The 58,383-nt window shown below is 35.4% G+C and overlaps 1 protein-coding gene across 1 annotated transcript; it reads right to left on the bottom strand.

Annotated features, from left to right (window-relative positions):
* Window positions 1-24,218: 24,218 nt before the first annotated feature.
* Window positions 24,219-57,431, bottom strand: LOC131437189 (transcription factor SOX-14). Its single transcript, XM_058606366.1, has 2 exons — window positions 56,513-57,431; window positions 24,219-25,593 (listed from the first exon to the last, which is right to left on the bottom strand). The coding sequence occupies exons 1-2, from the start codon at window positions 56,791-56,793 to the stop codon at window positions 25,182-25,184; spliced, it is 693 nt and encodes a 230-aa protein (XP_058462349.1). The 5' UTR covers window positions 56,794-57,431; the 3' UTR covers window positions 24,219-25,181.
* Between the last annotated feature and the right edge of the window lie 952 nt (window positions 57,432-58,383).

Raw genomic sequence — 58,383 nt, forward strand, 5'->3', positions numbered from 1 at the left:
ACCTCGCAACGTCTTCTTCGTAAGGCACAACGGTACAATGTTTTTTTGCCTTTCTCTATAGAAAGGTATTAGAATTGCTGGAAAACCGACTTCTGAACGGAGCCTCGGAGACCCATAGTGTTATATACCATTCTACTCAGTTCGACGAGATCGGAAAATGTCTGTGTGTGTGACTTTTGGTTCCGGAGATATGATTGTATAAGTGACGTAACCGACAAAACGCGTTGTATTTTTTTCTCGGAGATGACCAAACAGATTTTAACAAGCTTAGGCCCGTTTGAAAGCTATTGTTGGGCCATTGTTCGAGTTCGAAGACCAAATGGCTGTGAATTTTGGTTCCGGAGATATAATGGTATACGTGGCGAAACCGACAAAACACGTTGTTTTTTACCGCTCTAATGTATATAAGGGGGCCAATATTTTGGAATCACCTCTAATTTCGTAAAGCGCCATTGCTCAAAAGTTTAAGCACCTCAAAAAAAGTTCACATGCAAAATTTGAGCTAAATCGGACATGCACACCAAAAAATCTTAAATGACTTAATCCCTCATACGATGTAATTCATAAAGGTGCAGCAGGTGCGACTGTCTGCACACTTAAAAAAACCTTGTGATTTTACATCTTATTAGATGCACATAAATGGAGCGTTGCAGTTCACGCAAATTTACGTGGAAGAAAATTTAATATTGTGTCTTAAAATCCATGACATGATATTCATTGAAATAAAAAAAAGAATACTGATAGCAACCGCCCGTGACTTGAACCGACAATCATTGGATCACAAGTACGTCTGTTAATCGACTGAGCCACAGAAGCATGCATCTGCTTGGTTGGTAAAAGATGCATTCAAATTCATACAGTCGCACCTGCTAGCAGAACGCAAGTTACAGTCGAAACCAGTAAAATTCAAGCTCATCTAGCATTAAGTCAATACAAATAACATTTTCCGTCATTTGACTAATTAGGTCTTTATGAATTACATCGTATGAGGGATTAAGTCACCTGTAGAATTCAATTTTTATTGGAGTGTGGCTTTAAATGCCTCTTTTACCAGCCAAGCAGATGTGTGCTTCTGTAGCTCAGTCGATTAACAACGTGCTTTGCGATTCAATGGTTTTCAGTTCAAGTCGCGGCGCTTGCTTTCAGTATTCGTTTTTTTTATTTAAATAAGTTTCATGTTATGGAACTTTAGACACAATATTAAATGCTTTTTCACGTAAATTTGCGTGAACTGCGACGCTCCATTTATGTGCATCTAATAAGATGTAAAATTACAGGGTTTTTTCGAAGTGTGTGGGTAAGGGGTGCTACCCAGCGGTTAAAGATTAGGCAACGGCAAATGTCAAGCGCTTGGTTGGAAAAATGATGCCTACTATGTGATATAAACACCGAAGAATGCATTTGTGAACTACTCGATTCAATCTGAATCAATTGGTGTCAAAAATAAGCCCAAATTAATGTCACAAACTATTTAATAAAAAGATAAAAAATGTTTTCATGAGACTTTTTTGAAGAAAAGGAAAGGCATTACCACCCCACTAGGTGGATTAAGAAAGGTTTTTTGTTTTCTTTTCTCACTCCTAAACCGTCGTACATTGGTAGTTTTATTTGCCAGTTGGGTGATAAGAAAGGGGACCCGTTTTGTCATTATAGCTCCTGAAATACTTCGAACATTCGTCCACTGCCATTTGGCGAAAACAACGAAAAGGCCATGGAAGAAGCACCCAGCATTCGGGAGGGCCACTATCCTGTGCTTTTTGATGACTCTTTTTATGAGCTTTCTTCATTTCTGCTAAAGCCGACATTACGATATGGCTGGTTTGGCCTTTGTGTCGCACTATAATGGAAGGTACAGGACGCGTATCTTTGTTGTGGGGGTGAACGTAAGAAAATAGTACCGATACTATCAGAATGTTTCTTCTCTTGTTCGTTTCCTCTTTATGAGAGCACGGGAAATAGGCTGAATAAAAAATTGTGATCCTAACCATTAGTTCTGTCAGATTCTTCGTACTGGCCGATAATTGAAGTCGGGGTGGAGTTTTTTTTATTTTTACGGAAATGGTGGTGGAATGGATATATCAAATTAAAATAGATTTCAAAACATTCGTCAGCATTCCTATCAATTCTTGTATGTAAACATGATTTTTTATAAATAGAAAATGAGTATGTAATATGAAAACTGAAATAATCTTTTTCTAATCTCATTTTGTAGCGCTGAAAACGGCCTAATACACTAAGGTCTTTTTTTAAGCGGTTTTTTAATGCGACTTTTTTATGAGAATTTTCAGAGTTATGCGGTGTCTCTTCTGCGGTTTTTTTTATGTAAAGTTTCAGAGTTATGCGGTTTTTTATGCGATGTTTCAGAGTTATGTAGTTTTTTTCATGCGAATTTTCAGAGTTATGCGGTTTCTCTTCTGCGAAGTTTCAGAGTTATGCGGTTTTTTATGCGAATTTTCAGAGTTATGCGGTACGTAAACTCGACTTCAGTGTACACTGTTTTACTGACAACAAACGAAACAGGAGAACTCGGATCGCGGAAAGTAAATCCCGTTTGTGTAGTGTGTGAAAAAACGAATGAAAATTTATTTAGCGGTAACAGAAAATTTGACTGTTTGGTTTGAACGATGTTTAGTCGATTGACAACGATGGTTGAAGGGATATGCTAGATTACACTCGCTTGTTTTAAAAACTAGCGATTCTTTAGTTTGGTCAGTGCGATATATAATAAAATAAAAAGTACGAATTTCCTCTATTCATAAAATCCTCTAAAAAACCCCGGATATAGATAAAAACTTCAAGGGTAAAACTCAGAATAGAGAAAAAAATCTGTTATACTGGAAATAAATATTTATTATTCAAACCCCGAAGAAAAACTGGTCCGGGTTTTACGTAACTGATTTCAACCTTTTTCAATCCACCTAGCCTTTCTCATATAACTTATATTTTCAAAAATATCACTAGAAGATTCTATCAAGATTTTTTTTAAAATAAAATCAGAAACTGTCAAGTTAATAAGAACTTCTCTTTATTTTGCACTTGTCAATTGTTCAAGTGATTGCATAAAGGCAAGTATTTTATAGAAAAGAATTTTCACCTGAAAAATATAGATCCAAATGTGGCAACAATGCACGGTATACGAAATTAAAAAAAAAACACGCTGCGAACTACACTTATCCCTTATAATTTCGAAACAGAAAGTCGGATTTGGATGAAATTGCACACTATCTTTTAAGATTCATTATTATTCATGCTTTCATTTGAATAATGATTTGTGCAAATCGGTTTAACCATTGCTGAGAAATCGGAGTGAGCTCCGTTTTTTGAAGTATTTCTTCACTATTATCGGTGCTTTCGGAACCGGAAACGGGGGACACAAGGTTTATATATCCTCCAACTAACAAGATCTGCCAAATAGATGGATTTGCCAGTAAGTTTTATAAAAAATCCCATCTCGTCTCGCCTTCATTTGTGAAAAAATACTCATGAAATTGAATTTTTTTCACTGATCATATGTTAAATATGGTGTTAAAGCGGAACAGGAAGATCCGGAACGACTTTTCGGAGACTTTTTAAAGAATTTTACGATATTTTTTGCTTCTTAGATTGTGAGAAATTTCCGAGCAAAATTGAGTTCGCATTTTTTCATAAATTTGCACATATTTCTTTGAAATTCAGGAACCGGAAATCGAATCCGAATGAAATTCAGGAACTTTGACCATAAGACCTTTAACATTTAAATCTAAGTTTGTGGAAGTCCGTTCAGCCATCCCTAAATTAGATATAAATGTTTATTATGACCATTCTCGTGATTGATTGCACACTATGAGGCGGTTTTTGAACAAACTATATTTTGGTTTCATGGTACTATATTTTGGTTTCATGGTACTACGAACATATTATACGCCCAATGTTTATTTATGTACTGGAAGACTTTAGGCAGCTTTCCGGAATGTCTTTATACTGCCATGCAACGGGACTTGCATTTCAGGACGAATAAAAAGACCAAGTTTCCCAAAAAAATATTTGGTTTGGCAGGTAATATGCATACAAAGCTTCATCACTATCAGAACAATAAACAAGGAAATAGATCAACAAGACCCGGCTGTTTTAGTGGGCGAATCAGAGCAGACATCCCCACTCGCTGGTTTACAAGTGCCGTAGTTTGACAATTTATAAAACACGAGAGCTGTGTTAATGCGTGAAGCATTTCACAATGTAAAAACCTGTTTTACTCCCCCTAGTGGTGTAATGTTGCTTTTCTCATATTATTCATTTTCTCCTATATATTACAACAGGGATTTTCCGAAATACTACAATTTAAAAATGTTTAGAAAAGAGTTTTGAAGATTTGTATTGCATTGATATACTACATTTGAATTTAGGTTAGTAAAAATATATTCGATCATATGTGAGAAAGTGAAGTGAGCTCCATTCTATCACATTTGATTACTATTGTCGCTACTACCGAAAATAAAAACTGAATATCGGCATAGTGACATTCGGTTCATTCAACCGTACACTAAAAAGACTTACAAATTCTTTTTTCTCTATGGCGATTTGAATTTTAGAAAAAAATGTGCCGGTTGTCGGACATGGATAAATTTCAGCAAATCATTTACGGGATTATCAATGCACGCAGAAAAATTAATTTTTAATTCAAACATATTGCGCTTTGAATTCAAAGAAATTTTTATTTCAATCAGCGCCAATTTTCATTTATTTTTGATTCAAATACATTAGATATTCACTTCAAAACAAATAATTTTTGTTTCTATACGCAAAGAAATAAATAAAATGAACAGTTATTTCTAATAGATTTTGCTTCGAATTCTAATATATGTTATTTCAATTTGGATCTAATTTCATTTCAGTTTCATTTAAAATTGTTATTTGATTCAAAACAAATAAGTTTTGTTTCTACAATCTTGCTTTCTTGAGATTGTGTGTAGATTGAATAATATACATTTTTAAATTCATTAAATTGTTATTTAAAACGGGTTTCTGTAGAATTATTGTGAATATATTTACTTAAAATAATCACCGTTGTTTTAGGGTTTTTTAAAAGACCGCATCAGTAAGTGACAGTTTCTATTTCATGTTTTTCTCTTCTATCAATCACCCTGCCAGTCAAAATATTTCATTGAAATATATCATATTATGTATCTGGATGAAAAGAATATTTGTTTGAACATAACTTTTAATTTGAATCTGTACCACCCCATATTTGATTCAAATAATGTAATGTACTGTAATAAGCATTTGAATCAAGTAAATTTTTTATTTGATTTAATAAATTTTTCAACTTTGAATCGATATCTTAATATATTCATATCTAATATGCATTGCCACACTAAATTTAATCTATAGAGAGTTTTATTCGATTCAAATGGTAATTCAAAAATATTTTTATTTGATTTAAACAAATGTTAGAAGTGGATTTGAAGACACAGTATATTAGAATCTAATGCGTTCTATTTCTCTGCGTGTGGTTTATTTGATTACAGACTCCCATGATCTGCCATCTAGAGAAATTCATTAGCCAATATACGGAGGCATCTTACGAAATTTTTTTTCTTGAAATTGATATTTTTAGGCACTCAACCTCCGGAACCAGGGGTTTGATCCGAAAAATAGGAATATATTATGGCTTCTTAAGACCTTTTAGTGGAATCTAAGTTTGTGAAAATCGCTTCAGCTATCTTCGAGAAAAGTAACATTAATTCCAAATTTTTGGTGTATATCATTCTGTAATTCCGTAATCGGATGTCGGATCCAAATGATATTCAGGAACTTTATATGGAACCATAAGACCTTTCATTTGAATCTAAATTTGTGAAAATCGGTTAAGCCATCTCCGAGCAAAGTGAGTGACAATATTTGTCACACACATTTACACACAGAGACATTTGCTCAGTTCGTCGAGCTGAGTCGAATGGTTATGGCCTCGTTTCAAAAGTCGGTTTTTACAATGATTGTATAACTTTTCTATATGAGAAAGGAAAAAAAAACACCGCACAGACAGCGCTCAACTCGAAGAACTATGCCGATTGATATATGACACATTCACTAGTCAAATATTAAAGTGATTGCGTAAAATGTTCTTGAAGCTTCAAACAATCACATTAATTATGTTTATTATAAGAATACATAAGAAAGGTATCAAGAGGTAGATTGAAAAAGTTTCAGAAAAAATTTACAAGTTTCCTAAATCAGGGTTAATTTTGTGAAGCAAATAAATGTACACACTCCTGATACCAGATAAATCGTTTTGTTCCTTTTACATATCACGCAGATTTTCCAAAACAGGAGTCGGGTTGTTACTGTCAGGACCGCCTTTTGTCAACGACGATGTGGAAGCTGAATACGAAACGAATCGGTCGAATCTTCATTGCGAAATTTAGGCCACGCTCCGGATCCACCTGCCAGAGCGAAAAAGGTACCTCTTCTGGAACCGGTGCTGATTCGGGAGCATGACCTGACTACCTGATGTGTACAGCCATTGTGTTTCGGCCTTTTCCTATGTTGGTTGCTTTGTTCGACTGCGCCGTGGCGGGTCAAATGATGATAAAATGTCGTCGTTGTGCTGCTACATTCAGTCCCCAGTCAGTTTATAGCAGGTGACAAAAGTGGCCGGAATTATGATGAACCGCACTTGGGCCGCCAGTCGACGACGGGAGGCAACCACACGGACTCAGCTCATGACGATTCAGCAGCTACGGCAGCTGATAACAATGAACCATAATAACAAAACTGGGTGGCGTATCCTGCCTGGCTCGCGGCACCGTCGGCCAGGAGGTGGAAATCATTCTCATTCAAATTTTTATTATTATTTACATCATGATCGAAGGTTGTGCTATCGGCTTTGCCAGCAGACACTATCGTTTCCGCTTTTGATTGATTGGTTGCATCGTTTCAAAAATCATTTCGATTGGCAAAGGCCGAAGCTTTCATGTATGTGGCCTGAATCATTACAGCAATATTTTTGCTAGAACTAGCAGTGAAAAAAAATAACGCGAATAATTATGGAAAGTAAGGATATAGAAATATACGAGAAGTAAAAGTGTCGCAATAATTATTGATCTACCCTCAATCACTAATTTTTGGTAGTTAAGATGAAAATATTGTTTTGTGCCAATTCAAAGTAGAGTAAATTTCACCCCTTTTCTAAACAAAATCGATTTTAAATGACAAATGTGTTAAACCGCTGAAAATATGTTTGTTATCGCCAACGGCTTTGTCAGATAGAAAACAGTCAACCACGGTAGATTTCATTATCTCCCAGAAGCAATCAAACGAAACAAAGAAAACGGTTTTGAAACCGGAGAAAGAGAGATATTCGTCTCCAATGAACCCTTCCCGAATCAGATTTTTCGTTGACACCGTTTTGATATTTGTAACCACTTTTCCACGCTGAATAGAACAAACACATCGATGAGATACGCTCTATTATTTACACATGCACTTCATTTGTTTCTCGCTTACAATTTAATATTCAATGAAGTGATTACCGCCTGATTGTTTGACGCGTGTCTGCTGAAGAACTAGCTGTAGGGAAGGCCGGAACGATTCGCCTTCCGTAACTTCTCACTTCCGCAGCCAGGACGCGCGGTTGACCCAGAAGCAAAATCTACACATTTGCTAAAGAGGGCTGACTTCGGGTATCTTCGGGAAGGGGAGAAGTGCGTTGTGATAATAATTTGTTATTTATTTTTCGCTTGATCTACCCTCGATGAAACACCCGTGCACTATTGGTAAACATGTATTATAGAGTAGAACAAAATTTGCACGGAATAACATGCGAACGATTTTTAATGTTCCGAGTAATATTCTAAACGACTCATCTCAAAAACCCTTATTTTTAATCGAAGTCTACCTTTTGAAATCCTATATTCTTCCTATCCATGATTCCATAAGTCTATGCGATGTATATTCACTGCTTATACGATTATTTTGACCACCTTTCTTTGACGTAAATGGCACTGTGAGTTCATGTTCCAACTGGTAGCTACAAGAGGTTGTGGTTTGACTTTGCACCTACTGTTGAAATGAAAAGTATGGTTGCTTTCACGAGCTATAGGCATAAGCAACGAAGATTCGGGAAATTAATTCTTACAAATTAGGTTATGGCAGAGGGTGATTTTTCACATTGAAGATTGTTCAGAGAAAAATTTCTGCTGCTTGAATTTGTTTCTCTTATAAATTTTTATCATGAGAAATGAAAATTTGTTTGTGTTAATAGGGTAAAACGGCGAGAAAAAGATAAAATGAAATGATACATTTCGTGGCTGCTTCCAAATTTGCGGGTGATCATAGATTTAGCATTACACTAGCCTACTATTTATGTTGGGTAGGCATTCCTCTGCAAGCTGTAAATAAGAAACAAAACATTTTTCGATCAATTTTCTGAGTATTCGGCGCATCTTACGTCACGCGTTTTATATTGAAAATGCAACATCTCTCCCATAGTTTTTGTGTGGCGTCTCTACCGATTTTGAGACATAGACGCCGCTTAATTCCAAATGACGATGAAAAAAAAACTTTGCCTGTGATTGAAAAAATATCTTCGACAGCGTTCTAGCTTCTACAAAAATAAATCATTTTAATATTTTTAAAAGGATTCCGTATGAAATACCATCTTTTACGCAGCGCAAAATAAATATTTCTTTCACTGCAACAGAACTAACAATATATTAGGGTACCAGAGGTATTTTGGCCCACCTAACAAACTTTATGGATTTTATTGACGTTAAGTCACTCATGTTGCATCAATTTGGAGCTAATCACATTAAATTACCTATTGTGGAAGGGGTTTTCAAAAATATTGCAACATTTGGTAGATATTTTTACAAATGGGTCAAAATAAAATCAATCCTAAAGTGGAAGAAAATACCTATGTTAGCCTATCGGTTATAAATATTTACAGACAAAACATAATTCGCTGCTTTTACTTATTTTTTTGTTGTCGTATCACGAGGTGAATTCACGTTGACACTAATAGCTCTAGAGCACTTCTTTAACTACAAACTCGAAAATGCGGCAGCTCTCCCAGAGTGGCATCTCGCCCACTTTACCCTGTTTGAGTCAACTAACGAAAAACCGAAATGTAAAAAGTTTATTTTCACACGTAGAGAAAATCTTTGGGAAATCGAGTTAAATTATTTTTGGGGGGAAAAGTAGAGTTGAGTCATTTCTTCAAAAAGATAGTAAAGGAAAGTCAATACAAAACACTCTTATGCTGATTTAAGAAGGTCTCATTTTGCTCTCATTTTGAAGATAAATTAAGAAAAAGAGATAAACATAAAGATTATGCCGTAACAGTAAACAGTAAACAATATGTAGAATATATTTTGTTCTTCTATCTTTCTCAGGATGAGAATAGTTAACAACAACTCATACTTGTTTATTTTTCTTCGTTAGCTATCTCCGAATGTGGTGCTTTGTCAGTGACATCACGAGGCTACAAAAAAAAAATCATGAGTTTTAGAGGTGACCTAATTCCACATACGATGCAATTCATGAAAACCAAAATTGTCAAAGAACTTAATTCTACATGAATGAACTCAAACGCAGGTCTGGTCACTACCTGAATTTGTTTCAATCCACATAGTGGCGTAATGGTGCCTGTGGAATTCTCCACTTTTCTTTGCACCTAAAATAAAATAAGAAAGTGTGTTTGGACATCAACTTACAAGATTGTAGATTACTCTTCAAATTGTATTCACTTTCTGCACTTCAATTAAAACAAAAAACTTCTAACATTTTCTACACTTTGACTCAAATCAAAAACTTCTGATTTCTTGTTCCAAGAATTATTTCTTAGTTTTTGAAGCGAAGTTTTTAGTGTCACCTCAAAAAAATATTTTTTTTTGAAATCGACTTTCTGGGAAAGTGGGAAGGGGAACGTGCCATTTGAGCCAATTTGTTCTGTTGTTCTGATTCATGCAATTCTAAGAGTTTTGGCATCAAATTTTTTTTCGATTTCGGAAATTTCATGTACCCCCCTCCCCCCCTATGGTGATTTTTCAATATCTATGAAAATTCCACTAAGAAGGGTTATTTAGATTAGCATCACTCTTCTCATAGAAATAGGCAACGCAAATGTTAAGCCTACTATGTGACATAAACACTGAAGCATGCTTTTGTGCTTGATAAAATCTGAATCAATGGGAGTCAAAAATGAGCCCAAATTAGTGTCACGAATTATTCAATAAAACGATTAAAAATATTTTTATGAGACTGTTTGATGAAAGAGAAAGGCATTATCACACCACTAGGTAGATTATGAAGGTTTTTTTTTTGTTTCGATAAAAGGGTTTTCAACCCTAAGATCATTCTGATCATTTTCTGACCCTATGTGCGGGGTTGGGAATCGGGTTGCGTGAAAGGCATCGACTTACCCATCACGCTATACCCGTCTCCAATATGGAAAAATGTTCCATCTGAAGAAACATTTCACTCGATATTATCGTGAGATGGGAAACGTTACGTTATGGTAAAGAAGAAAGAAAGCGTTGCTTAGAATAGTTCTCTTAAATTGAGGGTTACAAATCATATTTGAGTTATTTCGTGGAAATTATTAAAGTTAAAAACTGTTATAAAGGTTAGATTCTTGCGGTAAATGAGTTACGATGCTTTACTTTTAAGGAAGTTATAGGTGTTACGAAGCGTTATATACGTCGCTCTTTTGTAAGTTATAGGTGTTACGAAGCGTTATATGCGTTGCTTTTTTGTAAATTATAGGTGTTACGAAGCGTTACATGCGTTACTTTTTTGTAAGTTATAGGCATTATGAGGCGTTATGAACAGTTACAAGCGTTGCTCATTTGTAAGCGTTACCATGCGTTACATGCGCTACTTTTTTGTAAGTTATTCTCGTTACGAAGCGACACCTTTTGTGAGTTACAAGTGTTACGAAACGTAACTATTTTTAACGTTTAAGGCGTCACGAAACATAGTTTTTGGTGTTACATGCGTTAGTTTTTTGGGAGTTATAGGCGTTACGTGCGTTAGTCTTTTGCGAATTACAAGCATTACAAAGTCGTACTTAGCTTAAGCAGTGTGCCAAAAAATATATTATATTATTGAATAAAAAAAATATATATTACATTTTGTATGAATATTTCTGAATGTTGTCCTACATACCTTATGATAAAAAAAGAACCGGAATTTTCATTTTAAAATTCCCGCGCTTGTCCAATCGGTAAACTTTTATTCTCTCAACGTTGGCAACATTTTTATACACATTCTGTCAAATTTTGACGCATATCGTACCATTTTTGTTTGGCGTCTATACAAAGAAGTTTAAAAATTTTCGTGTGGCGATTTTTATAATGGATGATATTTTAGAACAACGTGCGTGCATCAAATTTTGTGTTGCAAATGGATTTAAGTGTTCCGAAACGTTGAAAATGTTAGAAAAGGCCTTTGGTGAATCGTGTCTAGGAAAAACACAGACATACGAGTGGTATAAACGCTTCAAAGGTGGTCGTACAAGCTTGGATCATGATGAGATCCCTGGCCGCCCAACAACATCTGTTACTGAAGAAAACATTGAATCGGCGAAGCAAATCGTGTTGCAAAATCGTTCTGTACCGATTAGAGAGATTGCTGTGTTGTTGGGCATCTCTTATGGATCAGCCGAACACATTTTAACTGATGTTTTGGGTTTGAAACGCGTCGCTTCTCGGCTGGTGCCAAAAAAGCTGAATTTCATTCAAAAACATCCACCAAGCACCGTACTCTCCAGATATGGCCCTGTGTGACTTTTTGCTCTTCCCCAGACTCAAATTTCCATTGCGGGGAACGCGTTTTGAGACCATAGAGACCATAAAAGAGAATTCGCTGCGTGAACTAAAGGCCATACCTTCGGCGGCCTATAAAACTTGTATGGAAAATTGGATCAAGCGTTGGCATGCATGTATTGCCGCAGGAGGAGAGTACTTTGAAGGCGATAATAAAGAAATTTATTAAAAATTGAAATTTTGTGTTTTTTAATAAAATTCCGGTTCTTTCTTGATCATAAGGTATTTGATGTGACTATTGTTGTTATATTCCAAGAGCTAGCATTAACCGAAAATAAATTGGGCTGTGATCTTGGAAAGCCATCTAACGAAAATCAGATAATTTTTTGTTCAACCACTTTGATTAATTCGTTTAATAGATATAAAAAACACAAGCTGTATTGATACAACTAAATATTTTGAACAATACGATTTTGCATGCGATGTTTTGAAAATAGAAAAGGAAAAATCAATCCAATTTGCAAGAATTCGACATAGAGTTTCTTTTCAGGAGGTTTGATTCAAACGTGTTTTTTCATGCAGTTCGTGTGTTTAAATTCTGAAACACAAAATTTGTCAAAAACATACTACTTTAATTGTTAATCATTCAGATTAAAGGAAATTCGTCGTGCTTTTCACTGTTTTGTTATTCAAATGCAAATCATTTGTGAAATTAGCTAAAATCGCGTACAACGTACGTTTATGACACCATTTCATTTAGTTCATATTTGAAATCTTCATATTTTAAAACATAACGCCTAAATTTATGTTGCAAAGATTAGCATCGTAACAGAAACACGTCTGAAGGTGTACCTAACAACGAGAAGTGCGTTACACTTAAATATCAGCGAAATCAGTCCAAATGGATCATGATCCGAGAACTTTTAATCATGGTGTATTATCATAAAATGAAAATATACTATTTTCCCCAAATCATGTCTCGTTCTGCTCATTTCTAGAATCGGAACTTTGCCCGTGTTAGATAGAGGTTTTGAGAGTTACTTAGTCAAAGCTCCACTGACGATAAAGCATAATGGATAGTCGAATCTTTCAAATATGATATGCCAGTGACAATGGTTCTAGCGACGAGCAGCCATGGCCATGGAGTTATATGGATACGTACGCTTGATACAACAAAGGACACCCCAGGACTATAGCTATTAGATAAGGTAAGTACTATGATTTGTTTTGGTTCAAAGTTAATATATGACGATGACAATTTATTTTTGTTCGCATCTGAGGAAAAAATTCTGAAGTTGACCCCCCCACCATTTTCCACGAGATTATTGATTTTTCAATAAGTGTTATGGTTTTGTAGTATTAATATCTACGAACATGTTCGTTAAATATTTCGTCAATATTAGAATTTTTCATACTATTTTTAGTAACATAATTTATGTACCTTTTCATTGAAATGCTTTCTGAAACTTAAGTTCTTTTCGAATAACACGAAATTTTGCAAATGGATAAACAACTATTTTTGTCATAGAATGAAGAAAAAATTGTTCAAAAAAGTTAAATTTTACTAAATTTTTTACTTAAATTTTCTAAATAAATTTATATTAAAGTACCTACTTCACGCGATTTCTGTTTCTCGTAAATGTTAAAATGCTGCATATATCATTGGTTTTCATAATCAACGAAAAAAAAATCCGTGATCAAATAGGGTTTTTAAAATATTTGATTATTTGTGTACGCGCGCTTCATGCAAATTGCCCCGCGTGAGCGAATCGGCATGGTGCGGCAGGGTGCGATGTCGTCGGTGCTACTAAAGCGAGCTGCGACAGGTTTGGACAAGTAGGCATAGAAAATGATTTTTTTCCTTTCTCATTTCAACTTTTTCAAAATGTAGTATTTCGATGAATATTTGCTGTAATATATAAGAAAAAATGAATAGTATGAGAAAGGCTAGGTAGATTTAAACAGGTTTTTTATTACTTATGTACGTACAACAGGAAATTTAATAATCACATATTGTTTTAGAATTTTTTTAGTCATTTTAGAAGTTTTCACTCATCTCCTTTTATTTATTTCTACTTTATTATACAAGTGTTCATATTGCAAAATGAAAGCATTCGACAGTCGGGAATTTATCGAGTAAATAATGAGCTGTTGCGAGAAAATAATGGAAACAAAGAGAAACTGTCATGTTTTTCTATGACCTTATAAAGTCTTGTTTGTTTTTGTTTGAATTTTTAAACATCAGTGCCGCTTCTAACATTCTCGAACACACAATTGTTTTCATTTTCACTTTTTTGCCTTCGAGCTGGATATCGGACCTCCTTTTCATCATTCCCAATCGATCCTAATTTCGTATTCATAACCCTTTATTCCATTTCTTTGATCCTTTTCTGCTGCAATCATGACAGGAAACAAGTCAGAGCAGCTCGAATTTCAATTCACCCATCGCCTCTGCCGAATCTGAATAACGATTCAGAGTCCGTAGTAGGAGAAAAATAGCACCCATTACGAAAGGGCACACGCTGCTGACCGGAAATAAGAAGATTCGTATCACTGCCACCAGCACCGCTACCGTCTTCCTGTCGAGTGAACGGACTGCAATTTCGGTGCGCCTCTGGAAAATTGGCATAAGCCAAAAGCATAAATTTACGGAAAATAATGTCCCTTTTTCCTTCATTATTTTGGCCGAGCGCAAGAAGAAAGAAACTCCAGGCTCCATCAGTATATGCGCAATTCGGAAAGAGAAAAAAAAGTTGAACCCAACCCGGATATCGAAGACCAAAATAAGAGGTGCCTTTTTCTGCTTCCAAGCGATTCACCCAAAAATGAACTGAGAAAACACAGCGCAACGAATTTTCCCAGTAGGATGGCTGCTGATGGATCTGGAATGGGCGAACACAATTCTGATTTATTGAAACCCTTATTTTCTTATCGGTTTCCTTTTTCTTCCTCGGCACGACAACAAAATGAAATTTTCTACAGAATCAGACGTCTTTTCTTTTTCGGTTTAGTTTCTTTTTTCCCCGACCGAAATAAAGACGGAAAAACTTTCAGACAATGCAAGCCTCGATTGGATGGAGGAAAAAAGTCAAGTTCAGGCGATGATGTCAAATCTTGACGCAGCGGCTCGAAGGAATAACATGTTGTAAGAGAAAAAAAAATTGCTCGATAATTAGTTTAAACATTGATAAATGGTTGCCAAATGAAGCGTCATTCTTTGCAATCGCCTGGAGAAGCCAGTTAATTCAAAATTCTCGGATTCGTAAATTGAATGGCTTATCTGAAAGAACCGTCTACAAACCGAATCATTATTTCTTTGGCGGATATCTTATGGAAACCATGAAGAGTTTTTAAAAACTCTCGACGTAAATGGCTTCATTATCGCACTGATTTTTCTTTGGTATTTTTTTTACTGCTCCTCCGGATGGAAAGCGGTTACTCTTATTCGGAAGGAAATTCTGCGTACACACAGTAGCTGGAATCAGCCACAAAAGAGTGCTTCATTATGACAGGCTCATCAGGGTTTCTGTGTTTTCAGCGACCCATAAAGGAAAATTTCACAGAATGATGAGGTGAGGGTTAACTTCGTTCGACATTGGTGAAGTTTCTTGCGATAGAATTTGGTCCGAGCTCGGTGACATGGGGCTGCTACCGGTGAGTAGGGGAATTAATACCAGAAATATTTTTTTTTTAATAACAACTATTTTTTTTCCTGTCGGGGTTATATGAGCATAAAAACATTTGCCGTGGTTTTGATTATAACGGATAATTAACAGGTCAACAGGAAACATCGATAGTGTAAAAAATCTGACATTACCAATCCACAATGAAAGATGGCCGTGTGACGTACCGTGAAATTGAAGCAGCCTTCGGCATTAGTGTGAACAACTTATGTGTTATTTTGCCTGAACATTTAGTCTACAAAAAACTCTATCGTGGTGCTTAAAATGTGGTATATAACATTTACACAGGTGACGAAACATGGATTTACTCATATGAGCCTGAAACTAAACAGCAATCAACTGTATGGGTGTTCCAAGAAGAACGAAATCCAACAAAAGTTGTTCGCGCTCAAATCATTTCATAGAAAATGGTGGCTTTTTTTTATTTAAAAGATATTTTATTCAGGCCTATTTGCGTACAAGCTTTATGTGGCCGATTTAGCAGAGTTTTTAGATAAAACTTTTTTTGTATTGGATCTCGTTGTCACCCTTTTTCTAGGGGGAGAGGAGCTTCCATTTTCCTCCTGCGAGAATTTAGGGGCAGTATGTTCGTGGTTCGTCTCGTCATCCATTGCCGTGGTATTGTTGTTGATTTCGTTGCTAGTTGCTGTAGATGCGCCTTGTTGTACATTGTTTGCAGTTGCTGGTTGGTTAGATGGTAAGCTGTTAATTGCAGCTGGTGTACTTTGTTCTATAGGGAATACGTTGGATGATTTCGTTGAAGGGGATGCTTCACTGTTGTTGGTGACTGTCACAGGTGTACTGAGGTTGCTTGGGGTTGGTGTGAAGGAAGCACCGTTGTCCTTTGGTATAGTTGTCTCCTTGTCCGGTTTATCACATGACTTACCGTAGTGAACAGCTTTTTGACAGTATTGACATGTGGCCATCTGATTGTCATAGGTAACAAGTGATTTGCACGGGATTCTTGTATCCTGACCGAATGTCACATAAGAATGTATAGGCCTCCTCAAGCGCATGCGTAACAAACGTACGCCATTTAGAATACCGGGGAAAAAATATTTCCACTTTTCTTTTTCGATAGAGAGAATCTCTCCGTATTGGGACATATTTTTGCGAATATAAGGATCGATGACGCTTGAGGGAAGATCATGCACACGCACTTCTATAGCACTATCTTCCATATATACTGGAATGTTGTACTTAATGTTCTCGTGTTCCACATAGTGCACATTGTTATTGTCTTTTGCGAATTGAATTGCATCCAATTCTTTATAAAACTGAATGTAAACAACTTTATTTGTCTTATTGCATTGAAGTAAATGCACACGTTTAATGTCAAGGTGCATTTGCTCCTTAAGCAAACCTTCAAGTTCTCGTATCGAAGGTCGAATTTTGCACTGTCTGAAGTCAACAATAATTGTATTCTTTCGTAACGGCGGTAGCTTTTGTTCGTTTGGTTCACTCATTTCGAGATCGTTCTATTGTTCACTACACAATACTGTACTTGGTTTCTTCTGTCCCGAACGTAAGCGGTTTTGGTTTATCGACTGACTTGGATGCGATGTGAAATCAAACTGAAAATGGTGGCTTGTTTTATCAGTATAAACGGACATATCGCTACTGCTGCTTAGGAGGATTGTAAGACCGTCAATTCTAATTAATAGCTCAAAGAAAAGTTTTCCAGTGAAGGTACGACAGGGGCTGAACAATTTCAACTCTTAACCGTACTGCCTAAGCCATGAACAGCCGAGAAAATAAAGAAAACTTCTTTAACTTTTCGTTTGAGTGTTTGAACAGAATGATTTTACAAGGATAAATTTTTAAATATTACCATTTAATTCTGTTATAAGTATATCACGTCACTATACAAATTCACTATGTATCTCACGACACTATAAATCTTGTATAATAAACGTCACATCACATATGCACATTTCGAATACAATTTATATTCATCTTCAGTGTGATAGTTTTGTTTAGTTATTGAAAGAATGCTGTAATGTTGTTCCTTTTATATGGAACGGAAGTAGGTAGATTCCTACAACAGGTATAAACACCTCGAAAAAATTATCTAATTTGTTTAGGGTAGGGAGAGATTAAGTGTTTTCTATGTTTGTCTGTCCCCTGTGTGTAGGTAGTAACTTAAAGAGCCAGGAATACCTATTTCCTTGGTCTCTGTTTAGTAAAGAAGTGGAATTGTGTTTGAAAATTTCCAGACTTTCTGCCGAATCTAATTTCCATGGGTTGGAAATTTGTCTTAAAATTTTTATGTCATTTGTAGTGAAATCATGGTTTTCGGAAAAGGCATGCTCAGCTACTTTCGACTTGAAATGGTGTGATAAACCCCGTTCCAGATCCTTGGATGCTTTCCCTATTTCCGCTATGTGTTCCTTGAAACGGATATCTAATGATCTCTTTGTTTGTCCAATGTATAATTTATCACAATGAGAACATGAAATTTTGTATACCCCCGATTTTTTCAATTTGTCAGTAGGATCTTTAGTAGATCCTAGTAAAGTTTTCAACTGGTTGCTAGTACTACTGAACACTAAATCCAAGCCAAAGGGTTTTAATTTTGATTTAAGTGGATATGCCATGTTAGAGTTGAAGTCTACCGATATTCTTTTCAAGGTTTCTGATAGGGGGGTCAAAGTTGTGAGTGATAATTTTTTCAATGATCTTAATTTCTTATCGAGGATTGTTTGGATTGAGCGCTCCGGATATCCATTGAGCTTTCCAATTTCGAAGATAAAATTTTTCTCTTTCACTACCGCATCATCTCTGAGGGGTAATGTTAGCATTCTGTGAAACATATGGTGAAATGCAGCCATTTTATGTTGGTGAGAATGGTTAGAAATATTAGGTATTACTCGCTCTGTATTGGTTGGCTTCCTATATATTTCGAAAGATAAAGTTTTCGCCTCCCGTATAATGAGAACATCTAAGAAAGGTAAACTGTTGTTTGTCTCCCTCTCGCAGGTGAATTTTATGTTCCTATGTAAATTGTTTATTGTATCCAAAAATTTTTCCAAATCGTTACGCTTGATGATGCAAAATATATCATCAACGTATCTCCACCAGCGATTTGGTAGTAATCCTCGTTTATTTAAAAGTTCTTCGAGGTTTGCCATAAATAATTCGCATAAAAATGGGGAGAGCGGATTACCCATTGGGGCCCCTTGTAATTGTTTATAATATTCCCCTCTGAATTTGAAATAATTTACATCCATGCAAAGCCGGGTTAGAGTAAGGTAAGACCTTACTTTGCATTTCCATAAACTACTACTTTTTTGTTTAACTAACCAATCTTCCAACAGATTGATTGAGTCCTTCACCGGGACACTTGGGAATAAGGAGGCTACATCGAAGGATACCATTATTTCGTCATCTTCGATTTCACCTGAGTTCAGAAGTTGAGTAGCGAATTCCTGTGTATTGGGAATGGATCTACTAAAAAACTTTTTCGGCATATTTTTGAATTCTTCCACTAGCCATTTGGAGATTTTTTGGGTAGGGGCTCCTACTGAAGAGATGATTTCCCTTATTTCATTCCCAGGTTTATGGACTTTAGGTAATCCTTTGATTTTTGGTAATGAAGGGTTAGGGACTTTGAGGCGGCTGAGATTGATATCGAAGTTAGGGTTACATTCTATGAGAGTTTTATCTATTTTTTTGATAATTTCTGGAAGGGGGTCGGACCTTTGTTTCCTATATGGTCCGTCATTAATTTTTTGGATGATTATGCTGTCATAATCATCCTTATCTATAATAACAACTTTATTTCCCTTGTCAGCTTTAACATAAAAAACTGGCTTTTCCCGCAATTGTTTAACTAGCTCTCTTTCATTTTTAGTTTGTTCATTTCTTAAGGGAATATTTTTAATGACTTCAGCTACAATAGTCCTGGCGTCATTTATTTTCGAAAAAGGAAGGTTACAGCTATCTAGACCTGTTTCAACGTCTATAATAACCTGTTCGAGATTAACTTTGGAAGAAATGGCATAATTTAACCCCAAGTTGAGAAGATTTGTTTGTTCGTGTGTGAAATTTTGTGATGAACGATTAACTAGGAAGTTTTCTGAAAACTGTACCGAAGGTTTTGGAGGATGGACCATACGGTTTTGGGAAAGTAAATTTTCAAATTTTTTGTTGAGTAGAGTTCGTTTGCGTTCTGATTCACAGTGCTCAGCGAACTTTACTTTGGCTAGAAAAATTTCGAAACCATGGGGGTATTGTTTTGCTAGTTTTAAATGGAGATTATAACATTCCAAGGTTTTTATACTTTGGATGCTATACAACTTTTTTAAATTTAATAACTTTTAATAGGACGATATATACGGCAACGGAAGCAAAAAGATTACTGAATGATAGTGGTGCGCATTTTACTGTTGGATCGCGGGCAGCCAGTGGACTAGATGAAAATATTAAGGACACCGTTATGCAATTTCACGAGGATGATGAAACCAGCCGACCAATGCCTGGTCAACGTGATTGTGTAACAATTAGGAAGGACGGAAAACGCCAAGCTGTTTAAAAATGTGGATCGGTAATGTTAGAGACATAACTGGATGACGTGAATACGAATAACACTTCAAACTTCAGATTATCTAAAATTGTTATAAGTTGATCTCAAAATTGAATTTGACAGTTGCATACTAAAGTACGACGAATTCTCGACACACTCATTCTAACACACAAATCAATTAGACAGGACAAAACAGAGTAATTGTTCGACTGCAGACGTACACACAGTACGAATTACAATCACCCTAATTCTTGTTCACGTCCGTATCGCCCATACGACTTTCATACTTTCGAACGAATACGAATAAACCATTTTTGTTTTCACTTGAATGGATTCTAACGCGACTCGTTTGTCACATAATAATTCAATATCAGTCAACTTCTTCAAATAAATGCTAAGCCATGATTAAATTACCCCAATTCTGGTGATTAACCATATGCGAAACGCTAGAATGTATGTCAGTTTAGTTTCAAACGATACTTGTATTCGAACATCATTCGTACGAACGAAAAATCCTATTCTCGTGTACAGACGAATATACGAAATGCCGTGGTTTGGATTCGTCAGTTTAATGTTGCAAATCAACCGTTCGAATGCATTGTTTAACCTCTTTCCTACAAATTTCTTTTCGACTGTAAAGATGATTTGCAATCAAATGATAAGTTTGTTTTTTGAATAGAACATTTAGAAAGCATATCAGTCATAGTGAAATGTTTGTTTTTTTTTTTCTGGCAAGCCTTCAAATATATGCGCTGTTTCAAGTTTTTACACATCAAATTTTACCACATCTATTAGGAACATTATGGAAAGTACGCCATGGGTAAATATGCTTTATTTTATATAAAATGCATGATTTTACCGATGTAATAGATAGTCTATATAAAACATGAACAATGTAATAGATAGTCTACATAAAACATAGTCTACATAAAACATGAACATGAGAAATTCAACATACTTTTCGCAGATACTACTAATAGACTGCTTTTTTCAATATTTGCTTTTTACTTTGCACGAAGCTCAATTTTAAAATTTTATTTACAGACTTGAATAAAATTGATCTTGAGTACGATATTTATCTATCATCTAACATTCTTCATTTCTTTGATGCTTGGAATCCTTCTAAAAAACTACCTGCGATGCCGATCCTTTTTTTGTACAGGAATCGCATTCATACACATTCGAGTGAAAGCAAGAATGGCTTGTTCGCATTTGTTCGAGAGTATGTGTTCGTCGAATAGTCGATCGGATGTGAACAGCCTGATGATGCAAAAGCTGCGAAAAAACTTGTCAAATAACAAATGATTACCAAAATTTTTTATTACAACTTAAGTCCGACCCAGAACTGATGGTTTAAAGTTGGATTGGTGTTGTTCTTATTCATGTACGATGTTTGAAAGTGTGATTGATTCGAACGTAAACGGTAATATGAATTTGACATACTATCGAACATATCACATACGGCCGGGGGCATGCGAGAGTGAAAAATTTCAACGGAAGAAAATATCAAAAACTTCTTTAATAATTTGTTTCTTGATATCAAAAGTCAACTGAACAGGGTTGAATGAATGAAGCGTTTAATTCCTAATTCTTTAGTCCGAGCACGCGAATGGCAAACAGGCATCACTACCATTTAGGGGTTAGTCTATGTTTGTGCTTTGGGCACATAACCGTTTTTTTTCTTCTCTTTACGTTTCGTCTTAGACCCGTCAGTGCTGAGCAGTTCAAATTGAACTGTTTATTGCAAACTTAAACAGTTCAACTTAACGATTTAAGGCTTCAAGAGCGAGTCTTGCTAACGTAAACATTCCTATAAAAATGTAATGGAACTATTCCAATGGGCTCAAAAGCGAAAGATGAAACAACTAGCACAAGTTTACTATTCCTATGCAACTACATTAGAGTTTGAAAATACCAAGCAACATATTAATGGAACATATTCAAGCAATCACTATTCAAGGAACATAAAAATACCATTCATTCATTCCAGTTTCTGTAGAGAAAAGATTTTCAAATAGAACGGCGTCGACTGGGTGCTATCGCCTTCTGCGTTAGTAGCAGAATGAGAGGGTGCGAAATTGCATATAAGTTAAAGCCCATCCTCAAATGCAATATTTATCATAGTTTATTGCAACATATATTTCTGTTGCTTTTTACATTATTCATTATATATTGAATTGAATTATATCACATTATATTATAAAGTAATAATGATAATAATAATAATAATTATTATTATTATTAATATTATTATTATTATTATTATTATTATTATTATTATTATTATTATTATTAAAAGAGGAATATATTTCCTACAGTACTGCGACGAAAGAAGAGCATAACTTACACTGCGACATTAACTGTTATATATTGTATCATAACATATTATTTAATACATTATCGTCTTATATTATATTACATTATATTATATTGTATTATATTATATTTTATTGTATTATATTCTATTAAATTATATTGTATTATGCTCAATTATATCGCCAATGGGGAGGGGCAGGGTGCATCAGGGTATCTTACAAGTGAATGACTGGATGATGGAGTGGATTGCCAACCTGAGTCACGTGGGGGAAGCTTTGTGTTTCTCCCTGAAGGTCTGAAATGAGTAAGACGCATCCTTCTAACAAACAAACCATCAGGCGGGTTTAAGCTGGTATAGCGAAATTTTTTATTATATGGCTGGATGTTCTTGCTGGAAGGCGCCGGGTCATCAAAATCCATTTTGGCCTTCTTAACAGCAGTTATATGAAAGCTATCTGATAATCAAATTCGGATCTACTGTAAGTCTACCCGCATACATTGGTAATGCCTTGAACTGATGGTGGCTTCACATATACATATACATAAATACAGAAAAGATTTTCAAAATGCTTTCTTTTTTGAAACCTGAATGAAATCGAAAACTTTCTTCGGTATGAACTACCTTATCAATTTGTAAACTGTTATGTCAAGTGATTAAAGATTTAAATATGGCAACCCTGCACGCTATACAAAATTCTTCTTCTTCTTCTCCCGTCGCAGCACGTACCGATTTTGTATCATTTTTTTTACAGTTTTGATACTCATTGTTCTATAATTTCACCGGAAGTCGGATCTGGATGCAATTGCACAGTATCTTTTAAGACAACGAGAGCTTTAATTTGAAACATGATTCGGGAAAATCTGTTTAACCGTTGCTGGGAAATCGAAGTGAGTTCCGTTTTTGGAGCTTTTTTTCACTATTACCGGCGCGTTCGGAAGCGGACACCGAGTACTAGTAGTCCCAAAGTAGATTTATATATCCACCAAATAACAAGGTCTTTCGACTAGATGAATTTACAAGTAAATTTTATAAAAATATGCACCTCGTTTCGCCATCGCTTGTGAAAAAATCCTCATGAAATTGAAAAGTTTTCCTCATGAAATTGGAAAGTGTTACTCACTGTAATACCGGATCCGGAAGTCGGATCTGGATCAACTTTCCGAGGACTTTTTGAAGAATCTTAAGACTTTTCATCTGCAGCTTAGTTTGTGAAAATAAGTTGAGAAATTTCCGAGAAAATAATTGGGCATTTTCTCATAGATTTGCACATATTGCCTTGTAATTCCGGATCCGGAAGTCGGATCGGAATGAAATTCAATAGCGATCTATGGGGCCATAAGACCTTTCATTTGATTCTGAGTTTGTGAAAATCGGTTCAGCCATCTCTGAGAAAATCGAGTGTCATTATTCGTCACATACACACATACATACATACATACATATACATAGTGGCGTATCTAAGGGGGGCGAAGGGGTCACTCGCCCCGGGCGCAACGTTTTCAGGGGGCGGTAAACTAATCCTTGGGACCTTTTTTTGCTCGCCCAAGTCTTTCCGGAGATGAAATTCAGCTTTGTTTTGTTTGTTTTTGGTCCCAACGACGGGGGCGGCAAATCTATTATTTTATCCCGGGCGCCAAATCCCCTTGGTACGCCATTGCATACACACACACACACACACAGACATTGGTTTATAACACTCGGCCCTCCGGGCCTCAATTCAAAAATCGGTTTCCACAAAGATTGTATAGCCTTTGTCACTTGAATTTAGTTTTTGTCACTTGAATTCATTTGAAAGTAAGAATTCGAAAGATATATAGAATGATGAATATTTTTCGCATACTTACCGAAGTAAATATTCTATTTAGTGAGAATGTGATCTCTTTGTGCCAGAAAAAAAAAACCATCAAAGAACTTAACAATTTCGAATTGAAAAAATTGCTTAACACAGCAGGTTTCAGATGTACGTTTTATTATTAAAGTAAAATGCAATGAGAAATCGACCCATCGAGAGCTCAGAATTACATATATGCAGCGTGTAGATAATGTTCTGTACGTATGTGTGTATAGTGTTCATGAGTTGCGGTGTTTTAACACCATAGCAAATTCACGAGGGTTTTGCCTCAAATAACTATAAAATTCTATAACGGACTCTGTTTCTAGAAACTTTAGGTCAGGACTTTTATTTTAATATGTCAACTATGTACACCATCGATTTGCCATTGTTTTGACTTAAAGTAAGTAACTTATTTTATCGGTACAGTGTGTGTTAAACTGTCAAATATTGCACTCTTAAAAATAAAAAGAAATTAGAACTAAGCTCTGAAAGTGCTAAAATTCCTCCGAATGCCTACATTTGAGAAAAAAATCATTCAACTAATTTTTTACCTTAATAACAATTTTGATCTTTTGTCATATTGCTAGACAGTACTAACTAGCGAAGTTCACGGAAATAAATTATTGCAAAATCAGTGAACTGACTTGAGCTTCACGTTGCTTATTTTCTTATCCTAGCGTTAAATGCTTCTTTCTTACTAGTAGATACCTGTTAGAACTGGGACTTGAATTGGAATTGTTGTTTCGCTTACACTAGATTGATATGATCCAATGCAATACTAACTGCCCTGCTCGCAGTTCCGATATTTTGTTTTTGCTTATCACAAATTACATGCCGTCATTATATCCATATCGTTTGCAAACAATGATTAACTGGTACAATGTTTACTGATATGAGTTTTACGGTACTCAATTTTATATTAGCACATATTTTCCTTGTAAATGAAAGAAAACTTGTTAAGAGAGTGTTTAATACGTTTGTTCGTATGTATGTGTGACTGCATGAAAAGCAGGAGATCATTGCAATGATCCAGGTCAGCGAATTAGACACTATGTTCAGCACTGTAACGCAACGGTGTTGGTCAGATGATATTACTCGACGGTATCGGTGAGGGAGGAGCGATCGGTGACGGAGGTGATGACTTCGAAGGTTTGATGTAGGCTAGTGGATGGGGTGAGTGCGGAGGAACACTGTACGATGGCACCATCGAGGACAGCAGGTGAGGCGCGTACAGGTTCCAAAATGCCTTCTGGTGCAGGTCGTATGCAAAGTGGTACGAGGGGAAAATTCCCGGTGGGATACCGATGGGAGTGGTCAACGGCGATGAGTTGTAGGGGGACTTGCTTTGCGGGGAGTGCGACCGAAGAGGTTCCTTGCCGGACGACTGTGACGACGAGCTGGCAGAGCTGGCGGGGGCCGGCGATTTGACCAATGTTTTGGGCTTCCTTCTCGGTCGGTATTTGTAGTCTGGGTGTTCCTTCATGTGCAGAGCTCTGTAGACAAAGAAAAAAGAAGTACGATGTTAGAATGCAACAAACCTGAACGGCATCGGAAAGTATAAGAATGAACTCGTTTTTGTAGAATTAGTCGTACGTCAAAACTATTCGTGAGTTTAGAAAACATTTTAAAATAAAGCCGAAAATGTCGGTACCTTCGCGTGTTATTGTGAAAGTGTGGGTGAAAATTTGTTCAAAAACAGGCTCTGTGCCCAAAATGAAACCTCCGGGCCACGTCTTTACTGTCCGAGCACCAGATAAAGTTGAACGATTTCGATCCGCTCTCGTGAAGAATCCCGCGCGTTCGGGTAAGAAACATGCGACTGCTCTTTGTTCTTTCCAATAGTCAAGAAGTATTTGTCGTTTCATCCATATAAGATCGTCATCCCAAGATTAATTTTTCTTCCAATCTCGAACCCGACCCGTACCCGAAAAAAAAATAAAAACGCTCTTAGAAAAAAAGGCTCAACGGTCGTCCTCCGTTGGTCCAATACGTTGGATCGTTGGTCCAATGAACGTCCAATCAATCGTTCAACGGAACCTTCGTTTGCCGATTTTAAAACAGACCGTTGAACCGAATGCCATTTTTTTCGTTCTACAAACCCGGCAGACAGAGATTCATTGTTGAACCATTTTGAATATGAGGAGTTGAAGTCCCGCTGGATTATTTTTACTGGAGAATTTCCGAAGCTTTTTTCACTTATTTTTTTAAACTAACATTAGATACCTGTACAATACTTCTACTTCACGTCGAATTACAACACATTTTCTTTCTATATGAAGGCAACACCTGTTTTTCACACTATTTTCACAAGAGAAAAAACAACAACAACCCGTTCCAGCAAACTGAACGGTTATTTCGTGCAGTATGTGGTTCAACAAACGTTTAACGACCAAAAAAATATTTTCGATTGCTGAGTGGGAAATCTTTACTCGTACCCGACCCGAACCCGAAAAAAGTCCCGAAACCCGATCAATTTTTTTTTGTTCGTATTCTGTCCAGCGACGCTCATTCGGACGTAACTAAGCCAAAAAAAGCTAGCATTGAGTACACAGGGCGGTTACAAGTATGTGTATGAAAGCCGTCACATCAGAGAACAGTTTTTTAGGCCCGACGTTTCTATCTTTAGTTTTAATCTTCATCAAAATTAATATTTTATCGTTTCTTGTCATTATACAATGTGAATTTACATGAAGCAATAAAAACATATTGAATATAAATTTCTTTTCAGTCTTTTATTTTCAATAAAGATTAAAAAAAAGAATTGAGCGTTAATTTGGGTAAACATTGAAAAATTAATGCATTTAAAGCTAGTTTCACATAAATGTGCTTTTCAATAAAATTTTGTGAATAAATTATGGTTTTCAATTCAACTTATGTCTGTTTCATCGTACTATTCAATCACATTTCGGAAAGAAAGGCCTTTTCCAAGATAGCTAAACAACACTTTTTTGACATTTAGCGAAATATGTTTACCGGACATCGGTTTACTTATAACAACTGTGACTAAAATCACCTGTAGATGTGTAATACTTGAAGCTACTTGAATGCTGATCATATCATATTATTGAAATTTTGTTACATGTACCCAACTATAATTTTGTTCTTAGTAATAATGTTTTATCCGATGGATAATTTGCTAATTAAAGAAAACTTTTAGCTCTTGAATGGTGTAATTTGATAGGTTTATTTTATTTATGCTTTGGATCTAAATTTCAACAGCACATAGCTACAGACTTAATAAATGAAATCGGCCATATTCCATTCATAGGCGTTTTTATTTTCGCCACTCTCACTTTTAAATATGACTGATACCTCAAGGCTAACGAGAATACTTCTATGGAATGTATTCTAAAATTGTACCAGCTAGTAGAACTAGTGGTAAAAGATACCATCTGCAACAACCTTCGGTGTAACAACACACAATATTTTGTTGACGTGACTTAAAAACAAGACGAACTTATAGTGCCTAAAGATTCCAGAGCAGAAAAATAAAATAATTATGTTGAATGTAAGCAAGAAGTGTTATATTTTCAAGAAATTCAATAAGAAGCAATTTTTTTGTGAATTTAGTTTTAAAGGTATAAATTGTGTAATTTTAAATAAAAAAAAAAAAAAAAAATATATATATATATATATATATATATATATATATATATATATATATATATATATATATATATATATATATATATATATATATATATATATATATATATATATATATATATATATATATATATATATATATATATATATATATATGGGGCATTCCACGTAAAATCAGCCACCCAAAATAATTTTTTTCATCTAACTACTTTTTTTGGTAAAGAACTCGAAAATATTCGACACGTAAATAAAAAAAATTCAAACTTGGGCCTAATTTTGTTCTTTTTTTTTTTGTTGAAAAAAGAAACCTTAGAGGTTTAACTCAATCTTGGCAAAGTTTCAGAGTGGAAAGATCTATACTTTCGGAGCAGTGAATTTTTCAATTACGACCCGCACGCGTGGAGCGTACCGCAGTGCAATTCGCTCGGATACGTGCTTAACTCGTCGGCACATGTCGCGCCACAGATCGAATCCTAACTTTGTCAGTTTATTGTTAGCAACGTTTCAAGCAGAAAACAAGTAAAATTGGGACAAATAAAATAAGTAAGTAATAATGGTAATAAAATAATGGTGACATAAAGTTTTTGCACAGTTGCAATTTTTCTATGATTTGGTTTTTCTGGTTCACAAAAACTCAATACTTCAAACGTGTCCTGGGAAGAGAAAATTTTAATTTTTAATTCCTTGTCTCCGTGCGACTCAACATAGTAAAACTATTGTGCTCCAGAAATAGTTTTACATTTTTCGAAACGATTTTTAAGATATTTCTCTGCTTTTACATAATCTTCCGAACATTTGTATATGACTGAAATTTTGGGTAGAGAAGATGCTTTTCTAGTCCACTCGTACAATTAATTAGCGGTCGAAATTTGACAATCATTGATCATTTGTAAACTTGCGCGACGTGCCATTCTTTTGATACTTTCTCCAGCACCATGAGCTGTCGCGTGAAAATTCCACTGTGCAAAACGATGAAAATCATGCTCGTGATGAAAAATATTCGCAAAGTGATTTACATTTTTGAATTGCTGAGGAGCGACGTCAGACAAATAGATACACTTGCGTATATGTGGATAGTATTGTGAAAAATATTGATTAGGAGCTTCGAGAAAAACATACACAGCTATTGCGTCATGTTTCTTGCAATCAGAAATAATTACTAATGTTTTATGATCGATTTTGCTGTTCATTTTATAATAGAAAACAATGGGGAATATAGTCGCTTGGTCGTTGTTCCAATGAAAGCCAGTTATGGCGTTTTGAATAACGAAGGCGTAATTTCCCGCAAAATCGCAAATTATTAAGCTTTCGTCACTCTTCAATTTTTTTTCACATTTTGAAAATATGAAGTTTGTTTTCGAGCAATGAAAGAATGCATGTGCAGCTCAGCCATAGCCGAAGCAGAAAAAAATTAACGCCGGAGAGCTCGGATCGGTCGGATCGGCATAATGCGGATAACCTTTTGAGCTCGTATCCGAGCGAATTGCGCTGCGGTACGCTCCGCGCGTGCGGGTCGTTATTGAAAAATTCACTGCTCCGAAAGTATTGATCTTTCCACTCTGAAACATTGCTAAGATTGAGTTAAACCTCTAAGGTTCCTTTTTTTAACAAAAAAAAGGAAAACAAATTAGGCCCAAATTTTAAATTTTTATTATTTGTTTATTAATTTTTAACTTTTTTCATTATATTAACTTTAAAGGTTGTTTTATGGAATCGCTTATTTGAAAGCTAAGGAAAAGACACACATTTCATGTCTTGGACGAATTTTTGTATCTTTATTAGATTTTAAAGTATAAGCTGTTGAAAAAAGGCTCTTTTTCGAAAACGCGAAATTTCAAAAAATCATATCTCGAAAATTTCACGTACCATATTGAAATAAAAAAATACGTGTCGAATATTTTCGAGTTCTTTATCGAAAAAAAAAAATAGTTAGATGAAAAAAAAATTTTGGGTGGCTGATTTTGCGTGGAATGCCACATATATATCAAATAGAGATTTCATTTTTGGGTACCGTTCCATATCGACTGTTTTTCCGACTTGATGAGCTTATTTGGAATACTGGAATACATTGTTCAATTTTTAAGTTCGCTTGGAGCTTGTTCTGTACTTTGAAGCTGCCAAGAGTTTCAAGAGTAACTTTAAGCGGTGAGAAAGTTCGCTCGGAACTTCAAGTTGTCTTTTTAGATACTGTGAAAAATTAAATTAAAAAAATTGTTATAAAATTCAAACGAAGTTTTAAAAATACCGAAGCCCCAGACAAAAGTATATAGTTTCCAGTACAATATTTTTTTGAAGTTACATTGAAATTGAGTTCTCCACAGGTATTTCGTATTAGCTTACTTTTTAGAGAATAAACACAATGAATTCCAACTTGAAAATTTACATATAAGTCAAAGTGAAATTGAACGGAATTTAATAAATTTTACTGTTCGATTAAATATTTGCTTCAAACGCATCAGTTATAATACATGTTCAGCTTACAGTTAAAGTGTTTTATGCGATTTGGATTAAGTTCCCTCTACAGCATTAAAAAAATCCTAACGAAAATAATTGTACAAGCTATGAACAATGGAACAGATGTAATTGGATTCAAACCAACACTTTCGGGATGCTGATATGTATGCCTCCAGGGCATCATCCGGTGAAACATTGTTTACAAAGGAATAACCCATATGATGTGCTATGAAATAGAGAGCAGCGCCGCATCGCTGGGAAACGTGGACTACAAAACAAATGCGTTTATTCAGTTCATAATTTCACGATAATCGCTCTTTGCTTTCTTCGAAAAACAAATGCTGCATCGAAACCACCTCCAGAGTAAACATTCAGAATGGAATTGAAGAAAAAGAAAGTTCTCAACATAACTGAAACACTTATCAGAACCTTTTCATCTGCGCTGTTATATTTACATACTAGTAGAGATGCTTTGTGGATAGATGGATGCAATAAAATGCTTGTTTGGTTTCATTGGTTTATACACTAGGAGGTTTCTTTTACTGCCACACCAAACAATGTGGTGTTAGTGGAAATAAAACAGTGTCTACTGGAGCAACAACAAATGAAAAACGAAGTACCATAAACATTCTTATCTACCTACTTCTGGTCTGATTTTATTACCCTCTCAGTTGGAAGTAACTTACTCAGTATTCTCCAGAAAATTGAATTTAAAACAAACACCCTAGATTAAGTTATGATGTAAATTACGAAAAATCAAACCTCAACCAGCCCAAACAATTGCGTCTAACAATCCTCCCCTCGCACGACGCACGAAACGCCCTCTCCTATTATCCACGTCTCATTGTTCGAACCGAAACCCCCTTCATTCGGTTTCCTTCACAGTTGCCAGTTGCAAATGTGTCAACAATAACGCTCAAATTGTTCCCTAATCAGTTGCATAACAACGCGGCGCGTAAAAAAAGACCTTCCCGGATCGAAGGAAGGACTCTGCATCAGTCGATAAAGATAAGCAACCGGGGAAAAAGATTTTCCATCGTGTTTAGCTGTGATAGTAATTTTTACTGTGTTTTCCGAACTGTCTGTGTGGGAAGTGGCACTATTTTGACTCTTGGTGAATTGTGGATAAGCATTTGATCGAAATTTGTTTTTTTCTTCTCTTATTCATATTATTTCGAAAAATCGTTATCAAACAGTTATTTACTTTCTAACTCAATTGAAGAGTAGCAGGAGAATTTTAAATAATTAGGTGTTTTACCTTATTCACCTTTCACTATATGTGTGTAATTCTTACAGAAGAAAGAGTGGAGGGAGGATTCGGAAAATAAAAATCATTTTATCGGGTGTTATCGACTTGAAAGGGGTGTAAACCGGAAGAGTGCCTTCTCAAAAGAATATCTATAGCATTTTGCGATAATATTTTGCGCTGTTTTGGCGTGGGAAAACTGTTCCCTGGAAAATTTGGTAGTTAACTTTTGCATTTGATTTTGTAACCCAAATCTGACCAAAACCAAAGATCCAAGAGAATTTCTGGTGTACCTGTACTGATATTGGCAGTAACGAGCAGTTTGTCATGCATTCACATTTTCTCCATTTATTTTTTTTCTAAGAGCCCCTTACATCTTTATAGTGCAGTTACATCTTTATAGATGCACATAAAAGGAGCGTCGCGATTCATTTACATTCACAATACCAAGTATGTAAAGATAAGTCATATCATCAACTTCACAGTTAATTTAGCTGAATCTTACATCGATACAGACGCAAAATTTTTGTTTACATGTTAGTAGATATAATATTGTTTCATCACCGAAGAAATTACGGTATACTTGAATTTACGTCAAGCGTAAATTTCATTTTTTCTAAGAGTGAGTGTACCATTCTTCGAGCAACTATAAACAAATTTGATTCAAAATTGATTTTAAGATGCAATCACATTTTCAAAAATTTAACTTGTTAATGGTATACTAGTAACAACAGCCAGTAGATCGCAGAATGAAACCCGCCAAACAACAATTTACTAGTACATTCCCACGAAAATAATGATAAAATTTGAACCCGATGAAAGTCTCATATGAGAAGCACAGCTTCTTTTCTTTAATATAAAAAATAATTATGAAGTTTTTCATTTGATTCTAGAAATCATGTTTGCAGCATACATTGGTAAATTGGCGTTTCGTAAATGGTTCGAACTGTTAAAAAGTGGTAATTTTTTTTGAAGATGAAGTCAAGAAGCACTCCAATAAGTCATAATTTTACGAAAACGAGGAGTTAAAGTTTTTGCTGTATGATGATCCGAATCAGAAATACGTAGTAATTACTTCATTACGGCAAACCATTTGTTTTGTACGAATGAAGAGACTAAGTCGACTCAAGAATTATTTTTAAAAAGAGCAGATTTCAAATCGTTATCACTCGGAACGTAGTGTAATTTGTACAAAATTGAGATTCAAGTTTTCAAAGATTTTTCTCTCTGTACCATTTTCCCGGAGATGGCAGAATCGACTTCTACAAGCTTAGACCAAGTTCGAAAATCAATTGACTGTCACTTACGATCACGGAGTAAGTGACACAACCACCAAAACTGATTTCTACTAAATTTCTGTTTGAGCTGTTAGTAGAATATTCTCACTAATAGTACTGTTGTTGTACCGTTGAATTCCACTACACTCTTGGAAAAAATGAAATTTACGCTTGACGTAAATTCGAGTATGCCATAATTTCTTCGGTGATGCCACAATATTTCATCTACTAACATGTAAACATAAATTTCGCGTCTATATCGATGTCAGTTTCAACTAAATCAACTACGAAGTTAATGGTATGATTTATCATTACATGCTTTGTATTGTGAAAGTAAGTGAATCGCGGCGCTCCTTTTATGTGCATCTATAAAGATGTAACTTTTTCTAAGTGTGTATGTCACGTCATTACACTCTCACAACGTCACTATTTTCACAGTCACTATTTTTCCGAAAGTGTATCAAACGTTATAGTACAGATACGTATTTCGGAATGTTCTCCCTCTTCTGAAAATTTTACAAGAATATCGGCGGACTTCAATCGAAATATTTCACACCCAATTAAATCAAAACTAAAAAAATTGGTTTAGATTTAGTGTTCAGCAGTATGAACTACCAATTGAAAACTTTACTAGGTTCTACAGAAGATCCTACAGAGATTTTGAAAAAGTCTGGGGTATACAAAACCTCGTGTCCTCATTGCGATAAAACATACATCGGACAAACAAAGTGAACACTAGACATTCGTTTCAAGGAACATATCTCAGAAATAGCGAAAGCATCCAAAGAATTGGAAAAGGGACTACCACATCACTTCAAGTCAAAAGTTGCAGAACATGCCTTTTTTGAACATCATGAACTCACTACTAATGACATTAAAATCTTAAGACAAATTTCCAATCCATGGAAATTAGATTCAGCAGAAAGTTTAGAAATATTCAAATATAACTCCATCTCTTTATTAAACCGAGACCAAGGGAATAGATCTTCTTGACTTTTTCAGTCACTACCCATATCCAAGATAAAAACAAACATAGAAAACACTTAATTCTTCCAGGTTTTCTGTTACCTATTTTTTCCTTTTCAAATTTTTTTGTTCCTTTTGTGGTTTACCTACTTAGGTTTGTATAAAAGGAACTTCACTGCAGCATTCTTTCAATAAACTTATAAAACCGATACACTGAAGAAGGATGTAAATAACATTCCGAAATACGTATTATAACGTTTGATATACTTTCGGAAAAATAGTGACTGTGAAAATAGTGACTTTGTGAGAGTGTAATGACGTGACAGTGGAATTCAACGGTACAACAACAGTACTATTAGTGATTTCTACTAGCTTAGACTCGTTTAAAAGCTACTATTGGGTTGTGAATCAAGTTCGAAAATCAATTGACTGTCCCTTTCGGTTTCGAAAATATTAAAACATAAATGACGCTACCGACAAAATGCATTTATTTTCATTCCGTTCAAATTTCTACGAGATGGCCAATAACCGATTATAATAAACTTAGGATCATTTAAAAACTGGTATTATGTTGTAAATCAAGTTTGAAGATCAATTGGCTGTCACTTCCGGCTCCGGAGATATAACGATATAAGTAACGTAACCGACAAAACGGGTTTTTTCTATCACCGAATGCCATTTGGCAAAATTGTCATTTCTCTGAATGCCATTTCGCCGAATCCTGCTATTTCTGAATATCGTATTGGAATTGATTTCATGTAACGAAAAATGAAAGATGATAGCCTTCACGTCCATTAGGGTGACCCAAAATTTTACATCTGAAGTATAACCTATTCTAAATAATGGATAAAGTCATTTTCACATGCTTAGCTCAATAACAATACTATTTTGATTGAACTTTCCAGATTGATTTAGAATCCTTAGAATGGAAATTTCAGGTAAGTTAACTTTATTACTTACTAATTAACTTATTGGTGTATCTAACGGAAAATTTTTGCGGTACTTTTCCGTTAACTGAACGCAATTACTAATGCATCAATTTAGTTTGTGAGTTGTCCAACTTGGCTGCTGCTCGCTCGGACCTAATTGGTATGCGAGAGAGATTACACTGCCGGAATATTTTAATGTTTGTGGCTAGAAAATCGTATGCCCACGACCGGTTTTTTGCATAATAAAATTTAAACTGACACTAATATTTCAATAACCACATTAGGTTCTGATTACTGCCGACGTCGGTCATTATTATCATGTGTTTATTTCTCTGGGCAGCCGACTACCTTGAATGGTTTGTAGTCCTCGTCGAAAAACCGAAGAAGGAAGCGATTAATTTACAAAATTCGTTAAACTATGGACAATCAGTTATCGAGAGCCATGGCACTAAGTATGTATGTTTAATTTTTCGCGGTAATTGTTATCAATATTTGATGTTGCCCAAATGAACAGAATTATTTTCGATTGCTCAGGTAAAAAAAGAAATTAATCAGATTATTGTGAAGTATAGGTTTTTAATTCAATTCTAAATTATAGAATTATAAATTAATGAAACAATTAAGAGAAGTTCTGTTTGAAACTTTTTTTAATGAATTTATAATTATTGAAAAAGCACGCCGCTTATTTTTGTGTGTACATATTTAGAGTTTACAAACGATTGCATACATCTTCTTCTCGGACACCATTACTGTTCCATAATAGTTTCCGAGTTAAGGCGGTTAGAAGAAAGTGTATGCAAAAAACATATTCGCCCTTCATAAAAATTAGTCTTGAGTCAAAATTATGGATTTTCGTACTGAAGATTTGAGCAAAGTTTCACTTTTTGCCACCTTATCTGCTGTTAATTTCTGGAATTGGTCATAATCCAAAACGCTCCAAACTTCAGCCAATTGAATTCAGAGAAATAACTGACGCTCTAGATGTTTTGCAATCTCGGATGATCCAATTGTCATGTCCTATCTAATTAACAGAAGCTACTTTATTAAAAAACGCGCATAACAGATTTTTTTCGGATGGAAATGCTTTTCTGTAGATGTAAATTTGAATGGAAACTTCATAATAGTGTGTTATTTTCGATTGCTATTCAAAGCGGATCAATGTAAAATTAAGCTTAGCTAGAACAAGGAAAAATACATTAAAACATATTGTAACACCGATCGCAAGGAACGCTTCATTTCCAACTGACTGTGATCGGGAATAATCCGGCAACCTTTGTTTCGGCCACTCATTGTTCATTCAGCACACCATCCGCTCGTTGCAGCAGGACAATTGCGAAATTAATTTGATCCCGTTTTTTTTGTTTCAATATTTCATCGGCTTTTTGAATCATTTATTATTCTGTTTTATTTTCTCCCGCGCGGACTCAACCAGTGGAATATTAAACGGTTATTCGGTGTCGAGTGAGTGAGAGCACGATTTCGCTACGGAAATTGAGCGTCGCATTGTTTAAATAATAGATCCCATTCATTCGCACCGGGAATGTTTAGCGCTGACAAAACATCGTACACAACAAGCAATCGGAAAACAGCATACCAGCTTTTCTTTATCAGTTCGGTCGGAAGGCAAATAGCAAACTGAACTAAAATTGTTGATTTTTTCCGTCGCCTGGCAAAATGCGTTATCCGTCTTCCTGAGTTGAGTTACCGATGATGGGATTTGTCTTTCATATCACAATCGGAGAATATTTTACCGGTGCTTGGTGCGAGCATTTTGTATGAAAAGGTGAATCAAACAAATATCAGTTGCTTACTTCGAATTGAATCGCACTGCTGTTCGATGATTCCAAGTGACTTTTACTTCATTCTCCTTTTGTGACGCTGAATGTGTATCAACACGCAGGACAGTATCAAAGTGGTTTTTGTTCGATCGATGATAAGTTTTATGGTATTTGAACAATAATTGATATTATGTCAATTCGGTACACAGTCGTTCGTTGATGTGATGGTCTCACACACCTCTTGTTTACTTTGTCGGAATGAAAAGAAAACATTTTTTCAACACGATGAGAAATGTCAATAGTCATCTAGAGATACAGCAAAAATAAAATTTGGTTGAGAAGCGATAGTTCTTGATTCGATTCATAGAATACAGCAGTGTCTCGAAAGGTAAATATAGTATGTCAGATATGATTTGGACGCATTAACGACGGGTTGTCTGTTTTGATACTGGCTTTGTCATCGTAGAGCAAACAACGTGGTGACTTTACTGATAGCCTAGTGCTGTAACAAAAACGTTTTTGTTATGTGCTTATTCCCCGAAGTTAATCGAATTATAACTGATTGAAAAGTAATCCTTTGTTTTAGCGGTTCGAAAGATAATTTCTATGTTTTCTAGACCAACCAATTCATTTAAATTGAAGATAACGTAAATGTGACAATACGCTAAATAACAATACGTGTTAATTGTGGAAAAAACGTGTGCAAAATTGGACGTAATAATTAAAAAAAACTGTACTGTTACTGTCAAAATGTAACTGTTATTTGACAATAAAAACTGAATGCTAGCACCCTGTCTGAAGTTACGAAAAGGGTCTAGTCATTCTGAACAAAACACATTGGATGACAAGTTAAAATTAGAACACTTGGGAGACTCGTTGTCCGATAAGAAAATTAATCTAAATGGCTCATGCCTTCTGTATAATGCCACGCGAGTTTTTGAATGAACTAGAATACGTTGGTACAACTTAGAACGCTCGAGTAGAGAAGTGCTGGTAAAACCACCCATAATAACCTTACGAACAAATACTAAGAAAGAGAAAGAGTTTTTTCAATTCCGATGTGTAGTATACGGTAACGATCTTAAGGGGCAGGTAGGGTTTAACACTTTTTAAAAATCTTTTTTGTTTCTTTCTATTTTCTTATAGTAAAACATTTCAAGAATATTCTGTGAAATTTTCAAGGCTATCGAAACAAAACTCAGCAAGTTATAGGCTTTTATCTTTGCTTATCTCATATCAGAGATGTCTATCTCCTCTGTGTGACGAAGAGCAAGAAAAATTTCTCCCCTCGCACTGACAACTTCAACGAGAGCTCTTCTCTTTCACATTTATACACCACTGTTGTGTAAGTGTGCACGCATCATGAGTGCGTTTGTTTATTTCCTTTTACCTCTTCCACTGAATCGCACCAAAGTGCTAGAGCATTAGCTAATAAATTCTCTGAGGTGGATGCAGATACTTTCACAGAGGTGTACACGCCGGTGAGCACTCTGCTGTATGGTTTTCGTAGATGAAGCGTGGACACGCAAAATCAGTAAAATAAAACAATTTATGGTAAAATTTTCGGTTTTCCTTCCAAATTTTTCATAGCAAGGCCAGATCTACTCTCTATTAATTGAAGTTCACAGAAGTGCTCGCTCACCATCACGCGCCAGTGGTCACTTGGGTGTATTTAGACGAGAGCGCGTGTGAGCGATTCATGCGAAGAGAATGTGTTTCACTCGCGCCAGCTGCTTTAACCACAAGCACACACTCAAATGCTGTCTATTCGACACTGAGAAGAAGTGCGCTTTCCTCTTTGTACGGTGCTTCGTTTTTTTCATCCTCGGTGTGGCAAAAATCTGACTCTAGCGTGTATAACTCTGGTGAAATGCCATCTCTGTCTCATATTGCGAAGAAGTAAGAGCTTGACATACAGGCCCAAGATTTCTGCTTCGATTGATTTAAAAACTTGTCAAAACATTCTTGAAATGTTTCATTATAACAAAATATAAAAGTAAAAATATGGGTTTTTGATAATGTTAGAGCCTACGGGACATATTTGCTCACCAAAATTAAGGCGATAATCGAATATTCACGGAACGACCGAAATTAGCTCTGCGCCTAATTCGTATTACTGTTTTTGAATTAGTTGATTTTAACAACAAAATTTCCAAAATAACTATAAAATTAGTTAAAATTTAGAATTTACTGTGCTGAAAAAAACTCTTATTTTTAGAGAATGTGTTTAGTTGGCGAATATTCTGGACACAAACCAGCAATATTTCAATCCAACACGAAATTCTCATTGACAACTAATTTCGTTATTAAAATCAGAAACTTTGATTCTATTTATCTATCACCGTCATTACTGAAGGACAGTAGTGTCAAAGCAAAACAATCCATTAAAAGCTAAGAGGGACAGTCTTGTTGAAACTGCTCGCAAATTGTTTAGATGTTTTTCGCATGTGTTACGATATATCCCTATATAAATTTCTAAACCGATATGTAAAAGTTACGTAAACTGTTAGTGGAAAGTGTATTTATTCAGAATGTGTGCGCAGTTGAAGCGATTGTGGGTAATAATGTTTTTACGCGAAACAGTGAAGTGAGTTTCGATTGCACTCTAATTGTACACGTCAAATGATGTTTTTTTGTATCTTCTCATTCCGGGCTACGCCGTCCGGTGTATACTTGTATTCGGTTTTTGTTTTCCGAGTGCTCAAAGTTTTCAGTGAGAGAGTCGATTTCGCGAAGTCGAATGAAGAAAACAGCGATTTAGAAGTAAAATTTTTCAAAAAGAAGTTTATGTTTCGCTTATGTCTTTTTCTCCAATACAACATCGTATTTATACCTGCAAATATAGAAAAGATAACCGCGACTGAAATTTTTTTCGGTAGTAGTGTGCCATCTAGTGGCTAGTAGTCATTACGATGTTAACGAGCGCCATATAGCTGCTAATTGCAAAAACCAATTCAACCATTTATGTTGGTTGAAAACAACGTTTTATTTCTCTAATTCAACTAAAAAATTAGTTGAATGGATATGAAGCGTGCCTTAGCTAAGCAAAGAAAGCACGTTTAATTGGTGAATTCAACTAAAAAAAATAGCCATTTCAACAAATATTTTATTATTATTAAGAGAATTAGAATTAAAAAATCTAATTTAGCAAAAGTAAGATTTTTTTAGTTGTCTCAAAAAATAACTAACTAAAATCAGAAAATCAACTAATTTTTTCGCCAAAATGCTAATTTCGGTCTTTCCGTGTTGTTGAGATTTACAAAAAAATTACAAGATTGTATGCAAGACACAACCGAGCATAATTACATTAAAAATCAAACAATTTGAAGATTCCCATAATAAAAACAAAAAGAAAGATGATGGTGGATGCACTGAACTAACAACTTATTTAACTGACTAGCTTAGGCGCTTAAATTGTTTGCGAATGAGGAAACTGACAAACGATTTTTTTTCATAATAATTGAGTTTTTAACCCTTTCCACATTTTTTGTTTTGGATTTTGTATTAACCACTGGATATGAAGTCAAGTTCCACAGTTTGGATCATATTATAACTTGATGTTAATAATATATGAACCAGTTCTGTCGTAGTCACAACGCATTTGGCAATCAGACGCTTTTTGTTTCGATGCAAATAATAATTGAGCTCAGACTGGCGGCAATACTCGAGGGGTCCTATTGAAATAATACATGTAAAAAAGCAGATCACCTTATCTTGAGTTTTTCTTTGATATTGTATGTTATTGCATCTAATAAGTTTAATTTTATTTGTGAGTCTGTGCACCTCAATTGTACTAAACCGAGAAGGCCGCTTTAAGACAACTTTCAGAACTTTATTCACAATTTTTTCAAGCGTTTTACTCCTGGTGGAAAAACACGGCGCTTAACGATTTATTGTTTTTAGTACACTTAATCTGGATTTTACTTGATTAAACCATATCAGTTTCTAACTAATTCAATTAATGTTGGCATATTCCAAGAAAAATAAGTATCTATGATTATATTCATAACACAACTTGAAGATTCCAGTATGTTCATATCTTTTTTTACCCTTCTTTCAGAAATCGCAAAAATAATTAGGATTAATTCAGGAAAATTTGAAAAAAATATCAAATCTTCCGATTCTTCCGATCAAACTCAAGTGAATTAAACAAAACCAACAAAAAAATTGCTAAATACATTGGGGTATTTCAAAAGAACCGGTAACCACGCTGATTTGGTTCTTCAATTGCTGAATGATATATGAGATTCTCAAGCGAACACGGCGCGCCGCAGACAGCAGGAACTTGCACCAACACACAATGAAAAATCGACAACCCAGTGAGCGAACGCATGTACAATCCAGTCATTACCTCACTGAACAAACTACTTATTTCATTCACAGGCAAGCATCAACTAGACAAAGAAATGTTATGCAGCGTATATTTATAGATTAATCTTGTACTAAGCTTCATACTACGCAGAACGATGCGGTGTTTTTATGCATGACGCAAAACCTCCTATGCCGAACGAAGCAGATTGTTGAAACTAAAGTTATAGACAAACGATCTAAACCGTCGGCCGTGCACAAAAAATCAAGAGAATGACATCATTTTGGTCAGCTATGATTGGTGGATGAAATCATAGGTCGATTCAAACCAATTTTTCAATAGTATGCTATTGAAATACTGAAACCACGTTGCCATACATGTACAAATTAAAAGTTTTTGAATGGATATTTGTTAAATTATATCAATCCATCAACGAATGACTGAGTTCTCAACGCAGCTATTTTTGAAACTGCTTGAAATCTGAATATATCTGAAGTAATAAATTGTTTCCTTCGATTTCCTAGACAAAAAACTTCAAACGCGTTTTTCTCGAAAGCTGGAAATGCGTGGACTTTCAGCAGAACAACGTCGAAAAATTGTGTACAAATGGTGCACAGAATGCGGACTGTCACTGAGAAAGATAGCAAAAATGGAAGGAGTAAGTGAAAAAGTCGTGCGAAATGCAATCAGGAAGTTCGAGGATAAACAGAAAACGGGTCGAAAAAAGGTCCTGCTAACCCTCAGTTGGATAAACGTATACTAAAGGCGTTCGAGCAAAAGAAGGAGGTTTCAGTTCGGGATGTGGCCAAAAAAGTTGGCACTTCGAAGTCAAATGTTCTTCGTGCTAAAGAACGTTTGAATCTTCGAACCTATAAGAAACAGAAACAACCAAAACGTAGTCCGAAACAAGAAGCATCGATCAGGCCGAGGGTTCGAAAGCTGTACAATACGATTCTTGCTGGAAATTTGAACTGCATAATCATGGACGACGAAACCTACGTGAAACTCGATTACAAATCCTTGCCGGGACCACAATATTATACGGTGCGAGAAGGGCAAGTGTTAAACCAGTTCGAGACATCGATTGAAGTCGAAAAATTTGGTAAGAAAGCTATGGTCTGGCAAGCAATTTGTAGCTGCGGTGAGATTTCGAAACCCTTCATCACCACTGATTCAATGAACAGCGAAATATACATCAAGGAATGTATACAAAAACGACTTCTACCCATGGTTCGAAGCCACAAGGATCCTATTGTCTTCTGGCCAGATCTTGCTTCTTGCCACTACTCGAAATCAACGGTAGAATGGTATACTACCAAAAATGTCACTTTCGTCCCAAAAGACATGAATCCACCAAATTGCCCACAACTTCGACCAATTGAGCAATTTTGGGCATTAACGAAGGCACATCTTAGGAAACATGTCTCGGCAGCCGAAACCATTCAACAATTCGAAAAAGATTGGAAAAAAAGTGTCAAAACTTGCCGCCAAGGAGTCTGTACCGAATTTAATGAGGAACGTTCGCAAGAAGGTGCTCCAGCTGCTCTACAATGGCTATGTAGCAAATGTTGAGAATAATATTCTGTTGTTGTAGTCTCAGTATATCGAATAAAATTTGAATATCTAACACTCGTGAATTATTTACAGCGAAATCAAAGTGCGTCCATACTTTCTGGGACAGTCTTTAAACAACAACCAAAAATAAAAAAAATCAAACAGAATCGTTGCGGTCTAGAAAAACTTCTACTCTATCTATGCTGCTTCGATATGTTGACTTCTGATTAGTCTGCGCTGAGATACAGTGGACACTGCAAATCATGATTTTTAGGAAGCGTTCTCAAAAATCCATCGATTTATTTCTCAATATTTTTTCACGAAAAAATTACAAAATGTTGTTCAAATGATGCTTAATATTATGCAAAACGTTTGAGTTTATTTTGCTGAACGATAGTTCTGAAAAACACAATCGCGAAAATGATGTTTTTTGATCATTTAGATAGACCTTGCGCCTACCTACCCTACTACCCTAACATTCGTGAAGACATCGAACAACTCAGAGCAACGGTTAAAGCATAATGAAGAAAGTCAAATAATATTACATTAATTAGCAGCAGTGGTGCTAGATATATAAAAATCGAATTGCTTTGCGTTCTTGAAAGGTTTTCTTCCTAGTTAAATTTTCTACGAAGATAACACTTGCACCGGTTTTTACAACTTGTCGGGTGATAATATAAGCAAGGAATCATTACAAAACTTGGTTTTAAACTGGTGAGAGAAGATATTTAGATAGTTGAGTTTTTTGACACATGCAGTGGACTTTTCCATTTGTCTGATAATCACAGAAAATATTGTAGCTTTTTTCATGGCAACTGCAGATTAAAAGACTTGTATCTTCACAGAATAGCAATTTCTAAATAACTAACCCGTTTGATTAGATTTGGACGATCTTACAGTTCAGATAACTATTAAATTTCGATTAAATAAACTGGAAATCGGACATACCCGAGTATGGCGATTCAATGCATAGGGCGTTGGTCTTAAAAACCATTTGTATGTTTGAGTACCCGACTTGTAAGGATTCTTAGTGTCGTGTGGTTTGCTGAAACAGAATGGTCGAATATCACAAAAGAAATGTAATACCAAGACTTTGCTTACATGTTGTTCAAACACTTTCGAATGTTTGATTCTATGTCTAGAGGAGCATCACCAGTGGATAATCCCAAAGGTTTTTTTGCTTTCATCATAACTAACATTACGTAACCAGATTTTCAACGATATCCAACACAGATAAAAATATTTTGTGAATTTACATCTATTTTAATGCACATATTTGGAGCAGGAAATTAAACATAAAGTTACTTTGCAGTTCTGTACGTTTCGATATATTATGAACGCAAAACTAAGCGTTAATTGAAAGATATAGCTATATTGATTGAAAAACCAATGCAATCCAATTTAATTTTGCATCGATGATTGTTACCAATCAAACTTTTGATTCAATTGATGTCTATTTCATATTACTACAGATTTAAATGTCGTGTAACTTTCACCATTTCTTTCTGTGAAGTCGCGTAGGCACTCATTGTAGTTTGTTATGTCTTATATGAATGTTCATGCAGTCGTATAAATCTTGAACAATGTATTTGAAAATAAATATTCACATTAGTAACGAATACGTAGAGATTTTGGTCGAAAAAGTATGTTAACTGTTTTTTAGTATGAATCATTCTGAAACTCCAATGGTTTTTGCACCGCGTCCTTTGGAAACCATTTACCGTATACACTTAGAAAAATTAACATCTCTATAGATGCACATAAAAGGAGCGTCGTGATTCACTTACATTCACAATTGAAAGCATGTAAAGATGAGTCACATCATTAACTTCACAGTTAATTTAGCTGAAGTTTACATCGAAATAGATGCAAAATTTATTTTTGAATGTTAGAAGATGTAATATTGTGTCATCACCGAAGAAATTACGGCATGCTTGAATTTACATCAAGCGAAAATTTCATTTTTTCTAAGAGTGTACTATTTAAAAAATATAATGAATACAACACTGTTGTCAATACAGCCTAATCTTTTCCATCGATCCCAGAGTTTTGACCATCGAAAATTTTTGCACGATGATCTGTTGGGAAACTATCTCTTCCATTTCTTGGAAACTGTTCGAATCTCTTGAAAACGCGGTCACGATGCATCTGTTCAAGCCCGTAAAAAAACGCACAAATTTCGAAAGGTATCACATTCTTTCCCATATAATGCCAGCCGAGAGCAACAGTTCTGTACAGTCAATGTGAGGGTACCACATGTGTTGATAATTTACTCCCGACGACCAATGAAACAAAAAAAAAACAGCAGAATAACTTACGAAGTTAATCTCCGATTATGCTTTTCTTTCAAACACTGCACCGTTGGAAAATATTGCTGTTTCCCTCTATGAACGCCTGTTTCACCGTTGCTTTATGCTGAAAATGGAAAAACAAAGGACCGCTCACAAAAGCGCTCAGCGTGTCGTCTAATGACTTTTGTCAATATTTGCCATCTGAAGTGTGTTCAGTTTTCTCAACGACCGATGACACTGCTGGAGAGTAATTTCCGGTAGCCACTTGTGAAGTATAATTAACGTAACGTTTCGGCGTTTTGAGCTACGCAATCGTTCGAATCGAATCAAGAGTGTTCAGATCCTGCTGTTATCTTAGTTCACTGTTGAGTAGATTGCCCGGGGTAGTGTTTTGAAGAATCATTAACAATGTGTCATTTTATTTTAAAACACATTGAAATAGTTTTTCTGTACTCTCGATTTTCACTTGTGGTTTACTAACTTCAACAACAGAAAACAAACTTCATTTGTCTTGTGAACAAAATCACCTTCGTCGTAATTCGTAATTTCTCAAGTTACTACAACGAGTAAAATGTTTTTTTTCGTCCATATGTCCAATTACATGATTCAGAGACAGTCATGATTCTTTTCGGGTGTCTAACGAAGCATCCCGGGACAGATGTTTCTTGTCTGCCATATTTTAGTACCTTCGTTTATGTTTTGTTTTTTTTTTGCTCTTCATTATTCTTCTTTGTTCCAAAGAACAAATGTGAAGAAACAAAACCACAATTCATAAACCTTAGGCCGACGAATGAACTAAACGCTACAAAAAATGTAAATGAGATCTCAGCTAAAAAAAGGGACTTGAACTGTTTGTTCTAATCCTGATGGTAGTTAATTTATTGACTGCCGCTCGCCGAAAGGAAGTCCACACTCGTAAATATCCTTTTACGGAATACTGTTCATGCTCATTTGTTTACTTCATGGGAATGTTACAAAAGCCAGATTACTTTATCCCGGTTTCATGTTATCCCGCCCCGAGCGATAAAGTGTGAAATCAGTGCTGCCAGCGTTGGGATGCGTTTTTGTCCGGGAATCCCAATCCAATTTGTCGCGTAACATCACACGAAAATGGGTGCTCCCGCGAGGTGAACTTTTTGTTCTAAATACGAAAGTTCGTCTGATTCGCTCTTGTGCATCTGACGTTGTTATGTTATGTGCGACCACCCTTCTGCAGATTGGGTGTGAAACAATAGATTTAAATTCGGAAACACAACAAGCAACTATTGTTTGGAGGGTAACAAAGAAACCGGCACGATGACGTTGATTCAAACGGATATTATTCGGAAAATCCTGTTCCTATATGAGGAAAGCGTATGCACGCTGCATGTTTAGCAGTCGTAGAACGATGTGGAAATTTGGTAGGATAGTACCGTAATCGGAAGTGACATTGACATGTTGAATGGTATCGAAAAACAGTATCTCGTTTTGGCTGTCTTTTCGAGACTCGGATTTCTCATGAAAATTTACTTACGAAAGGACACTGATGCACAGAAGTTCATTATCTCGTTGGATTTCTAGTGGAGGACCACTGAAAACAATGGCCGTATTAAACTTGATACAAAACATATAATCGAAATAATAAACAACTCAACAACCGTTCTGTTTCGTGCTCTGTGAAAAACTAACCAATCAAAGTTTGTTCGAATTACGTGTGTTTTGCGAAAGTTTCAAACAGATTGCTTCTTTCAGAAAAATGATTGTTGATCCGAAGAAAATTTCGGGCACAATCATACGGTTTTTGAGTACCCAACGCGTTTGCAAACTACTGTAGACGAGATTACATTTTTGTGGAACGATAGCGACGGATAAAAATCATGCTACGGAAACGCCCCAAGACCAAATTAATTAATATCTTCCGTAATGTCACACTCGGACTATTTGGGCAAAGGATGCAGTAATTATGCTGGACCACGTCCTAACGCAAACCGGACGTCTTTTAATGGTTATGACATCCGGATGTTGGCATGCTCTGTCTCTTCTGGTTGTATGGAGCTTATTCCAACGGCAATCCTGGCTGAGTTTTTGATTATTGTTTCACAAGTGTTTTTTTTATAGCCATTGATTATTTGTGATCAGATGCAGGTCTCGAATTGTTGAGCTGCATTACATTAAGCTAGAAAAACACTAGATAAAGCAATCTATTGAAATAATGACTCCCCGGGTCGGAATTTCAAAATACAAGGCGCTGGGAGGATTCCCATATTGTCAATAGGATCATAGTAATTATTCAAATAAGATCATAGTATTTATTAGACATAACAAGTGAAAGTTAAATTTTCTGAAACAGAAGGTCAATTTTTGCATCAGAAAGTAATTCCCTGACTTTCCTTTACTATCGAGTGATCTCACTTTGCGGGCTACATTTACAACCTTCGACATTTTTCGATCCATCTCTCCCCATTACTCGCGAGATGATATTTTTCCGCACACTTCAGAATAATAAACTTTAAGGTGTCGTCAAATGGTGAGATAATAAAATGATCAAAAGTTACTATCTTATATCGTGTGTCTTTGATGACCCTTGGGCCAGTGTATCGTGTAGACTGAGACTCATTATACATTAGTAGAAAAATGACAGGGTGCAGCCCATTTATAATCGTGCATCAAAAAAATTTCCTTCTTTGTTTTACTTTAAAAACTGCTAAAAAATTACCCAACTTGTTCAATTTAGAGTTTGCATTTGATTGAAAAAAACAACTGACTAATACAACTGAGAAATCTGCGACTAAAATATTCTTATTTCAATCGATAACTGTTCTGTTTTCCTTCTAACTAACTATGCAGTTTTGGCATTTCTGGATGATAGTTTTAATTGTATAGCAGGTATAACAAAGCCAGGTATGAGATATGTGACTTAATAAATACGATTCACTCCATTCTAATAAAAAGGCGGAGCTGAAGACTTGTGCGTAAGTGAAAAATAAGAGATGTTTCTGAACTTTACTAGGAAAAGAAGAACAACTTTTAACGACTGTACTATAAAAAAATGCAACAAATGAAAATGATAACCGAAAATTCATTCAAAGCTGGATATTTTTGAATCTTTCTGTGAATAAATACTAGGCTGAATAGCTTGGTTTTTGCAAAATAGATTTATTTAATCATTTTTGGTAAGAAAGCTATGGTCTGGCAAGCAATTTGTAGCTGCGGTAAGATTTCGAAACCCTTCATCACCACTACTTCAAAGAACAGCGAAATATACATCAAGGAATGTTTACAAAAACGACTTCTACTCATGATTCGAAGCCACAAGGATCCTGTTGCCTTCTAGCCAGATCTTGCTTCTTATCACTACTCGAAATCAACGGTAGAATGGTATACTACCAAAAATGTCGCTTTCGTCCCAAAAGACATGAATCCACCAAATTGCCCACAACTTCGACCAATTGAGGAATTTTGGGTTTTAACGAAGGCACATCTTAAAAAACATGTCTCGGCAGCCGAAACCATTCAACAGTTCGAAAAAGATTGGAAAAAAGTGTCAAAACTTGTCACCAAGAAGTCTGTACGGAATTTAATGAGGAACTTTCGCAAGAAGGTGCGTCAGCTAATCTACAATGGTTAAGTAGCAAAAGTTGAGAACAATATTCTATTGTTGTAGTCTAATATTATCAGTATATCGAATAAAATTTGAATATCTAACACTTGTGAATTATTTACAGCGAAATCAAAGTGCGTCCATACTTTCTGGGACAGTCTTTAGTCTAAATGCTTGCACCTTGAACTTCACACTACCCATAAAGTCCTGTGCAACAATTACGCCATCTTTCTTACGCACTTTCATCCTCCTTTTCCACAAATCTTTGTCGTTTTTGAAGATCTTTCCGTAGCTTTCCCTTCATTATCGCTCAAAACTTTTCTATTGATCGAAGTCCGCTCGAGTTCACCGGATTTACTTCCTTCGTTACAAAAACAACGTTAGTGAGACCGTATGAAGGGCAGCAAGTGCTTCTGGAGGCTTTTATTCACATATTTGACGGTTGATAGTATATGTCGTTATGTACGGCTTGCCGAATTCGCCGCATCTACAGAACAAGTACTTCTTGGATAATTTGTCGACCTTCTTCTACCGAAACTTCTCCGAAACATCCAAACAAGGCTTGGAAAATGCCTTCGTTTATAAAAAAAGGGGTGTGATTTTTATCGGTGGTGAATTTTACCCGTTGAACTTTGAAAATCAATTCGCCGAATTTGTTTTCCTGTCGAAAAAATCGTACTTGCATCAATTAATGAGGACTTCTCATCTAAAGTATTTATTAAACGACCTTTCTCGTAGAAGTGACCATTTTCGAGATATTTAGACATGAAACATGAGCTCGGGTTTTTGTTGATTTGCACCGTTTAAACAAGTTAAGTAATTCTAGGCTTATGAAAATAGTTATAATACAATTAAAAGTTTCCAGTTTCCAAGTTTGAACGTTATAATTGGAGAGATTGTTAACTCAATTTAAATGAATGAGTTTCTTTCCTATTAATTCACTAATGGTCAGTGAATGCGAAACATGATTGATTTTGATGCAGTTCTCAAACTGACACTGAATAAGTATTTAAATGCAATCGAATGTCTAGTACTTGTTAGAAACAATGCAATAAATAATTATCTCTAAATATTTAAAAACGTGAATTGATTACAAGTTTTAATAAATTTTATAAATTAATAAATAAATAAATTGTAAAACTATGAGTTTTACAGGTGACATAATTATACAAACGATACTATTCAAAACTACTTTTTTTTTTTTTTTTTTTTAAATAACTATTTATTGGAATATGAGTTAAAATTAAATTATTAAGATTTAAATTGGGTGTTCAGCCACAAGTGGTGACTTTTCAGCCCTGTTATATATATATATATGATTTGGTTATTACCATGAAGACATCATTTGCTTCCGCAATTCTGAGATTTTTGTGTAGGGAAAATTCTAAACCTACTTGTATTGTGTAATGGGGAAAAGGAACTTATATACTAACTTACTAACTAATACAGAGAGCGAATCGATTCAATTGAAGATTGCATCGATTTTTGTCGGAGTTTGCTTATAATATTATGTGACATTACATCTAATGGTTCTATATTTGTGAGTCTGTGTAACTCATTTGTACTAAACCAGGGAGGACGCTTCAGAATCATTTTCAGAATTTTATTCTGAATCCTTTGAAGCGTTTTCTTCCTGGTGGAACAACAGCTTGACCAAATTGGTACCGCATAAAGCATGGCTGGTCTGAAAATTTGTTTATAAATTAACAATTTGTTTTTTAGACAGAGCTTAGAATTTCTGTTTATAAGAGGATATAAACATTTAATATATTTATTACACTTTGCCTGGATTCCTTCAATGTGATCCTTGAAAGTGAGTTTTTTGTCATACGTTAAACCTAAGTATTTAGCTTGATCAGACCATGCCAATTCCAAGCCATTCAATTTGAGAATGTGATTATTGTTTGGTTTAAGAAAAGAAGCTCTTGGCTTGTGAGGAAGGATAATTAATTGCGTTTTTGCTGCATTTGGTTTAATTTTCCATTTTGACAGATAATCACTGAAAATATTTAAACTTCTTTGTAGGCGACTGCAGATCACTCTTAGATTTCTACCTGTGGCTAACAGACTTGTGTCGTCACAGAATAGCGATTTCTGACAACCAACGGGTAGATTTGGAAGATCAGAAGTGAAAATATTATACAAGATTGGAGCTACACTCGAACCCTGCGGAACACCGGCTCGTACGGGTAGCAATTCAGATTTACAATTCTGATAGCTAACCTGAAGAGTACGATCAGTTAAATAATTTTGAATCATTTTGATCAAATAAATAGGAAACTGGAAATCAGACATTTTTGCTATTAAACCTTTGTGCCAAACACTGTCGAATGCTTTTTCTATGTCTAGAAGAGCAACTCCAGTGGATAACCCAGAAGATTTATTTGATTTTATCATGTTCGTTACTCTGACAAGTTGATGAGTAGTTGAATGTTCATGACGAAATCCAAACTGCTCTGGTAAAAAAATTGAATTCTCATTTATATGAGTCATCATTCTTAACAAGATAATTTTTTCAAAAAGTTTACTGATAGAAGAAAGTAAGCTAATTGGGCGATAACTTGATGTTTCTGCTGGGTTTTTATCAGGTTTTAGGATAGGAATTACTTTAGCGTTTTTCCATCTTTTTGGGAAGTAAGCTAATGAAAAACACTTGTTGAAAATTTTAACCAGGAGTCTCAAGGCAACATCGGGAAGATTTTTAATAAGAATATTAAAAATTCCATCATTACCAGGAGCCTTCATGTTTTTAAGTTTTCTAATAATTGACTTAATTTCATCAAAATTCGTCTCAATAATGTCATCGTGTGATAACACTTGGGTTGAAATATGATCATATTTCAGTGAGACTTCATTTTCAATAGGACTCACAACGTTCAAATTAAAATTGTGGACACTCTCGAACTGCTGAGCAAGTTTTTGAGCTTTTTCGCCATTTGTAAGAAGTATTTGATTTCCTTCCTTGAGAGCAGGAATAGGTTTCTGAGGTTTCTTAAGAACCTTAGAAAGTTTCCAGAAAGGTTTAGAATATGGTTTAATTTGTTCAACTTCTTTAGCGAAATTTTCATTTCGCAAAAGAGTAAATCTATGTTTAATTTCTTTTTGTAAATCCTTAACTATGTTTTTCATAGCAGGATCACGAGAACGTTGATATTGTCGTCGACGAACATTCTTCAACCGAATGAGCAGTTGAAGATTGTCATCGATGATAGGAGAATTTAATTTAGTTTGAGCTTTGGGAACTGAAAGATTTCTAGCTTCGATAATATAATGATTCAAATTATCAATTGCTGTGTCGATATCCGCAGAATTTTCTAAAATAGTTTCATGATCCACATGATTTTCAATGTGAGATCTGTAATCCAACCAATTTGCTCTATGATAGTTGAAAATAGAACTAATTGGATTAATTATAGCTTCGTTGGAAAGTCTGAATGTTACAGGAAGATGATCTGAGTCAAAATCAGCATGAGTAATCGGTTCACTACAAATGTGACTTTGATCTGTTAGAACCAGATCAATTGTAGACGGGTTTTTCACGGAAGAGAAACAAGTAGGATTACTGGGATGAAGAACTGTGAAGTAACCAGCTGAGAGTTGATTATGAAGTATTTTACCATTACTGTTATTTTGCCTACAATTCCACTGGACATGCTTAGCATTTAAGTCCCCTATTACGAAAAATTTCGATCGATATCTTGTAAGTTTTTGCAAATCGCCTTTAAAGAAATTTAATTGTTCGCCGGTGCATTGGAATGGCAAATATGCTCCAGCGATGAAATAAATTCCATGAATGGTTTCAACTTCGATTCCCAAGCTTTCAATAACTTTAGTATTGAAAGAAGGTAAAATTCGATGTTTAATTTGCCGTTGGACAAAAATGGCAACTCCACCACCAATTCCAGTAAACCTGTCAAATCGATGAACCACATAATGTGGATTACTTTTCAATTTTACATTTGGTTTAAGAAAAGTTTCTGTCACAATGGCAATATGAATTTTGTGAACTTTGAGAAAATTATAAAATTCATCTTCACTCGATTTCAAAGATCGAGCATTCCAATTTAAAATATTCAAATAATTATTTAACATCACTGTTAAATTTTTAATTCATTATAATATTATTTGCAAATTTCCATCCGATTTGAAATGCTTCAAAAAGTGATGAAGTCGAATTCATTTGGATGATCATTTGAAAAAGTTGATCTTGTAGGTAGATCATTTTATTTTCAGTTATATCGCCTAAATCGACTTCATTTAAAGAAGCGAATGGCATTGAAGGAATATTTGTAGGTAGACTGCCATTAGAAGAAGATGATTTGGCCGGTCTACCTATTAATAAATTGTTTTCGTTAGAAGAAGAACTGCAAGGCGGTCCTGTGTTTTGATTATTTACATTAGAAGAAATAGGAGATAGATTTCTACCTAATATACCAGCATAACTGACATTAGAAGAAGATGATGACGAGGTCGATCTACCTGTCAATAAATTGTTTTCGTTAGAAGACGAATTGGCAGGTGCCTTAGAAGAATTTTCAGGTATGTTCTGTAAATTTAAGGTCGTTGATTTGACTTGTTGTCTAAGCGAACGAGCGTTTAAAATTTTTTCCCTGACAGGACATTTCAAATAATTGGATTTATGATTTCCATTGCAATTTGAACATGAAAATTTATCAGTGGTTTCATTCATTGGACAAACGTCTTTCGAATGCGATTTACCACAATTCAAACACCGTATATCCATATGACAATTTTTGGTTCCATGGCCGAAGCCTTGGCAACGACGACATTGCGTTAAGTTTGCAATACGATTATGCCGTTTATAATGTTCCCAATGAATTTTAATGTGGGAAATGAAACGTACTTTTTCTAAAGTTTTCAAATTGTTTACATCACTTCGATTGAAGTGTATTAGGTAAAGTTCATGGGAAATTCCAGAGCGTGGTTTAGAAGTACCATTCGCTCTTTTTTTCATAAGTATTACTTGGGAAGGGGCAAAACCAAGCAATTCTTTTATTTCATTTTTAATTTCATCAATACTTTGATCATTTGATAATCCTTTCAAGACAGCCTTGAAGGGTCTGTCTGATTTTATATCATATGAATAAAATTTATGAAGTTTTTCGGACAAATATCGAATAAGACGTTCGTAATCTTCCAATCCATCCACCAAGACTCGACATTCTCCTCTTCGTCCGATTTGAAATGAGACTTTTACTTCCGGGAGAAAAGTAGAAAGCTCAGTACGGAATGCTTTGAAGTCGGAAATCATCACCGTCACTGGTGGCATAGATTGATGTTTCTTCCCAGAACGACAAGCGTCCATTTTGGGAATTTTTGAAGAATTTTCTTCTATGTCGCTACAATCGGATTCAGGAAGAATCTCGTAAATATTGTTAGACGGCATAGGATCAACGGAAGGGAAATCCGTCCGTTGTCTTTTATTTTTACATTCAGATTCTATAAGATCGTGAATGTTATTAGAAAAATGTTGAATAACGGATTGTGATTCATTCCGTATTGAATTATTTTTAGTCTTAGGCTTGTTGCCTTTCCGGTTGGACGCAGGCATTTTTGAAATTAATGAAATTTTAAATTAAATTAACTAGGCTAAATTAGTCTTCGATTAGACTCCTAGCTAGCCTTAAAAAAGGCTGATTAATTTCTTAGTCACTCTAATATCACTCTTTGTATCACTTAGTCACTCTAATATCACTCTTTGTATCACTTAGTCACTTAGTTAGTGATTCAGGTAGCCTTGAAAAAGACTGAAGCCTTGAATCAATGAAACTCTAGGTAGCCAGAAAAAAATTCCAGGAGCCAAGAGCTATACGCGTGCGGTGCGAACGACTGTTCAACACCGACTGATTCAAAACTACTTAATTTTTCCAATAACACGATATTCCACTTGCACAGAATTTTACAGGTTGCGAGTGTGATTTGTACTATCGGGTGTTCTGTTCATTTCAGCTCTATGATGTACATTATGGCATGGTCATTGTCATTAGGACTTCATTTGTTTTTGCCATTCTGTGATTTTTCAAGGTAAACTTACTTTTCGTATGGAACGGCGGAGAGAAAGACGGATGGGTAATGTCAAAGACATAACTTGATGACTTGAACAGAAATATAGCTGACATGCTTATTTCATCCTTACGAATATCGATAATCGCACGTATTTCTTGATTTATTGTGTGCATTTTGCTTTGTGTGAATTCGTTTAAATTTGAAAAATACACAACAAATCGTTTGTGGTTAGATTGAGTTAGGAATTTCTCAATATGAGTTAGGAAATGATGTGACATTAATTTCAATAACTTACTGACGTCAATTTCAATAAAATCTCTAAAATACAAGTTATACAGCGATTTGTAAGAATATCCACAACTCGAAAGCCGTCTTCTTGGATTTTTAGATTTCTAAAATAACAAATCAATAACATATTTCTCGCCAAGCGTGAAACAAATCAATAACATATTTCACTCCAGTACTCCTCAACTATTAACCAAATCTATTCCAATCACTGGGAACCTGCGAATATCAGTTTAAACTAAGTAGTAGAATCAGAATCCATTATTATAAAAATCAAAGAAGGGTGGCGTCCGGCGTAAATGCAAAAAAAAAAGTGAAACCGAATATTTTCAATTTGTAATGAAAAATATTCATATTTCTGTATTCTTAGTGATGATTTTTAGGAACTGTAAGAACATGTTTGTGTTATTGTTGTATCTGAAACAGTCATAAATTAAAGATATAGTGAATACTATAATACAAAACTCGGTTTCGGCAGTTTAAATTTGGTAACTCGAAATTTATAAGAATATTAAAAAAAAGCATTTATTAGTTTCATGATAACTGATCGAGTTTGTCAGCTCATAAAGTTGTAGTTTATTGGTTATAAATTGTAACTAAATTGGTCGTCTTAAATAATATGCATAAATGTGCCTGTGAAAAAACTTATGGTTTATAGTCATATATAGATAGGCCTGTTTTACTAGCGAACAAAACGTGTCATAAGCCCACTTCGTACGATACGCTTTGCGCGATGGTTCGTTCAATTCATGCGGTTGAAATTTTGGTCGCCTTATTTTGGCACTGAATTTCACAATAATAGGGACAGAGGTATTTTGGCCAATTCATATATTTTGACCCACCTAACAAACTTTATGGATTTAATCGATGTTAAGTAACCCATGTTGCATCCATTTGAAGCTAATCACATTAAATTAGCTATTGCGGAAGGGTATTTCAAAGATGTTACAACATTCGGTGGATATTTTTACAAAGTGGGTCAAAATAAAATCAATCCTAAAGTTGGCCAAAATACCTCTGTTACCCTATTAGTGTTGAAACAGAAGGTCAAATTCCACTACAGGAATGTAATACCAAGGCTTTGCTTTTGTTAGTTTTGAGTTACTTGTGGTTATCTTATACCGATAATTTCATCATAAATTGTTGAACATATTTCAGGAGGCATAGAGAAAAAAATATGCTGCAACCTTAAATACAACTCGAGATATTCACGATTAAGTTCTACCCATCCTTTCACCGGACGAACTTTGAAAAGGCACCTCATAGTAAAGTAAGATGAATTCATGACAACACTTATAAGCTAATTAACTAACAAATTAAAAACTAGCAAAAAATGTAGATTGCATCGCTATTTGTCGAAGTTTGCTTATAATACCACGTGACATAACATCTAATGGTTTTATATTTATGAGTATGTGCATCTCATTTATGCAAAATCAGGGAGGGTGCATCAAGATAATTTTTAGAATTTTATTCTGAATCCTTTCTTCTTGGCGAAACAACAATTTGATCAAATTGGTACTGCATGGTTGGGTGGAATATTTGTTTAAAAGTTAATAATTTATTTTTGAGACAGAGCTTTGAGTTTCGGTTTAAAAGAGGATAAAATCATGAGATAACTAGTTGCGTGTTAGCTGCATTTTGAGAAATTGTCGTGAAAATTTAGGATTCTTGGTAAACGACTGCATATCTTTTTGGAGATTTCTACTCGTGTCTAGAAGACTTGTATCGTCGTAGAATAGAGATTTCCGACAACCAACGGGAAAATCTGAGGAAAAGATATTGTCCAGGATTGGAGCTAAGCTCGAATCTTGAGGCACAAGATAATAAACTTCCTACAGACAATATAACAGCGCTTAACTAACTGAATGTTTGATCAGTTGCGGTCTACTATAATTATGTAATAAGTTAAACTAGTTAAACGAATATTTCGGAATTGGCACATTTTTTTCGTGCTGGGTCTATTTTCGACAGTCAAGTTCGCGTTTCAAGAATAGAGTAAGAAGGTGAAGGCCAACGATACTTGGAATTAATTTTAGTCTTCTTTTTTATTAAAGCAACTCAGGTTAACATCCTCCGTCGGTGAAGATTTCCCATGCAAAATACTAACCTCAATCTTTTGGCCTCATCGATGAACGGCCGTTTTTCGCCCTCGGTTAGCAGTTTCCACTGGGCTCCCAAGTTTTTGGATATCTCTGAGTTGTGCATCTTCGGGTTGTCTTGTGCCATTTTCCGTCGTTGCCCCCGGGACCACACCATGAATGCATTCATCGGTCGTTTGATGTGCTCACTGGGCCCTACACCGATTACGCCCGTGCTGGAATTGCAATTGTTGCCACTAGTGCTAACCACACTATTGTTGTGGAGTTTGGATGATATTGTCATGTCCATTACGGCGGGTTGAAAGTATAATTTGCTTCCGAATGTATAATACACGAATGAGGTTACACTCGATACTGTCCCCGAACTTTTCTATTCTTCTTCTGTGAACACTGATAACACGCCGGTAATGCGCGTCTGGGTTGTCCCACTTCGCTCGGTTATATCACTCCGTTGTGTACAGCTTTTCATCAGATATTTTGCGAATACAAATTTGTGTGACACAGTCAATTCTCAAGTTATCTATGGCAACAACACCTTATCAATTAGAAACAAAATTGTGCAAAATTACATTTCACTTATCAGCTTTGCAGTTTCGATGCATTCAATGTCGCGCGAAATGTTGTAACAATTCCGATTGGACACCTTACAAACTGGCTGATCACACATGTGTTATTATTCTATCGGTTACAAGCTTATCCGAAAATATCGTACGGCGGTCGTTTTCTTCCTAAGCACGTTTTCGATTGTGACCAAAAATAGAGCTACCAACACCCGGATGAGTTCTTATCAGTTGCGTTACCCCGGCGAGAATAAAACCGATATCACGATGTTTTCAGGTCGGATTCTAAACACATAATGGTTCCATCATAATCTGTTCCACTGTTGATATTTTGATAAAAGACCAACAACCAAATGCGGCCCGAAGAAGCGCTGTACGAGTCATACTGGTGCAATGGATTCGTCGACGACGACGGCATGGCACGAAAAATCAGTCCTCCGAGATCCGCTCACGGTGCAAGGAGGAAAATAAAAAGAAAATCATACACACATTTCTGAATATTCAACAAACACAACAACAAAAAAAAGACAACCAGAAACGTGGCGAGCATCCGAGAAAAACACTGCCTGGTAGAAAAAGAAGAAAACTAGAAAACAGATATCCTTTTTTCCACACGAGCGCTTGAAAAAGATGCGCGCCGAATTTTTCATCTCTTTCGGGCTGCATGCCGACCGCTAGCCGTAGTAGGCACTTGTGGGAGAAGGGAAAAGCGCGTTTTCCCTTTGAGTTCGCCTGTTTTTAATGAGCAGAGCCGGTGCTCTTTCGGTTGATAGTTGTACGCTGAGCATCAGCGAGCATGCAGATCACCGAGAGAACAACACCACATGTGCAACGCTCGGAGAGGACACGGGAGACTGTTTATGCGTTGCGGTCGTGACGGTGATTTGCGTCTTCACTGCGTGTAGTAATTTTCTGTTGTATTTGGGAAAAAGCGGTCCACCATATCACAGGACATGACGGTATGTTGCTTGCTTTTCCACCCACACCTGGTTTCATATCAACGAATTCCATGTTTTTTTGGTACTCTAATTCGAAGTGCCAATTCTAAGGTGATGTAAGATGTGTTCCTAAAATATGAAAATTCGAATGTTGGCTGTTTCGAATTTGTTCATGCTAAAAATAGTGTAAAATTAAAAGCAAAAGGTGGGTGCTTTCATACAGTGCAGTAAAGTAAAATATCGTACTTCTTTGTAAAAACCAATGTTAAGTGAAAATTGTGTTGTATTGGCAAAGGGTAACTTGATCCGCGACTGGACCAACTTGATCTTTTCTGATAAATTTCTGTTTTGGAAGTTGAAAGCATCAAACACGACCTACAC

This window comes from Malaya genurostris, chromosome 3 (genome assembly GCF_030247185.1).
Source record: "Malaya genurostris strain Urasoe2022 chromosome 3, Malgen_1.1, whole genome shotgun sequence".
Classification (NCBI taxonomy): Eukaryota; Metazoa; Arthropoda; class Insecta; order Diptera; family Culicidae; genus Malaya; species Malaya genurostris.

What these genes read in the sequence shown, in the direction of transcription:
- LOC131437189 (XM_058606366.1), bottom strand. Translation starts at nt 56,793, where the DNA reads ATGGACATGACAATATCATCCAAACTCCACAACAATAGTGTGGTTAGC. An exon ending in GATGAGGCCAAAAGATTGAG is followed by an intron (nt 25,594 to 56,512) that starts GTTAGTATTTTG and finishes CTTTGTCTACAG; the next exon opens with AGCTCTGCACATGAAGGAAC.